Source organism: Chanos chanos, chromosome 16 (assembly GCF_902362185.1).
Source record: "Chanos chanos chromosome 16, fChaCha1.1, whole genome shotgun sequence".
Taxonomy (NCBI): domain Eukaryota; kingdom Metazoa; phylum Chordata; class Actinopteri; order Gonorynchiformes; family Chanidae; genus Chanos; species Chanos chanos.
In genome coordinates, this window is record NC_044510.1 from 16,920,132 (window position 1) to 16,992,220 (window position 72,089).

The 72,089-nt window shown below is 40.1% G+C and overlaps 3 protein-coding genes across 3 annotated transcripts; all 3 read left to right on the top strand.

The window, feature by feature from the left end:
* Positions 1 to 4,335: 4,335 nt before the first annotated feature.
* On the top strand, positions 4,336 to 10,350 carry LOC115829276 (GTPase IMAP family member 8-like). Its single transcript, XM_030793330.1, has 4 exons — positions 4,336 to 4,817; positions 5,924 to 6,571; positions 8,220 to 9,097; positions 10,345 to 10,350. The coding sequence occupies exons 1-4, from the start codon at positions 4,448 to 4,450 to the stop codon at positions 10,348 to 10,350; spliced, it is 1,902 nt and encodes a 633-aa protein (XP_030649190.1). The 5' UTR covers positions 4,336 to 4,447.
* On the top strand, positions 10,347 to 25,472 carry LOC115829277 (interferon-induced very large GTPase 1-like). The gene is made up of 7 exons (XM_030793331.1): positions 10,347 to 10,398; positions 16,925 to 17,659; positions 18,410 to 19,066; positions 19,436 to 20,086; positions 20,620 to 22,183; positions 22,244 to 23,947; positions 24,035 to 25,472. The coding sequence occupies exons 1-7, from the start codon at positions 10,347 to 10,349 to the stop codon at positions 25,470 to 25,472; spliced, it is 6,801 nt and encodes a 2,266-aa protein (XP_030649191.1).
* Positions 25,473 to 32,645: 7,173 nt separating this feature from the next.
* On the top strand, positions 32,646 to 60,030 carry LOC115829278 (nuclear GTPase SLIP-GC-like). The gene is made up of 20 exons (XM_030793332.1): positions 32,646 to 32,711; positions 33,275 to 33,389; positions 37,211 to 37,495; positions 37,738 to 37,871; positions 43,454 to 43,647; positions 49,784 to 50,006; positions 50,346 to 50,564; positions 51,336 to 51,530; positions 53,833 to 54,011; positions 54,098 to 54,140; positions 54,241 to 54,363; positions 54,447 to 54,510; positions 54,695 to 54,828; positions 55,003 to 55,098; positions 55,243 to 55,400; positions 55,487 to 55,616; positions 59,214 to 59,322; positions 59,406 to 59,539; positions 59,672 to 59,756; positions 59,966 to 60,030. Exons 1-20 carry the CDS (start codon positions 32,646 to 32,648, stop codon positions 60,028 to 60,030), a joined length of 2,751 nt encoding a protein of 916 aa, XP_030649192.1.
* Positions 60,031 to 72,089: the final 12,059 nt, after the last annotated feature.

The window sequence follows — 72,089 nt, forward strand, 5'->3', positions numbered from 1 at the left end:
GATTCCAAAATAAATGACTCGGAGGCTCCGGTGTCTCTCAGAATTTTCACCGGCACCGCCTTACTACTGCCAATTAGCGACACAAAACCTTGAGAAATGAAGGGTTCAAACATCACCTCGCGGTCTGCCACACACGCAGAGGTTACTGAAGACGTTTCAATGGGATTGACCAAATTAACAGACACAGGAGTAGCCAAAACCGCGGGCTTCACGGGAGAACTACGAAGTTTAGCGCCTGCATTCTTTGCTTTGAGAACTGGACAATCCAATTTCCAATGGCCCTTTCCCAAACAGTAATTGCAGATTAAATCATACACGGGTGACTGACCTTTACCTATGCTCCTGTCTTGACTCTGATGGAGAGTCGAATTATTGCGAAGACGCAAACTACCCCTATCGCCCCTGACTCTAGTCTCACCTAAACGGAACCTGTGCATAAGCTCCCACTCATCAGCCAGCACAGCTGCCTGAGAAGCGGTTTGAACATAACGCTCTACAATGAATGTGGCAACATTTTCAGGAAGCGTATTTTTATATTGCTCTAATAAAACCAAGTTAATCAAATCGTCTAATGTCTGAACTTTTGTGGACGTACACCAGCGATTAAATTGTAAAGTCAGGTCTCTCACAAACTCAACGTGTGTTTGACTATGCTTCTTACGCAGACCGCGAAAGCGTTGGCGGTAAGCTTCAGGTACCAACTCGTAAGCCTTCAGCACCGTCAACTTAACGCGCTCGTACACTTGGCTATCCGCAACCGACAGTGAGGATTAGGCCTGTTGTGCTTTACCAGTCAACACACATTGAAGAAGTGACGTCCGTTCAAGGTCCGTCCAAGCATGGGCATCAGCAATCCTCTCAAACAAATTGAAAAAGGTATCTACATCTGACTCGCTAAACGGTGGAACTAAACGCAGACTATTGGCGATATTTAATTTGGATGAAGACAGATCGGATCCAAACGGCATATGACTCCACCATAACGTCCACCCTGGCAACCTAAAACGAATGAAAAGAAAGGAGAGGAGGGGCAGGGAGAGGTGGAGGGGCAGAGCTTTTAAACCTGGGTACAACTGCGCGCCGGTGTACCCAATTGGGCTGATTGCCTCCTGCCACACCACCAGCATGCCTATCAGGGAGCACAAAAAGATAACCAAAACCACGGCCTGGGGGAAAAGGGGCAAAGCCCAGAGGGCCGTGACAATATTCTGAATATTTATATTTAACATTTATATATAAAACATTTATATTTATTTCACTATGATTGTTTCAGTCGGAAACAAACAACAAATCTGTTGAAGCCTCAGCAGACAAATTACACTGGGAAAATGCTGACTCTTTCATGTAGTCTAGACTCTAGAGTAATGGCAAAGAGGTTAAGTCAAAAAGCAGGAAATGTTGCTAATTCAGATGCTACCCTTCTCACATAAACTGAGTTTGTATTCTTTAGCTTTACAATTGATGAATGTGAATATTTTGAATATTTTATAATAACATGTTAATACTCCCACCCTGCATTATTTGGGTTATATTGGTGAGGGAAACAAATTAATAACAAGAACGTTCATGACTGATATGCCCCAGACAAAGCACATAAGCCCTGTTTTGAGCTCTCATACAGAAAATCATAGCTGTCAGTTGTTCAAGACAAGACCATCAGCTAAACGTATTAACAGAAATATAATGTAAATGTAAGTCTCTGTGATTGCACACACACACACACTGTGAACAGTGAGCAGTGAATTTGTCCTCTGCATTTAACCCATCCGCCAGACCGGTAGTGAGCTGCCTCATCAAAGGGAGCTCATCAGAGTGGGCAAGGAAGGCAAAGCCTCCTCTGAAAAAAGAAAAAAGGAAAGAAAAAAAAAGAAAGAGTCAAATGTGATGACAACATTTAGTTTGAGATTCTCTGTGTATTTTATTCAACAAAAATATTGCAGTTTCGTTCAGGTTATCGCCAAGTGTCATTGTTTGGCTGACATTACTGTGTGAGATCTAACCAGCCATCAAGTGAGGTCTTAAATGATGAAAAATGCTTTGCCTCCCTTGAGAAAAAAACAACAAAAAAACAGAGTTCATTTCTTGTTGTCATGGAAAATTCTGTAACTCCAACATCATGAGAAAAAGCTCAACGGAGACTAGCCTCGTCTCACTTCTCGACCAGTCACAATTCAGCTTTTACAAATCTCACCATAGTGACATAAATTGTGTAGCCGACTAAAGCTAGTTCAAAGGAATTCCAAACCATGGAAGGGGATATACTGCAATACCTACTTGCCAATAAATTTTGGAAACTGAACTTTGAACACCAGCTACAAATTAAAGTACAAGTAAATGAATGTTTTCTTCCGGGTTAATCACGTTGGCTTGCCGAAGCCTGATGCATTACTTCTCAGTCCGTCACATGTTCAGATTGTAACGCTTGGTTTAATGGTCAGTGCTTTCGTTATGATGCATTTAACTTTTGCTTGGCTTTGCGTGTCTGCTATTTTTGGCTTGAACTGACAATGGTATCCTAGGTGTGGAGGCCAGATGATGTTTGTGTTGGGTTGAGTCTGTGGATGAGACTTGTGCAAGTGTTCCTTTGAACAAGCATGCCATTTTCCTTAGGCCAGCTTATTGAGCCTTCACTCATATTGATCCCGTAGTGGGATACACAAGAACTAGACTGTATGTGTGTGTTTGTATGTGTGTGTTGGGTAGTCTGCCTCCTCAGTGAAATTAGCTAAAAGGCAGCTACTGGTCACGTTATAAACACCATATCCTATCAAAAAAGCAAAACTAAAATCCAAGGAATATGATTGTTAGGCCTATGTTACGTTAAGTGCTATACTCTCCACTGTCGCCCATCATAGGTAAAGGAAAAAGCTACCTGGCTTAATAAACCAAAAGTACGATCAAAGAAGACCAGATTTCTCTCACACATCTCGTGTCATAAACACAATCTCCTCTCAAAAAATCAAAACAGGAATTCAAGGGATATGGTTGTTAAGCTTACCATACGTTAAGTGTTTTCGCTCCATTGACGCCCATTAGGAAAAGGCTTAACGGGGCTTAATGTACCAAAACAGCGATCAGACATCAGCAAATCGCTCTCACACATCTCTTGTTATGGTATCTCTCCCATCTTAAAAATTCTAATTGAAGTGCATAAGGATTTCCTATATCTTCTTATAGAGTGCATAAACGAGAGCATAAAGTCAGATTGTTTAATCATTGCTTGCACCGACTCCCACAAATGTCTGTGTTCAGGCTGAATCAGTAAATGTGGCATTTTGGCTTGGAGTGAACACATTGCAACACATAGGCCTACTATGTGGGTTGAGGGGACATGACAAATTTGGTGATCATCGATCGCTGTTTTGGAGCAGTTAAGCTTTTTCCTTATAATGGGTGTCAATGAAGAGGAAAATGCTTAATGTGAGATAACGACCATACTCCTAGGAGTTCAGTTTTGATTTTTTGACAAAGTGTTCCTAACAAGAGATGTCCAAGAGAAATTTAGTGATCATTCATCCCAGTTTTAGAACATTAAGCCACATTATGCTTTTTCACGTTAAGTGTTTTAGAATTTCCCAATAGCCTACTGTAATCTTAGAAAGATTTTAAGTAGTTTATATTAATCTGCCATCTGCCACCACAATAAAATGACTGGACCAAGCTGACGCCCCCAGTAGAACAGTTCTGGCTACGCCCCTGCAGTCTCCTTAGGGGCCATTTGAATTCTCTTCATCTGCTCATAGTGTCTTAAGTCAGGGAGACTAACATTCCTACATCAGAATACACATTGTTACACATTAATTAAGAATTTATATGCACAATAATTTCAAATATGTTTTCATTAACACATTAGGAAGGATATAGATCATCTATTTTACTCAAAGTTAAATGATCTCGATTTATCTTTTTCTGAGTACTTTATTCCCACTGAGTTGTAATATATCATGGCATTTAATTCCAAATGAGCTACAATATGGCATGAGATTCTGCAATAGGATCCAGGTCAGTTAAATAGGCTAGTTAAATATTAAGGACGGAATGTGCAGTTGTAATATATTTATTCATTCAAATATGTCTTATTTTTTCAGTGACTGAACTGAGGATTGTACTTTTGGGGACAAACAGATCAGAGAATAACAGAGTGGGAAACTTCATCCTGAGAAGAGCTGCATTTGAGACTGAATCTCCTCCAGTTTCAGTAGATCATCACAGTGAGAGAGTCAGAGGACATGTGGAGGGCAGACCCATCGCAGTCATCAATGCTCCTGACCTGTTTAAATTGTCAGAAGATCAGCTCTCAGTAGCAGTGAAAGAGTGTGTGTATCTGTCTGATCCAGGACCTCATGTGTTTATACTGGTGCTGCAGCCTGACGGTTTCACAGAGGAGGACAGACACAGAGTGAAAGCCATTCTGAACTCTTTCAGTGATCAGGCCCTGAACTACACCATGGTAATAACAACAGGCAAAACTGTGGAGAATGACAGTAATCCTTCAAGTCAAATCATTGAAGAATGTAGGAAGAGAACACACGAATTAGAGTCACATGGCTTCAGCGGGCACCCTCCATTCTTTGAGAAGGGATCTGGTCAGCGCTCGCAACTCTTTGAGAAGATAACAGAGATAGCGAGAGAGAATGGAGGGTATCTTACCTGTGTGAGATCTGAGAAGTCATTCAGAGGCACAATCCTGTATGATGACAAAACCACAGCAGAACGACAAAGGGGAACTGTACTGGAGAAGGCAACAGATGATGCAGGAGGAGACAGAGACAAAAAGATGAACAAGAGTGGAAGAATGGATGAGGAAGAAGAAAAAGGTGAGTTATTGATACATTCTAAAAAGTCCAGTAAATAATAAAATAATGTTAAAAATAGTAAGTAAGCACCCTGTTGAATAAAGCACCTTAGTTCAGATAGGAACTTTGAACACATATGGGGCTATTAATAAGGTCGTGCTGCCATTCAAACCGTCATGTAAACTAAAGGATGTGTATGGGTGCAGTAATACAGTAAATATGCGCACAGAGAACAAGCTAGACTTTTAAAACTTTTACGCTGCAGCGCTAGTTATGTCTAAAAGTACTTAATGAAAGAGGCTCCTTTAACTTCTCCTTTGTGTTGCTTAGTCCCTTTAACCTGAAGTTACACATGTGAAGTTACAGGTTTCTACACAGGAGGTTGTGTCAAATATGTACAGAAAAGTGGCTATGGGAGCTTTGACCAGTGTGGATCAGGTCAAACAACAGTGATTTTCAACAATTGTAATATTCAAAAACTTCCTGTTTGGAACACTCATAACAAGCATACGTACTGTTGAAACAAGGAAAACAACTTTGATGTTACTAAACCTAATTTTTCTAATGGATATTAAACTTGTTAAATATATAAGTCTCATGATCAGCCCATTTCTGAGTGCTACTGTCACATACATTTTGAAACAGACATATTTCTAACAAAGTGAAATTGTGAAAGTGGACTGACACTGAAATCTGCATGCACAAAAAGGAACTGGAGCGTTTCAAGTACAAGCAGAGACCATTCTGGCCAAAGCTTACTACACAGTGAAACTGGATGAAAACTGAGTCCAGTTAAGTGTGACCTCTGTGACAGATTTTTGCATTTTTGACTTAAAAGGACCCCGTGTTGGATAAATTCCACAGTGGGAAGAATTCAAGCAATTGGTCACAGGTTAAGGACCTGTGTTATTCAGTCAGATATATGGTTACACACAAATCCTTATGTGAAGGAAGTGGTGTGTGATGTTGAAGTGCTTGGATTCACTTAGGTCATTATCATTCAGGTCTCCTTGTACCAGAAGTGTTCACCAAACACAAAAACCTAATTTCAAAACTCACAAGGATTCAGTGAATTCACGTGATATGATCACATTTAATTAGTAATTATTTTTGCTTTTTTTTTTCAGTTTCAGAATGTGTCCTTCCAAGACTGAACCTGGTGTTGTGTGGGTGTGCTGGATCAGTGAAGATCTCCATATCAGAGTTCATTCTGGGCCAGAGAGAGTCCAGTCCAGAGTCCAGCTCAGTGTGTGTGAGGAGGGAGGGAGAAGTGTGTGGACGCCTGCTCACCCTGGTGGAAATGCCAGCTCTGTACAACACTCAGCTCTCAGAGGAGGAAGTGATGCGTGAGACTCTCCGCTGTGTCTCTCTCTGTGATCCTGGAGTCCATGCTTTCCTCCTGCTCATTCCTGAAGACTTCCTCACTGATGAAGACAAAGGAGAAATGGAGAAGATTCAGACAATATTCAGCTCAAGAGTCAATGATTACACCATGGTCCTGATAAATCAGAAACCTAGACAGGAAGCGACAGAATTAGATGAGCCAACCCAGACAATCATCAGTCCCTGCAGGGGAGGACATCAGTTCTTGGGTTCCAGTTCACAGGTGTCAGAGTTACTGAAGAATGTTGACAAACTGGTGGAACAGAACAGAGGAAGTCTTTACACATCAGTCATGTACCTGGAAACACAACTGAAGAAATTTAAGATGGAAAACGAAGACATGAAGAGAAAAATGAAGACAATGGAGGAAAAGATTAAGAATCAGATAACAGGTAACACTGAGATATATGAGTTTTGTGTATGTAAAGTGGGATGTCAAACATATTCAGACTCACTCATTTACTTACACAATATAATTAGGGTTCTAGTGTAGAGTTTTTTGACTGGATGGATTCTTTGTTGGTTATTGTAATGTTCCTGTCGAGGCATTTGAAATAGTTAAGTAGGTATGCATGTCCCCATGGCACTACAAAGCAGTGTTGTAGTCAAGACCACCTAAACCAAGACCAGAGTGTATCGAGACAGAGACAAAACCAAGACTTTGAGGGGTTGAGACCAAGTCAAGACCAGGACCAGACCAGTGCTAGTCCCACACTGCATGACACACTTATGATAAAATGTGGAACATGCAAACCATAGGCTCTTCTCAAACTGATCTGAAAGATCCACATTCCCATAAAAACACCCACATACAGACAAACACTAAGAGCTGAAATCAACTTAACCATCTTTATTCAACACTCCTTCTCCATGTTTTACCATCCACCTAACACAATACAATTTTTTGCACAGGTGCTTTTTTAATATTCCACAAATTTCTAACAACTTTCACAACTGTGTTTATGTGTTTATTTCATCAAGGGTCATTGACATATAAGATGAAATGAAATGACTGCATCCTCTGGTTGGTCACTAGGACTTGAGCCTGACCTTTACAGCTGACCCCCAAAAACACTTTTTTCACATTACGTGATTTTACAATTTTTCTGAGAAGTTTCAAAACTGTATTTATGTGTTTATTTCATCAATTCCACGGTGTTATTGACATTCAAGATGAAATGACATGTCTACATCCGTCAGTCACTAGGAACAGGTCTGACCTTCTAGGCTGACCCAGACTCATTTTAGATATTTAAATCCAATTTCACTTTTTTTTTTTTTTTTGGAGAAATTTCACAATCATACTTTTGTAGTCATTTCATTGATACTAGTAAGATACTGAAATCGAAGTTGAAATAAAATGTCTAGATGCCTGTTTGGTCATTAGAACAAAGTGGAACCTTTGAACAGAAAGGTCCCAAAATGTGTTTTCAGAAGTTATTGTTATTATTCGGAGAAGCAATCATGAGTAATCCTTCACTATTGTTTAAAGAGAAGCTGAACATAAAAGATCAATATAAATTGACTATGTCTGGCCATACACTTTACTCATATTCTACTTGCAACGCACAAGTTGCCCTTCAGTATGCATGAACTTTCGAGGGCCATCTCCGTGCAAGACAAATGGTGGAATAAACAGTAGGATGCAACAGCGTGCCTTAAATTGTTATTCATTTGCATGAAATGTCATGTTCAAAAAATAATTTATAATTTCACAACTGAATACAAGGCAGGATAACATAATGTGTAAGTAGTTTTTATAACTCTTAATGAGATCGAGATCGAGCTACGTGGCGAACATCTAATTTCAAGCTAACTTCACCACGGTTATCTCAGCAGTTGTGGTCTTGACCGGTCTTGAAATAAAATCCTGAGTCCTCTGTGTCTGAGAGCGAGACAAATGTGGTCGATTCCGAGACGAGACCAAAACCTTCAAAAAGACTGATCTCGAGTACTACAGCACTGCTACAAACCATTGATTATATTAATCTGTCATAGTATGTAAACTTTACTCAACGAACTCTTTTAATGTTTTTACAGATCTCGGCTGTCTGAGAATAGTGCTGGTGGGGATGACTGGTGTTGGGAAGAGTGCCACAGGAAACACCATCCTGGGAAAAGATGTTTTTAAAGAGGACATGAGTCATGAATCAGTGACTAAAACATGTCAGAGAGAGATGGCTGAAGTCAATGGAAGGCAGATAACAGTGATTGACACACCAGGACTGTTTGATACAAGAACTGATAAAGAAGAAATTAAGACAGAGATCAGTAAATGTATCACCATGGTAACACCAGGGCCACATGTGATTATACTGGTGTTAGCAGTTGGACGTTTTACTAAAGAAGAGAAAGAGGCAGTGAAGATTATTGAAGAAACTTTTGGAGACAAAGCCGGAGTGTACACTATGGTCCTGTTCACTAAAGCAGATCAGCTAAGGAAGAAAACCATAGAACAGTATATAGGAGACCCTGGAACTGACTTAGGGAATCTGATTGACCAGTGTGGTAACAGATACCATGTGTTTAACAACACAAATCCCAATAACCAAACTCAGGTTGTGGAACTCCTGGAGAAGATAGACACCATGGTGTCAGAGAATGGAGGGACCTTCTACACTAATGAGATGTTCAGACAGGTAGAGGAACCTCTCCAAGAGGAAAAGGAGAGAATACTGAGAGAGAGAGTGGAGGAGATAGAGAGAGAGAAAGAAGAACAGAAGGCTGAATATGAGACAGAGATAGAGAGAATGAAAGAGACAATGGAGGAGGAGAGAAAGAGACAGAGTGAAGAGAGGAAAAGAAAGGAGGAGGAATTTACAGAGAAAGAACAAGGACTGAAAAGGGAGATGGAAGAAAGAGAGAAAGATTATGAAAGAAGAAAAGAGGAGGATGAGAAAAGGATGAAAGAATGGGAGGTGAAAATATATAAGGATGTGGAGAGACAGAAAGCAGAATGGGAGAAACAGAGACAAGAAGAACAGTTAAGGAGAGAACAGGAGGACCACTGGAGCACAGAGAGAGAGGAGAAAGAAAGGAGAGAATGGGATGAGAAATGTGGAAAAGAAAGAGAGGAATTAGAACATGAGATAGAGAAACTGAAAAAGAAGGAAAAAGATGAAGAGGAGAAAAGAAAACAGGATGATGAAAGAAGAAGAAAGAAAGAGGAGAGAAAGCATAGGGAATTTGAGGAGAAAATAAAGAATGCAGAGGAGAGAGTGAAGGAGATAGAACAGCAAAAACATCTGCAGCAAGAGAAGGAGTTAGGGAGAGAGATGGAAGAACTGAAGACCAAATATGAGGCTGAACTAGAAAGAAAGAAGGAGACAATGGAGGAGGAGAGAAAGAGACAGAATGAAGAGAGAAAAAGAATGGAGGAAGAATTTACAGAGAAAGAAAAGCAGTTGAAAAAAGAGGTAGAGGACAAAGAACAAGAGAAAAAAGCTTTCATTGAAAAAGAAGAGAAAAGAAGACAGGATGATGAAAGAGGAAGAAAGGAAGAGGAGAGAAGACAGAGGGAATTAGAGGAGACAATAAAGAATGCAGAGGAAAGAGTGAAGGAGATAGAACAGCAAAAACATCTGCAGCAAAAAGAGTGGGAAAGAAAAACAGAAGAGGAGAGAAGGATGAGGGAAGAACAAGAAAAGATGTGGAGAGAAAAAACAGAGATGATAGAACAGAAATGGAGAGATAAAATCGAGTCAATGCAAACCCAACAAACCCTGAGGGAAAAAGAGTATGAATTGGAAAGACAAAAAGACATGGAGGAGAGAGAATTAGAAAAGAGAAGACAAATAGAGGAAGACAGGAAAAGAACAGAGCGTGAATACAATGAAAAGATCAAACAAACAGAGACACAGATGAAAGTGATTGAGAAAGAGAAAGATGAGGCTGAGAAAGAGAAAGAAGAAATGAGAGCTAAACATGTGACAGAATTGGATCAAATGAAGAAGACTGTGGAGGAAGACAGACAGAAACAAAATGAAGAGAGAAACAGAAGAGAGGGGGAGATTAGAGAGAGAAAACAGAGAATTAAAGACATGGAGGAACAGATGGTTACACAAAAACAAACGGAGGAGAGAAAGAGAGGATCCAGAGAAAGAGAAGGAGGAAAAGGACAGAGCACTGAGAGAAACAGAACTGAAATATGAGACTGACACTGAAGAGATGAAGAAAAGTGTCACTAGACTGGAGGAGAGAATTACAAATCTCACATCAGGTAAATTGTTAAATTTTGTTAATACAACCTCGATCACACAGTTATAAATGCTATCAAACTAGATACTCAGAGAGTAATGCTGATGTAGGAGTTTTTATTAATGTCACATCTATATATCTACTCATACCAAAATTCAGAAACAAGAGTCTACAAACCATGAGCATGGTGAAAAGAATTAAATTCCATCTGAGTCCAATATTATAGATTTATTTCACCAGAGCAGAGACTGCAGAATTACTGTACAGATGTTTTCTAATATTGTTGTGCACAATGTTTTTTTTTTTTTGTCTTTTTTCCCATGACCAGGGCCTTGTTACCCAACTGTACAATAATAAGCCCCACGGCTGCTGAGATATCAGTACCACTAACCACAGAAGAGCCAGTTTAGACAGGAGTGTAGTGTGATTTAATCCACTGAAGCAGATTAACCTTGTTGTTAATGTAGAACGCTAGGCTAATAGGGACATTGATGTGCGCGACTGCTGTTAAGGCTAAATTCTGCTGGGAACTGAGGCTGTAGAATAACAATTTTTAACTGTGATGACAAGATTTTCCAAAAGACAGTCTAACAGAGCAATTCAACTCTGCATAACTAAACAAAACATTACTTTGAAGTGTCACAAAAATTCATTCTCACAGGGTAAATGATACATAAGGGATAATGTACAATGAACCAGTCATTATAGCGAAATAAACCCTGACAGGGTGATGCAGGAATCTGGAATTACCTTGAACGGGTTTATATAATGGCCGGCTTGCTGTACATTATCCCGTACTTATTGCATGGCTCCTTACTAAAGACAAAGCACTGAGAAGTTGAAAAGCTAAACATGTGAGGTGTTGAAGGATATGTTACTATCTTCAGATGGGTTCTGAGAGATTGTGTGTGTCTTGGTCCTCTTTACGGAGGCTTGACAGTATTGGCCCGTCATCTCCACCCGTGCAGTCTGTAGAGAGTAGTAATGCATATGTAAGGCATGTGTTTTCTCTGTTGCTGAGTCACCACTACAGCTGGTCAACAGCTGTTGTAAGCAGGTTTGGAGTTGCTGTTTGTTTTCAACATCATTCTATTACTTTTTCCAGGTTTCTTTTAACATTTATGCTTTTGTTTAGGCTATATTTATAGTGCTGTATGTACTAAGGTACTGCTTGTAAACTCTTTACTAACTCTGCTCCTCTTGGACTAGGTTGATTCTGATTGCTGTCGCGTTCACCTCGAGTGCTCTTGGCTGGCAAAACAAAGTCATTGCTTTATTTTGTCTCATCATATTCACTGTGTGCTGGCTATAGCCTATGCTCATGTTAGTTTATGAGGTGTATCGAGTTTGCTACCTGATCTTGCCTTAGACCCTTTTTTTTTGGTATGTTTTGGTATGCTATTTTGCTGTACATCTGCATCCTTCCTCATTCATTTATTTGAGCAACCTGTGGGATTCACTTCCCATAAATAATTGGGATGGTGTAGTCAGGGTTGATTGTGTGACCTCTCAAGAGGAGTTTGATTACCACAGTGGACTGTAATGTGAATTTAGAAAGACCTTCCTTAAAACAAGGTTTGAGGAGCACTTGCCTAAGTAGTGGAGTGGAGGCTGCTGCCCTTTCTGTTAATGGCAGCAGGTCCTTCAGTACATTGCAATGTCAGACAGACCCTTCTGTCCGTAGTGTGGACCAAGCCAAAACTGCCGGCTTTTCTCAGGATGAGAGTAAGACAAGTGCGTGGGCTCTGGGTCAGTTTAGACTGGAGGTGCAGAGGACGCCTTCATTCCTGTAGCAGGTTGTCAATCTTAATAGCTATTTTGATCAGGGAGGGTTATCATCCAGACGTGGCAGTTTAGTCTTGATATCCATCTGGAGACCAAAGCAAAAGTGCAAAGTGCTAGTCCATTCCATTTGTTACTGGCAGGTGTGGTGTGGAAGGAGAGAGTATAGTCTTCTGCTGAATTACTACCAATAATGGGCTCGCAACTTTCTGTGCTTTACAGATGATGATCAAATACTACTTGAAACAGGGAAACAAAAAGGTCCATACAGGCCTTGCCCCCAAACTGTCAAACTCCGCTCCGAAGCATTTCTCATCAGTAAAGAGATTATAGTGCCAATCCTGACTGAATGTAACCATGAACTGGAAGCCCAGTGTATAAACTACAATGAACATTGAGTAAAATCAACACAAATGAAGTGAAAAAAAAAACAGTATCAAATGAGGCAAAACACATTTAACAGTATGTAATTGTTCTGTATTTTTCAGGACATAGCTGTTGACTTAATATACAGTCAGCCTGAAGCTATTATGCAGTGAAAGATTGTGTCACAGGGTTGATGTGTGAAGACTATATTTTATGACAAAACTGTAACATGGTATGAAATCCTTCCTCTGACATTCTTACCAAAACAGAATTTATGAGGATTTTTTCCGGTTTAGATAGAAATTAGTTGAAAATGTTTACACGCACATTACTTTGAAGTGATGAGACTGGTGGATGAGACACTCACCTATAGGGAGGAAGACAGTTTTGTCCTAAACACTAACAAGACCAAGGAGCTAATCCTGGATTTAAGGAAGAAAGCTCCCCCTCTGCAACCTCTGTGCATTAAAGGCACTGAGGTGGAACGTGTCAACGGCTTCAGGTTTCTTCGCCTGCACATCACCTACAACTTGAGCTGGTCAGAAAACACCACGGCCACTGTGAAGAAGGCACAACAGCAGCTCTATTTCATCAGGTCACTGAAGAAAGCTGTCCTGAGTCATTAGCCCCTTACCTAGGGAGAGCATCCTTACCAGAGGTATCACTGTGTGGTATGGAAACAGCACACTTAGTGAGAGGAAGGCCCTCCAGAGGACTATTAAAACCACAGGGAGGATCATAGGAGCACAGCTCCTCTCCATGGACACTCTGTTGGAACACCGCTGAAGGAACAAACTGGGGGCAATTCTCAAAGACCCACAGCACCCTGGACACTCCCTGTTTAGGTGAAGAGGCTCCAGACACTGGCTGAGATACCACCGACCAGAGAGCATCAGAACAAACAGGAAGCGCTTCCACAACAGTTTCTTTCCAGTGGCTATCAGACTACTTGCAAAGAACATTCAGGCTGGAGTGAAATACCCTGCCCCCAGTCAAAACTCCTCTAACACTTTGATAATAGATTGACAGCACCCCCACATCCCCTACACACATACACACACACACTCACACACGCACCCCACCCAGCTCCACACACACACACACACACACACACGTATGCATGCACCCCACCCCCCTCACTTTATTATTTCATCATTATCATCATCATTTTCAGCTGCTTATCCAGGACCGGGTTGTGGTGGTAGAAGGCTGAGGAGGGCAACCCAGATTTTCCTTTCCCCAGCCACATCCACCAGCTCCCCCCGGGGGATCCCAAGGTGTTCCCAGGCCAACCGAGATTAATAATTTTCCCAGCGTGTCCTGGTTCTGTCCCAGGGTCTCTTGCCAGTTGGTCATCCCCAGAACCCCTCCATAGGGAGGCATCCTGAGTAGATGCCCGAACCATCTCAACTGGCTCCTTTCAATGCGCAGGAGCAGTGACTTTACTGCAAGCTCATCCCGGGTGTCTGAGCTCTTCACCCTACCCCGAAGGGTGTGCCCAGCCACCCTGCGGAGGAAACTCATTTCCACTACTTTTATCCTCGATCTCATTCTTTCAGTCACTACCCAGAGCTCATGACCATAGGTGAAGCTTGGAACAAAGATCGACTGGTAAATTGTGAATTGTGCCTTCTGGCTTAACTCTCTCTGCACCATGACGGTCCGGTACAATGACCGCAAGACAACCACCACCGCCTGTCGAACTCCCGCTCCATTTTACCCTCACTCGTAAACAACAACACTTGAACTCCTTTATTTGAGGCAATACCTCACTACAAACTTGGAGGGGGCAAGCCACCTTTTTCCAGCATAGCACCATGGCCGCTGCTGATCCTCATCCCAACTTCACACTCGGCTGCAAACCTCCCCGGAGCATGCTGGAGGTCACAGCCTAATGAGGCCAACAGAACCACATCATCTGCAAAGAGAAGAGACACAATCCTGAGGTCACCATACTGGACACCCTCTGCCCCACGACTGCGCCTTGAAATCCTGTCCATGAAAATCACAAACAGAATTGGAGACAAGGTACAGCCAGGGCAGAGTCCAACACTCACCAGGAATGAGCTTGACTTAATGGCAAAAATGTGGACACAGCTCTTACTGCGGTTGAACAGCAGTGAACATGGCATCCTGTACTCCTGTAACACCCCCCACAGGACACCCTAGGTCGTAAGCCTCCTCCAGATCCACAAAACACATGTAGACTGGATTGGCAAACTCCCATGATCCCTTTGGTGTCCATGTAAGAGTGAAGAGCTGGTCTACTGTTCCACAGCCAGGACAGAATCCACAATGTTCCTCCTGAATCCGAGGTTTGACATTTGGTTGAAGTCTCCTTACCAGCACCCTGGAGTAGGCTTTCCCAGGGAGGCTGAGCAGTGTGATACCTCCAGAATTGGAGGCACACTCTCCACTCCCCCTTTTTTAGGGGAGGAAGATGAGTGACGACCTCCCCGAATCCTCCGTCTCTGCTCCCTCTGCGGAGGGCATGTCAGCTGGGTTCAGGAGCTCCTCAAAGTGTTCCGTCCAACCACATCCTCAGTTGAGATCAGAACCTCCCTGCCCCTGCTGAGAACAGCCTGGATGAGGCCCTTCCTGCCCCTCCCAAGTCACCTGACGGTTTGAGGCCAACTGTAAGTTCTTCTCCATGGCCTCCCCGCACTCCTTCCGTACTAGAGCTTCCAACACCACTATTACAGCAGTCTTTTCAGCCTGCCAGTTGACAGCTCTGTCCAGAACATATGGCCGCAGGTTTGATGATACCACTACAGTCAGTCATCGACCATCGGCCTAAGGAGCTCTGGTATCAGGTACACTTGTGAGCTGCCTCATGCTCGAACATGGTGTTTGTTATGGACAATCTATGACTCGCACAGAAGTCCAACAAAAAAGCCCCACTTTGGTTCATATCAGCTAAGCCCTTCCTCCCAATCACTCCCCTCCAAGTTTCTCCATCATTACCAACGTGAGTGTTGAAGTCTCCCCATAGAACTACACGGTCCCCACATGGTACCCTCACTAGGAAACTTTCCAGTGTATCTAGGAAGGCTGGGTACTCCGAGCTGCTGTTTGGCGCATACGCCGTCACAACAGTCAGAAATTTCCCCCCTGCAACCCAAAGTCGTAGTGAGGTGATACTCTCATTCACCGGGACAAACTCCAACACAGCGGCACTAAGTCGGGAGGCTAACAAGTAACCCCACACCTGCCCACCACCTCTCATCCTGGGTAACTCTGGAGAGGGACAGAGTCCAGCCCCCATCCAGGAGTTTCGTTCTAGTGCCAAGGCATAGAAGTGAGCCCACCTATATCTAGTCGGTATCGCTCAACCTCCTGCACAAGCTCTGGATGTCACGTGCCAAAAGCCAGTTTCTGTACTGTAAGTCAAGTCCGCCGGGGCCCTCGCCCCATCCCACCACCCGTGTGGCATCGCACCCGGCCCCTGTTTTTCCCCTTGCAGGTGGTGGGCCTGCGAGACTTTATTATTCATTATTTATCATTATTGGTGTGTATCTTCTTACTAAGGGTACGTTTTTATTACGTCTTTTATTGTATTTTCATTTTTATAACTTGACTGAAAGATCCACACAAGAATTCCAATGCCCTTGTACACCTGTACCAGGAAAAATGGCAAATAAAGTCTTGAATCTTGAAGTGTCTGTTCATTAAATATCTGTCCTTTCAACGGACCCCCTTTGTTCTGTCAGGTGTGAAACTGTTTGGATCTCAGTGTAATTTTTTGTGATTATATACGAAGGTGTTTCATTTGAACATAATCATTCAAAAGGACTCCTGTGGTAACTGATTGGTTTACACACAAACAACGAGAAGTAGAGACATAGAGGCAAATGAGTTTAATTAATTTTCAACAATTTGCTCTGTTACAAATTTGCCAACATAAATTCAGACAAGGAAGGCAGCAAGGTGGCACATTGGGTAGCACTGTTGCTTCACAACAAGATGGGCCTGGGTTCAGTTAGTGGCCGTGCCAGGGTTCTGTGTGATAAGCGGCCTTAGAAAATGAATGAATGAAAAACAGACGAGGCCAGTGTTGTAGGGAAAACAAATCCAGATGTTAAATAAATGATTGTTCAAAACAGTAAACTATTGATAACACTAACTAATTACTAGACTACAACTAATTACTTCACCACTATATTGAACAGAACAGAAAGGCAGAGGCAAATGCATGTCTTCTATGGACTGACAGTGTTTGTTGTGTTGGCCACTTATTTTTCAAAAGGGAAAAAAAGAAAGAGAGCAAAACACAAACACAAACTTCTAACTCAAGGGTTATGGAAATGAAAAACAGTGTAGTAATTGAATGTTATGATGTAAATTCAGATATTGATACAGTTTTGATGTAGATTTCCAATAAGACATATTATGTTTTCCAGTGTCTGTCCTGAGGTTGGTGTTGCTGGGGAAAAGTGTGCTTGAGAATAGAAGAGTGGGAAACTTCATCCTGGGAAAAGCTGCATTTGATGTAAAAGCCACTACAGCACTGGTTGAACAGCACAGTGAAAAAGTCAGAGGACATGTGCAGGGACGACCCATCACAGTCATCAACACTCCTGACTTGTTTCATCCTCAACTCTCACATCATCAGCTCTCAGTGGCAGTGAAAGAGTGTGCATCCCTGTCTGCTCCAGGACCTCATGTGTTTATACTGGTGCTGCAGCCTGACAGCTTCACAGAAGAGGACAGACACCATGTGACAGCCATAATGAACAAATTCGGTACTGAAGCAATGAACTACACCATTGTGCTGACTACAGGAAAAAGTCCAATACATGCCAGAGCATGGGATGTGAATAAGAGTGGCCCTGTACAGGCAATCATCAGATCCTGCAGCATGAGACATCACGTATTCAACAACCTTTATAGATTTGACCGGCATCAGGTCCTACAGCTCATAGAGAAGATAGACCAGATGCTGGAGGAGAATGGTGGTCCTTATTTCTCCTGTGAGCAATCTAAGCAAATATCACATGTGAACAAACCCACAGTGAAAAGAAAACCTGTGGATTTGACCTGGGGGAAAGAGAAACTGCACAACACACGAAGAGATACATGGACGAGGGAACAGGAAAACAGCAACAAAGAAGAGGGAGATGAGAAGAATGAGAAAGGTGAAATTAAGAAGAAAAATTACATTTCATTCCAAAAGTGTGAGTAAATGACCTCCTGGGTTTGATTTCTGGCCGGGCAGCCAGGGTCCTTTCTATGTGGAGTTCGCATGTTCTCCCCGTGTTTGCATGGGAGCTCCAGTTTTTTCCCACTTACAAAGACATGTAAGTCAGGCAAATTGGAGATACTAAATTGCCCCAAGGTGTGAATGTGCACTTTGTCTGTGTGTCTGCCCTGTGATAGACAGGCGACCTGTCCAGGGTGTTTCCCCGCCTTTTACCCAATGAATGCTGGGATAGGCTCCAGTAACCCTCGCGACCCTAATTAGCATAAGGGCCTTAGAAAATGAATGAATGAATGAATGAATGAATGAATGAATGAAAAACAGACGAGGCCAGTGTTGAAGTGAAAACAAATCCAGATGTTAAATAAATGATTGTTTAAAAAAGTAAACTATTGATGGTATCGATTACACTAATTACTACATTACAACTAATTACTTCACCACTATACTGAACAGAACAGAAAGGCAGAGGCAAATGCATGTCTTCTATGGACTGACCGTGTTTGTTGTGTTGGCCACTTATTTTTCAAAAGGGAAAGAAAAGAAAGAGAGCAAAACACAAACACAAACTTCTAACTCAAGGGTTATGGAAGTGAAAAACAGTGTAGTAATTGAATGTTATGGTGTAAATTCAGATACTGATACAGTTTTGATGTAGATTTCCAATAAGACATATTATGTTTTCCAGTGTCTGTCCTGAGGTTGGTGTTGCTGGGGAAAAGTGTGTTGGAAAATAGAACAGTGGGAAACTTCATCCTGGGAAAAGCTGCATTTGATGTAAAAGCCACTACAGCACTGGTTGAACAGCACAACGAAAGAGTCAGAGGACATGTGCAGGGACGACCCATGAAAGTGGTCAACACTCCTGACCTGTTTCATCCTCAACTCTCACATCATCAGCTCTCAGTGGCAGTGAAAGAATGTGTGTCCCTGTCTGCTCCAGGACCTCATGTATTTATACTGGTGCTGCAGCCTGACAGCTTCACAGAAGAGGACAGACACCATGTGACAGCCATAATGAACAAATTCGGTACTGAAGCAATGAACTACACCATTGTGCTGACTACAGGAAAAAGTCCAATACATGCCAGAGCATGGGATGTGAATAAGAGTGGCCCTGTACAGGCAATCATCAGATCCTGCAGCATGAGACATCACGTATTCAACAACCTTTATAGATTTGACCGGCATCAGGTCCTACAGCTCATAGAGAAGATAGACCGGATGCTGGAGGAGAATGGTGGTCCTTATTTCTCCTGTGAGCAATCTAAGCAAATATCAGAGGGAACGGTTCAACATGTGAACAAACCTGGAAGGGAAGAGGGGGATGAGAAGAACGAGAAAGGTGACGTTAAGGGAATAAATTACATTTTGCTCCAAAAGTGTGAGTAAATGACCTACTGGTGAAAAAATCTGTTGACAATAAAGGCTCACTGCTTTATATCTAATTCAGCACAGGGTTGACCTCTGTACAATGTTTACTCAGTGGACAACAGCCTCTCAATATTTGGTATAATAAAATGAGTAGCAATGCATCTTAATGACAAGATTCTTCATTTACACTTTTGTTTAAAATATTACACTGTTAAGATGAGGAAACACTTCAACAAACCAGATATAATACGTAGGAAAATAGAAACATATATGGTCTTAGTAATATTTTTTTAGATTTTGAACGTGCATGACAATACAGTTTTGTTCAATTTCCTTTTAGACCTGCAGCGCTGTGATTTCACAGTGGCACTGATTGGGAGTGATGCTGCTGTCAAGTATGGAGGAGAAAACATTCTACTGGGGGAAGAGGAACTTTATCTGGACCAGTCTGATCTCTGTCAGATCACACCCAAAACTAAAGAGGTGTCTGGACGCCATGTCTCAGTGATCAACATGCTTGGGCTGCATGAACTTCCCCAGCAGTCGACTGACACTCACATCAGCCACTTACTGAGAGACCACGAAATCCATGTCTTCCTCTATGTCTTACCCTTAGGCCTGCTCACAGATGAGGATAAGATGGGCCTGGAATGGCTACAGAGAACATTTGGTGAAAAGTCTCTGGATGTTGTGATGATCCTCTTCACCTATGAGACTGAAGATCAAAAAGACACAGTCATAGATGATCTGAAGAAAAATGCTATTCTTGAACAGATAGTTCAGAAATGTGGAGGCAGGTATCACACCTGTGATAAAAGTATGAACAACCAATCAGAGATGAGAACACTGCTAGAGAAGATTGACAGACTGGTCTGTGAAAACAAAGGCTGTTATCGATTGAAGACGTATAATGGAGAGCAAAAAAAAATGCAAAAGCTGAAACAACACAACCAAAATCCCACAATCAACAAAGGGAACAAAAGCTCATCAGGTAAAATGTTATTATTCTTAATTAATTGGCATCATTATAGGCAATCTCAAACTCAATCTTAAGGGCCTAAACTCCCTAAAAAGTACTGAAATGAAAAAAAAATAAATAAAAAAAGTTATTTGATAACACACTTATACTGAGGAAAAGATTCATGCCGGTGTAAGTTTTCACACAGTTTTTTGTTTTGCCTTGTTTTGTTTTGTTTGTTTGTTAGGATACATAATGGAAAGTCTTGACAAAAATATTGCTACACAGATGAGTAAGGTAAGTGCTTCAAACAACATGAATTATTAACACTGAGTATATAGATTGCACATGCATTATAATCATGTACTATATTCTTATACACCACAAGGCTTGGAGCATGTATTGCATATATTTCTTTTTTCCTTTTTTTTTTTCAAAATGTTTCTGTGTACCTCGACAAGGCCTGAAAATGAGACTTTTTTTAGGCCAACTACATACCTACGCTGTTCATGTATTGAAATTAATAATCATATTACTCTTATACATAACATTGTCACAGGGTCAAGAGCCAAAAACAGAACTGCAAGAAGAGATATCAAAGGAAAGAGAAGAGAGGATAAATGAAGAGGCTAAAAGACCAGAGATACAGGATCTTATGAACAGACTCAATCTTAAGGGACATCTTCAACATAAACTGACCACCGCAGATGTTCTGGAAATAAATAGGTTGTTGTTTGAGATAAAAAAGTCACAGACAGAGACAGACCTGGTCGACATATTCCTACAGAAACTGCTGACAATGGACTACAGAGCAAGATACACTGTCATTAGAGAAAAAAACACTCAGATAGATCTAACGAAACCATGTACGGAGAATGTGAATGAGGAAATGGGAGATGGGGGTGACTTTGATGCTCTAATGAATGTAAGGAATTCTGATGATTATGAGAACAGAGAACAGTCCAATATCCACCCCATGGATGTTCAGATGGCCGTGTTTCACTGTGCTGACAAGTTCCTCCAGCAGTTTATGGTAACTAAACTGTCACAGTGTCAGTATGCCCTGCCTCTGCTTGTGCCCAATCCCTTCACCCAACAAATTGAGTTTCCTCTCTGGACATTTCGCCAGATCAAGAAAAGCTGGACAGTAACTGACATTTCTTGTAAAGCAGCCAGCAGAACTAAGCCAGTCTACAAGGCAGAAACACCAATGGTGTCCTTCGTCAGGCTTGGCCCTGTTGCTTCATCCAAGTCTCAGCTGATGAACAGTCTGATAAATGAAAAACACAACACATTCTTTCACAGGCACTGCCCTGGCAGCAGTAAGACACGCCTTCTGATGGATGGAGTTGTGGAGATTGCCTGGTATTGTCCCTCTGGAAAAGACACTGATCATTTTACTGATTGTGTTGCATTCTGTAATCTCCATGGAGATGCTGAGGTATATGAGAAACAGCGAGAAATTCTGACTGAAAAGGCCTCGGTGAATGTTGTCCTTTACCCTGATCTAGATGAAAAGGGAAAGACTTTACTACAGAGGCTCTACAGTTCCCAAACACCTCTTATTTGCCTTCTCAGTGAAAACAACTCCACTGTAACCAGGATTAAGGCAGGAAAGTACAGAATGGGACTGAAGGACAGAAATCAGTCTGAGGTGTCTGCAGAACTAGGAAGTGCCATCAGAGAGTGTCTGTCAATGACACCTCATACTTTCAAAGTGGAGGATATGGCCAGAGATACACAGATCAGAGTAGATGAAGAAGATGAGGACTGTAAGAGAGGGAAGAAAGCTGCTCTCCAGATACTGAACCTGCTGGAGGGAGAGGAGCTGTCCTCTATAAAACAGAAATATCTGCCCTGTCAGGGTAAACTGTGGCATGACTGGTGTCAAAAGAATAAAAAACTACATCGACTTCAGGAATATAACACAGAGATGAACAACAGCAAAATACAGACAGAAATGAAGGCGCTGAGAAATACACAGAGGCAATGTAATGTCAGTGAACTCATTCGACTGTTTACTCAAGGTTTATGTTCACTGACCAAAAATGGGAAAACATTCTTTCTGAAATGGCTTGGAATCCTGTTGGATGACTTGACTACAGAAAAACTCTCTGATCTCCACTATGAGTATGACAGCATGTGGTCTAAGGTCTTGGAACTGAAAAAGAACCATGACGAGAAATTGAGCACTGAGCAGGCAAAACTGGAAAAAATATCAGACAAATTATGTGTTGCAACATTTGGCCTAGAACACATTGTTAGGGAAGCAGGACAGATTTATGAAGCCTGGGCATCAGTCAAGAAAACAAAGGGATTGAGAGATGACACAGGCTTGTCTTACCTTCCTGCTTTAGCTGCAGAACTCATGATGTCTGGACACCCAATGGAGCTGATGGATGGAGATGCTGCTCATGTTCCTTTAATCTGGGTCACTGCTGTTCTAGATGAGGTCATCAAGAGACTGGGAGACCAGAGAGTTTTTGTGCTGTCAGTTTTGGGAATCCAGAGCACTGGGAAATCCACAATGCTGAATGCCATGTTTGGACTCCAGTTTGCAGTCAGTGCTGGTAGGTGCACCAGAGGAGCTTTCATGCAGCTGGTCAGAGTCACAGAGGAGATGAAGGAAGAACTGAAATTTGACTACATTCTAGTTGTTGACACTGAGGGACTTAGAGCTCTGGAACTGGCTGGGAGATCCACACAGCACCATGACAATGAACTAGCCACATTTGTTGTTGGTCTTGGAAACATGACATTGATCAATATCTTTGGAGAGAACCCTGCTGATATGCAGGACATCCTTCAGATTGTAGTTCAGGCCTTCCTGAGGATGAAGAAGGTCAGACTGTCTCCCAGCTGTGTGTTTGTCCATCAGAATGTTGGAGACATCAGAGCTGGAGAGAAAAACATGGAGGGAAAAAGACGCCTGCAGGAGAAACTGGATGAGATGACAAAGTTAGCTGCTAAAGAAGAAGACAGTAACGCAGAGTGTTTCAGTGATGTCATTGCCTTTGATGTGAAGAGAGATGTGAAATACTTTGCTCAGCTGTGGGAAGGCAGCCCACCCATGGCTCCACCAAACCCATCATACAGTGAAAACATTCAGGAGCTAAAGAGACACATTTTATCCCAAAGTTCAAAATCCTCTGGTATGACGCTCTCACAGTTCAAAACAACTATCTGTAATCTGTGGAATGCATTACTGAACGAGAATTTTGTTTTCAGCTTCAAAAACACCCAGGAGATTGCTGTGTATAGGAAATTGGAAACTCAGTATGGGAAATGGGCCTGGAGCCTCAGGAGTGCCATGCTGACTATTGAGAACAAACTACAGAACAGAATAGAAAATGAAAAACTGACCGATGTTGAGGAAAAAGAGCTGGTGTTAGGCATGAGAAAGACCAAAGAGGAAGTGGACAAATCAGTGAAGCAGTACTTTGAGGAAGATGGAGATAAAGACATTTTGATTCAGTGGAGAGGGAGATTTGAAAACAAAATATGTGAGCTTTACGATGAGCTGATGAAAGAAACAAGAAGAAAACTAAATGAGCTCATAGAACAGAAGAAAGCCTGTAAGAAGTTAAATGAGAAGAAGGTAGAGTATGAAAAGAGGCTCTTTGAAATGAGTAAGGAGCTTGCTCTGAGTCTGAAAAACAAAGAACACAATGAGAATGTTCTCAGGAAGAAATTTGATGAGGTCTGGAGCAAGTGGGTCACCGATTTGACCAAAGACACACCCTTAGTGAAGGATATTAATGTCTGGCAGGATGTGATAAGAATCCTGTGTGAACAGTATGAACGCTCTCTTGTGTGTGAAAGGGAAGAAATGAAGGATTATAAACACCTTTCTCACATTGGTAACTATTCTGACTATATTATTTACAAGAACAACCCACACTTTTCACAGAAGCCAGAAGAGGCAACTCAAAAAACAAAGAAAGGAAATTTATTTCAAAATTTCATCACAGTTCTTCCTGGATTTAAACCCTCTAAGCAGAAACCCTCAAAGAGGGCTGTTTTATCCATGGAAGATCAAAGCTCTATAAAGGCATTCATCAATGCTACCATCAAAAAAACAGAGAGAAACATAAAAACGAAACCCATTACAAGGCTGGGCTATCACCACAGTTACATCCAAGAAATAACAGACTCGGTCAGACAGAACGTGAAGGAATATGAATCAGGGTTAGAGGAGTATGTGTTCAAAAAGGAGTTCACAGTGGATCTCTCACTCTGTGTGTGTGACCTCGCAGCTCAAGAATTTACACAACTCCACAAGGAATTCAAGAATTCAAATGATGCAAGAGCTTACCTGGAGAATCAGAAACCCCAATACTACAGTGTCTTTAAGAACTCTTGCAAGGGTGCAACATCTACAGCTGTGTTTGGTGAGTTTATCTGCAGCAAACTAGAACCTTCCATCCTACAGGCAGTTTATGACAAAACTGCCATTGATTTGGCACATGAGATGAAGTCTAACGCTTCAGCATTTAATGGGAACAGATCAAACCTGGAGAAACACATTCTGAGGTCACTGGCAGCAGAAGAAAAGTTTCAGAAGTTCATGATATACATTCACAACCCAGAAAAACACTTCAAACAATTCATCACAAAAGAGGTCAACAAATACATTCTCCAAAAAAATAATCAAACTGTCCTTGGCATCATTATAGGCAATCTCAAACTCAAACAGCAGTGTATAATCAGTGCAGTACATTCAGCAACACAGGAGGTGAAAAACAACTGTGGGGATGCCAATAAGTGGCTGAGTAGTTTCTCTGACAGATTGAAGGATGAACTGAAATTCACAGAAAAGTCTGGTGCTGACCTCAAAGATGTAAAAGATTTTATTTTTCTTGAGAAAGTGATAAAAGAGGGCCTTGATAAGATCAAAAACAAATTAGAGAAGAATTTTAAAGGGTCTCCTCTCAAAATGGAGATGTTCAGGGAGAGGCCTGAAGAGATTCTGATCAAACACTTCTGTCGGTGCTGCTGGGTGCAGTGTCCCTTCTGTAAAGCCATCTGTACCAACACTATAGAGGGACATCCTGGAGATCACAGTGTCCCTTTCCATCGCTCACCTGCAGTCAATGGTGTTTCTTATAGAGATACAACCTACTTTTCCCTTGCATTTTGCACAACTCAGGTAGCCAGTGATAATTCCTTCTACCCATCCTCAGAGTCAAATGAGAAATTCCCATATAAGGAATACAGAAAAGCAGGCCCCTGGTTTGCTGACTGGAGCATCACCCCTGACCTCTCTGAGCTAGCATACTGGAAGTGGTTTGTGAGTCATTTTCAGACTAACTTAGAAAAACACTACAACTTCACATTCCAGAACCTGGGTGAGATTCCTAAAGAATGGAGGGAGTACACAAAACAGGATGCCTTCGACAGTTTGGATAAATACATCTAATAAATGGGTGGCATTACAGAGGTATTCAGTTGACAGAGAGAATTTTCAGCTGACTTTTGCACAACTTCAGTAGCAAGTGAGGGTACATCCTACCCATCACATGATTCAGAAGAGACATTCCCATTTAGAGAATACAGAAGAGCAGGGGGGAAATGCGAAACATGGAGCATCACCCCTTACCTCTCTGAGCTGCCATACTGGAAGTGGTTTGTGTGTCGATTTCAGGTCGATCTGGAAAAACACCACAATCTTGATCTTCAGGGAAAGGGTGAGATTCCTGATGAATGGAGAAAGTAAACAAAACAAGAAGCAATTCGGAGTTTGGACAAATACATCTAAAGGTTTGAAGTCAATCTCAGATCAGTCTGGGTATTCAAACAGAAACCTTAACATTTATCAGAGTTATGTCTTATCTTCTGATGGCTTATAAATGCACAGGGTTTCTATGGGTTTGGATATTTTATCACTGATTCTAGACTAATTACAAACATATCTGTGATATTAGCTGTAGGGGTTGTATTGCTGTAGATGTATTGTATGTGTGATTATAGATGTCCTCTGGTCATTGCCCAAAATTCTCTGAAATTTTACGTAGTCAATTTCAACCTTGTAGAGATTATTGCCAAATGAACACAATTTTCTCCATATACTTCTTAGTTTTTTTTTTCTTCCTCTTTTTTTTTTATTTTTAATTTTCACTCTCTTTTTTCATGAGTAGTTGTTTACTTGTACTTTCGTATAATGGCTATTTTAATCATGATCACTCCTGTAAAACAATTTTACATTGCTAATTAAAGTTTAATGATTGCATATACTACATAATATGCTGCAGTCTTTTGTTTCCCTCTCCCAACACAGTTGTAACATTTCTGTCATGTCTAGGCATGGCTTAAGACACAACTATAATCTAACCATGACAGTGATGAACTTAGATTAGAGCCATTTGTAATGAAACAACTCAGGACTATCTGTGGTCCCTGTAGGTTTTTTCCTTCTGTATTTTTCATTAATAACAGTAATTCTGAAATATGTCCTTAAGTCCACCGCTGAATGTACTGAAGAGACTTTAAGTCCAATAGACGAAACAAGACGGCCGCCGAAAGCGACCTCTATCCCACATTGGTCCAGCCCAAAAAAAAAAAAAAAAGAAAAGAAAAGTATAATCCAAAAAAAAAAAATCAACCAAAAACTGTGATCACTTTAAAAAGAAAATGGTATACCATACAAAAAATACAAAATGGCATTGATCTTACCAAAAAAGCAGCAGAGGAGAGTAAATTCAGCAATTTACTCTCTCCCAGCGGGATGTCCACCCGCGGTGGGTAGCGCTGTGGGTAGCAGGAACGGGTTGCCTTGGTCCTTCAGTTTAGTCAAGTCCACTGCTCATTTACGTTTCTTTCTCTTCCAATACTTATATAAATGAACTAAGCAATTTCTTTTACTGTAGTAGCCGCAGACATTTGAAACTTGCGCCACACAGAACACGCACTTCCTCTTCAGCCAGTGAATCCCTCCTCTTGCCAAATACACACACTGCTTAAGTAACCTTGGTTTTTGACACCCTAAAGAGCCCACACATATGTACCATTATATGGCAGTGGGAAAAAAATGCATCACATTATAAACGAAGATATATAGCCAATACCATTCATAGAGTAAAACCAGCATGTATTGTATTTGAGACCTTCATAATATGTTAAGATAGTCTGACCTCAAACTTAATGTGACAGTGTCACAGCCTCCCATGGCCTCCCTGTCATTAGAAGCCAAAAAGGCATTTGACAGAGTTGAGTGGCACTACATGTCTCTCACTTTGGAGCACTTCAAATTTGGGGTAAAATTTATTAGTTGGATCAGGCTTTTGTATAGTGTACCTGAGGCTGCGGTGGTAACCAATGGCTTGATGTCACATTACTTTCAACTAAACAGAGGCACAAGGCAGGAGTGTTCTCTCTTGCCTCTGCTCTTTGCCCTTAGCCTAGAGCTGCTTGCTGTGTCAATTTGTCTTAATGATAAATTTTTGGGAATCTTGATTGGCCATTCAAAGCACAAACTGATGTTATATGCTGATGATATCCTAGTCTTTGTATCCGATCCGGAAAACTCGATCTCAACCCTCCTCTCTTCCATAGATCTGTCAAGATTAATTGGTCTAAGTGCAGGGCTCTTCCTCTACCTTCATCCTGCGCAAAATCCCTCTTTCAAGTAGGCAACTTTCAATGACCAACTAAAGGCATTAGATATCTGGATATTCTGTTCCCACCTTTAATGTCGGACTTGAACAAAGCCAACATTGAGCCTCTTCTTGATCTCTTTAACTCCGATATCACTAGATGGTCAGCTCTGTCTCTATCCCTATGGGGTAAGGCCAATGTTTTAAAAATGAACATGTTTCCGAAGTTTATTTATATCTTGCAAGCCCTCCCAATCAGGATCCCCCTTAAGTACTTCCACCAGTTCCACAGATTATGCAGCTTATTCTTATGGAATGGTAAGCACCCAAGAATACGCCTAAATAAACAACAGAGATCAGTTGTTGCTGGTGGGCTGGGAATTCCTAATCCTCTTCTTTACCTTTACACTTTCTGCCTACGACACCTAGCCCAGTGGTCTCTGCCTCCAAGAATGTATACTACCATTTTTTTCCCCGTTTTCATTATGATTTATTTATTTATTTATTTATTGTCTACCTTTTTGCTCTGTTTTACCTCTTTTTTGTATTTTCTTTTGTGTTTCCATATATAATTTTTCATTATATTATCATTTTCCCATTATCGCTTGCTCTGCACATTATACTTATAGGAGGGATGTTACACCTAAATATTATTCTATATAATCCCATCCACTATAGTTAATGATGCCTTTATCCCATTTTCACGCGTGGGTGTCTTGTTTATATTTCTGTATGTGTATTCATCTCATTGAAAAACAATAAAATATCAGTCATAAATAAACAGTAATTCTGGCTCATGGATCAGAGGGGTAAACACAGGACTGTGTGCATGTCTCAGTTACTTCCTCTCATTCGTTTTCCCATATATATCTTTTAAAGGCATCTCAATCAAAATGAACTTTACTCAGTGATTGGTTGGTTCCTCTTGAATCCCATTTTAATGCCTTATTAAATTTTTGAATTCCATAGGGATCCCAATTGAAGCAATGGACTTAGATTTGGGGGTGGCCTATGGGAGGCAAGGCAAGGCAAGGCAGGTTTATTTATGTAGCACATTTCATACACAAAGATAATTCATTATGCTTTCCATAAATAAAAGCAATAGTAATATACTATTCAAAATAAGAGTAACATTGAGTTGTATCATTTTCTCACATGATGTACACACAGTAAAGAAAAATATTAAATGAAGAAACGCTAAGAACAGTAAAACTATTATTAATGTAATCTCAAAGTTTGTCAAATAACAGTTACAAATGATTACACAACACCTATAAAACCAAATAACCCCAGCATTTATCAAAAAACCCTAACCCCAACAGCAATAACATTATGTTTTAAGAAAAATGTTACGTTAACAGTAATGAGAGAACCGTTAAGGATACTAAAAGTTTTAATTTCTTTCAAACATTCGCTCAACCAAAGTTACAAATGATTATACAATATTTATAAAAGATTATGACATCGTTTCAAGTTTCTTTTGTTTTGTTTTGTTTTTTTTTCTATAAGGAACTACATTCTAAAATAAATGACAAATTCAGTTTTTTATTTAAGGAGGAAACATAGCAGTTTACCCCTCACAGAGTCAATTTTGCTACTGTGGAAACGCTGTAGCACAGGTTGCATAGCACCACCAATCAGCGCACCTTTTACCAGTAATGAAAACACCCAAAGTAACTTCTACACATATATACATGTACCTAAAACCAACAAAAAAATGTGCATTATTTGGTGAAGTTCACCTCCAAAATTAAAGTAAATAAAAGGACAAAGGATTTCACTGCTGCAATTGCAGCACCTTCTGAAGCACTCCCAGTGCTGATACTGACAGTCATTTATCAGTGGTGGGCTCACTGACAGTCCAGATCCATTTGGTGTCCCTTACTGTTGTTGCACTCATAAGATATCCATTCTTAAACATGGCAGTTATTTGCAGTGTGACAAACTCAGCTGGAAGCAAAGCTCTGAGCACAGCTTCTACTCAGTGAGTAGCAGGCTGACTCTGTGTTCACTGCCCTTGAGGGGAAAGCTTGATGTGAGGTGGAAATATTGGATCAAGAGGAGCAGAACAGTGGTAATAATATCCTCTCTACCTTACCAACCCCATATGAGGAATAGACAAATAATGTGCAGGTAAGGACTACTATCTTCAAGAATCATCGGGGCCCTGATGAAGGAATGGGGACCTTTTGTTCTGCATCTGCATGGGCATTTGTTCATGCAGGAGTCACTCTAACTGACATCCTGCAGAACAAGATTCATCTGGAGGAGAAAATGATCTGTTGCTTGATCGGTTTTGTAGGTGATATTGGAGAGGTGACAGTAGTTGAAGCACCACTCGCTATAATAATGGGAGACCAGTCCTCACGGACAACTCAGTTAAAAGCAGTTAAGATGAACTGGTAGTAATAGCTCCTGAAAAGTTTGGTATAGCAAAGTCCGTGTTTGACCTGACAGTGCAAAGCAAATGCAATTATCAGGAGTATTATCAACTATTTCCCATGCCAGTACAAGAGAAAAGGCGGGATAGGCCACGTTCTCCTGGCAATCGGGTCTTGCCCTTCCACAGCTAACAGAAAATGGTCAATCACTGGCCTGGAGGTTGGGCGTCTGGGTCGAAGACGTAAAGGGGTTTGGGTCCTAAGGGATCATGAAGACAAGGCAGCTGAAAACTCTCATTCTGGAGTCATGATGCACTTCGTTGGACTGTCTGAGACTGATCCAGGATCAGACACTCAGAGCCCAATCCTGAATGCAACACCTGGATGGCATAAAGGTGATGGTGGTGGCAACAACAACAGTGTAAAGCAACAGCAAAATCTCATCTTTTATCAAGGTGTAATGGGGAGTGTTCAGTAAGGATCACAGCTGATCGTAATGATAGATTATGGGTGACACACAGCTTCTTCCCCTGCGCTTTACAGTCTCTCAGTCTCTTTCAAAAAAGGTCAAAATCACAATTGTCATGAGTTTAATTTAAGGGATTTGTTGCTGATAAAAATGGCAGGTTTACATAAAAACACTGTAGGTCATGTAAAGGTAAGGTCTGTGATGTTTATGAAGTGCAAAAAATAAATAAAATGAAATGACAAACATTTACAAATGAAGGTACTTAACTATCAGCCACATTACAGCACTGTACCTGACCAGAAATTCCCATGTGAGACCTGTGTCGAATTTTCTAACCAATCAGTGTCTTCCTCATACTCACATGGGATTAACAGTGTTGGTATTAAATCTCCAAACAGTGATCATGTGATCAAGTTGGGCCAGAGGAGACAAATTTCAATCCCTTAGCAAGAACAGAGCATCATAAGCCTTTCCTAAGAGGGAAGACTTGAACATATGAACATTACAAACACACACAGACACACACACACACAGACACACACACACACACACACACACACACACACAAAAGAGCAGTTACATACTGTGAATGCTGATACACCATACACTAGTGAATAAATCAGCTCTCAGTAATGTGTTAAGTGGATACTGCATAAAATATACTCCCAAATGTCACATGAAAGCAGGAATATCTGAACACATGTAAAAATGAACAGATCAGCAGTTTCTCAAGGCAGTTTCATTTCTTAGCCACAAGAACATGTCTATCCTATGGAGGAAGAGCTCAAAGAATGAACATATGAAATCACACCAAAGATGTGTGTCAGGTGGAAGGGGTTAAATTAAGCTGAATGAAGAGAGTGCTCTTTGCTGCATTTGCACATTATCTCTCTGTGGTTTAGTATGAGAATGTCTGTAATCATATCTGTTTGGGGGCTGTTTTAGACATACAGACAGTGAGTCCTCCTGAGTTACACTTTAAACTTATTGATAGCCCCGCCAGCCTCTAGGGGACCAATCACATCTGGGAGGAGGAGCCAAGCTCTGTATGTGAGATAGCAGTAGGGAGTCCCTCTATGCTCTCTCTCACTGTCTCCATGGCAGAGTCTCCACTGGGAGGCAGTGTGAACCACAGAGGGAGCTCTCAGTCCAGAGTGGGTTGAGGAGCTGGATGTTGAACAGTGGAGTGGGGAAGCTGATAAAAAGGAACTCTCCAGATGCCTCACTGCAGTCTCCATTAAACAAGTTGCTGTTTGTTGGTGTGGTCAGGAACATCTAGAAATTTTTGAGTCTCACACCTTCAGAATTTTTGTATTCACCATTGTCCATACCATGTCAGAACAAACTTGTGAGCAAAATGGGTCCACTTGTGTGGTTTACTCATCTTAACTGAAAAATATACTTGCTGTCAGAGTCACTGAACTTACAACCATTTTGAACCATTCAACCATTCATAACAAGCATCTAACAAACTGAAGTTCACAGACACACCCATGAACAGTCAAGAGAAGTGTAAGTGCTACGTATGACAACACTCTGTCACAGGTGCTGAATTGATCCCAGATCAGAGTATTTATTGCTCATAACCATATGTCACAAGCATGTTAGTGAAAAAACGTAATTAATAGTTAATTAGTTAATTAATAAAAACAAGGATTTCACAACTTGAACTAGCACTTGACAGCTCTGCTTATATGTAAGTGCATTTGAGATTTAAGGAGCATAGCAATTGTCAGGTACCTACACATTAGTCAGCATCAACATTTCAGACCTGCCAACCTTGAACAGAGTCTTGAAGTACCACCGAATCCCCAAAAAAAAATTCAAATCATGTACATGAGTGCAGCCAAAAACAGACATAAAACATAGTATATTTTGGATAGCCAACTCATTTATTAATGTCAGAAATCTAAATTCAAACTGAGTGTGTGGCTGAAAATAAAAACTGAACAGGTTTTCTCAGTTTGAAAATATAGTAATAACATTCTGTTGCAGCCTTTATTTTTTCAAACTGAGAAAAACCTGTTTTTATTTAATTGTTTGATTTATTTGTTCATTAAACCTTTTCCAGACAGACTTTATATTAAGCTACTGTAAGTGGTTCAGTTTTTATTTTCAGGTACATAGTCAGTTTGAATTTAGATATCAGTATGGCAGAATGTGCAGAATGCACGGTGGGGAAGTCTGGAGATGCGGATGCATGGCCGTCTCTCACGGTAACTGTCTAGGAATGGCTGTGGCATGTGCGCTTGTTTTTTTTATTTTATTTCAGCCGGGGATGCTATGATCTGCTCCTCTCGTTACGATCACGGTTTTGGCTGCAATAATTAACTCCGCCAAGGAGGTTATGCTTTCGGTGCGGTTCGTTGGTTTGTCTGTCTGTCAGCAGGATTATGGAAAGGATCCCATGCGTATAGGCCACACAGAGGACTAGATGATGCCACGGTCACTTTGCTTAACTTAACAGTGAAACAGCTGGAGGGAAATGGCTCTAATGCTAGACTTCTTTTTGTTGATGATTACCTCTGATTTTAATACAGTTAAACCCAATATTTTAACCTGTAGGCTTTTACAACAATTTGGCCTGAGTAATAAACTTGTGGGCTGGATTCTTGACTTTTTAACTAATAGGACATAAAGAGCAAAGGTCAATGGAAAACTGTCTGATCAAGTTTGTTCCTCACCTGGCTTCTCACAAGGATGTGTGCTTTTGCCCTTATTATTTATCCTCTACACAAATATGTGTCAGAGTGGGTGTGAAAATAGGACCATCTTAAAGTGTGCAGATGACTCGGTTATTGTTAGTCGGCTTCAGGACAATGAGATCACCCACGGCCAGGTCATCGACGACTTTGTCAAGTGGTATGAGGAGTTCTATCTCCAGTTAAACATATGTAAGACTAAAGACATGATAACTGATTAAACATATGCAATACTAAAGACATGATAATTGATAAAACATATGTAAGACTAAAGACATGATAATTGATTAAACACATCTGAGACTAAAGACACGATGATTGATTTTAGAAGACATGCCAACACACATGAAGTCATTATCCATTAAGGGTCAGACAGTAGAGTGTGTGCAATCTTGCAAATATCTGGGAACAATGAGTGAACAATTATTGACTCAAAACTGAATTTTGAAGCAAACTGTGAAGTTGTGTGTGAAAAGGGGGCATCAGTGTTTGGTTTGTTAGAGCAAACTGTCCGTTTTCCACTCTGACAAAACCACGATGACCTTATTTTACCATGCTTTTGTTGAATTGATTTGGTCTTTTTCTTTGGTGCTATGGTTTGGAAATATGTCTTTAAAGATCAGAAACTCTCTGAATCTAATTGTTAAATGGTCCAGGCTGACTGGTGAGTCACAGCTTACCCTAGCTGTACACCAGACAGTTACAGCGGACGACTCCCACCCACTGCATTTCAGCTCCTTCTTTCTGGATGAAGGTTCATAGTCTCTGTGTCACACACTTTATTAAAAGAAAAACAAAACAAAACAAAACAAAAAAACCCCAAAGTTTTATCGTGTTTCACATGTTGCACGTGCTACACAGTTGTTACAGCTGTGCAGACAAATAAATCCATCCCTTCCCTAATCCATATATGCAGACCTCATCCAGAGAAAACCGAATAAGCTTAAATTCCTTTACACATACTGGTCTTTTCAAGTATCTTGTTTTATCTAGTTTTGTGAGGTGACACACACAGAACTGACAAAATACAAAATTACTAAGAAAAAGAATCGCTGTTCAACATGTGATTGATATAATTCAATATGAAGTCACTGACAGAGCAGATATTAATAGTGGTTTATAGGTTTTGTGAGAGTCAATGAGGAACCAGTTGATTAATAATAATTTAGGTAAAAAACAATTTCAAATTGGTAATGACAATTTCATTATGATATACAGGTTATGTCTAAAATGCCTAATTTAGTAATGTATAAATGATAAAAATATTTCTGTATTTTTGGTCCATAGAATATGTAAATACCATGTCCCGTTTAATAATAAATGGACATAATCGCAGGGGTGCTGTAGCTAGCGCTCATTGGGCGAAAGGGAGGGAAACACCCTGGACAGGTCGCCAGTCCATCACAGGGCAGACACACAGACAAACACACTCACTGTGGAGCTCTGTCTCAGGCCGCAAGCGGCGTCTTTTCCCCCCAACTAACCACTTTCCCTAGTTGTATAGTGTTCGTTCGTGTTTGTGTCCTGTTACGTGTACGTCATTCCAACATATCAATAACGCACATATTCCAATAACATATCGCGCTAGCTTCGAGGGTGCACACTCGGAGCATGCAGCAGCTTACCCGGTTTCATACACACAAACATTTCCAATTCACGTTCACAATCTTACAGTTTAAAACTCACCACAAACACCTAAATGTTTGTTAGCGTCTTTACTGTTGTTGGTTTTACTGTGACAGTCTTTATCAGTTTACACTCACACACAGTTACCCAGATAAATGTTTGTCCCGTCTTTATTATACATATCGCTTTGTTTGAATGTTCGTATTGCGTTGTAATGTTTGTTGGTTGTCGTGTCTCCCTCTGTTTTCTCTGTTCGTCCGTCTGTCTGGTTATCTGTGTTGCAGTAGCATAGGCCTACCGGTGCAGGGGAGGACCAAACAGAGCTGTAGAAACGCAAGTTCATTTATTTGGCTTTACCGGAGTGGCACATGCGTGGTGCACACGGGGAGGCGGCCACTCCATGGAAAAGGGGTTTTCACCTTAACATGTAACAATCGGCTATCACTAGCCGGAAATCTGTAAATGTTTAAACATTGCTGTGTATTGTGAAATCGTATTGGTGATTATGCATAGGTACTGGAATGGATAATTAACTGCCATATTATTTTAAGTTAACAGAAGGAAGTTGGTATGTTCCGAGGGGAGGGGCTTATAGTTCAAAAGGGTTTTTTTTTTTTTTATCATTGTACGTGGGGGAGTCAGGAGTAAGAACAGAAAGTAGCTGCGCAGTGTGTTGAATAGAATTTGAGAAATTGAGAGTAGCAATTTGTTTACTTATTTATTTGTTAATCTATCTATAAATTCTTTTGTTTGTTTGTTTGTTTGTTTGTTTGTTTTCCCTTGTATATGTATATATATATATATATATATATATATATATATATATATATATATATATATATATATATGTGTGTGTGTGTGTGTGTGTGTGTGTGTGTGTCTGTGTGTATATATTTGTTTGTTTGTTTTTTTTCCCCACACTGTACATATTTGCCACTTTTTCTTCACTTTGGTTGGGACCATTTTTTTGTGCACTGTAAATAAAACATCTGGCACTATTTGCGGCGGAGCCTTTTTTTGTTTGTTTGTTTTTGGTGTGTTTTGCGCAACCCGAACCCCTGTTCAGCTTCACCCTGCCACAGTCCCAAAGTGCAGAAGAAAGTGGTATGAAAATACCTTTGTTCCAGCAGCTATTACTCAGATGAACAAGTCATAGCAACATTGCACAGATCATGGCACAAATCTGTTTATTTGTTTGAGTTATTTTATATATTTATTTATTTTACTTATTTTATGTATTTATTTATTTTACTTTATTTTTTTTTATTTTATTGTTTTTATTTGTAGTTATAGTGGTTTAGTAAGGATTGGAGCCTGAATGCTTTAAATTGTCAGTGTTTCTATAGCATGTGTCAAGGATGACAACTCGTCTACTGCAGACCAAATCTACCTCCAGGTACAAATAAGCTAATCCACCTATCTACCTACCTAGGAAAAACTACCGGGCCCATTTCCAAGTTGGAGTCCAGGGGTGGATCCACGTATTATTTTCCAATTTAGTTAACATTGTGAGTTAGGGCAAAAATGAACTAAACTCACTATAGAAACAAATACAGCAGGTATGTAAGAAATAAGCAATGTCTTAATTATCCTTACTGTTTTTTCCAAGTAGATATGACCAAAACAAGTCTATTTATAGGTTATTGTGGGCTTGCACAACACGCGCGCTATCGCTAATCGTTTCTCACAATAAATTAGCTTTCACAATCATACATTCTGACATTTTTGTTTTAATAGTTTTGGAGATATATGCAGACATATATAATGGCCGTGGCTACAGATTTGAATTATCACAGAAGAGTGCACTATTGGCCTTGGCGGAGGTCTGTGCTCTCCGAATGTAGTTAATATTATAAATACTATTAGAAGTCACATTTAGCCATCTACGATACACGAACAATATAAGTTACTTTGCCAACTTAAATGACTGGTGATCAAGCAAGCTAGCTTGCAAATATATATGTAACATTAGGCTAACGTTAACTCAATTCATAATCTCAACTCCCCCAGGCTAGATGCTCGTTGGCAAAGACATGAGTACTGCACAACTGGTTAAACTCACAAGGTGTCACCAGCTTTTTGCATACTTTAGAGTGAAAAATCGTACCACGGTACTTTGATGTCAACATGCGTACCTGCTATGCAAAATGCATACAAGTTGGCAGGTCTGACATTTGTGTTCTTTTTCCCATTTAGAATGAGCTAGGAACAAAGAACGGAAATAACAGGTATCCCCCTTCCACATGAGAGTGGCACTGCCATAAAAAAGAAAAAAATCTTCCAGGTTAGAACTAATATTTTCATTTATATATGTTTTATTGTACATAAAGAGAAAAAAAAATCCAGTTTTGATATAGACTGTCATCGAAATGAGTCCTGTGTTTTAGTGAGGATTGTGTTGCTGGAGAAGAATGTGTTGGAGAATAACAGAGTGGCATTTGAGACTGAATCTCCTCCAGTTTCAGTAGATCATCACACTGAGAGAGCCAGAGGACAGGTGGAGGGAAGACCCATCACAACCATCAACACCCCTGACCTGTTTCATCCTCAACTCTCACATCATCAGCTCTCAGTGGCAGTGGAAGAGTGTGTGTATCTGTCTGATCCAGGACCTCATGCATTTATACTGGAGCTGCAGCCTGACAACTTCACAGAGGAGAGCAGAAAAAACAGTGAGAAATGTTATAATGCTTTTCAGTGATCAGGTTATGAACTGAACCATACTGCTTACTGCAGATGAAGGTTCCCAACGTGCTCCTGTATGTTATTCAGGGAGAAAACATAACAATTTGTGTCGAATCATAAAAGAATTTAAGAATTGCATTGGGACTAATTTTGATACACAGATCCCAGATCATGAGAACTGGCAATTGCAACTCATCCTCTCTGATTTTGAACTCTGGAACTCTGCAAGGCTGTTACCTGAGCAGTGTGTTCACCTACGACTGTGTGACAAAGCACAGAGACAACTACATCATTAAATTTACAGATGGCCTCATCAGCAACAGTGATGGGGGCACCTACCAGAGGGAGTCTTTGGAACAATGTGTAAAACTGAAATAACAGAATCTGAAGCACTTAAGTTAAACATAAACATATCAAAGGTTACAAACAATGTTCAAAAAGATTTGATTTAGTATTCAATGTAGTTCAACAACGCAATGTTAAGAAACATTTGTTAATCGTGAAGTTGTCAAGAGCACTGATTAGAATTTCTGCTCATTGTTGGTTTCTGTTAAAAAAAACAACAACAACAAAAAAAACCCAACAAAAATACAAATTGCAGTGTCTGATCTGTTGCATTAAGGAGTAATCTAACATATACAAATTGATACTTCTTTTTTTTTTTTTTTCAGAGTGGGATATTTCAAATGAGCCCGAGAAAATTCAAATTCCACTGAACAACAGTGAATATAGTAGCTTATAATCATGGTTATTATGAAGTGATTCTACTCACAGTAGCTTGTCTCCATTTTGTGTTCTTGCTGGATTTGTATGTAAAGAAGGAAAGAAAATGAAAGACTGGTTTGCTATGTTACACACAGGCAGAGCTGTGGTGACTTTGGGTGGAGATACTGTGGAATCCAAACACATGATTCACATGAGGAGATTTTTGATAGGGCCACGGCACTGGCTTGTCAGAAATTTATTGGAAAGATTCCTAACAGCGTGATTCAAAACTCTGGTTAGCCATTATGGTTACGATACAACACTTGAAAAACAACATTGATTTTAGACTCTACAAGATGTTTAAGTCAACAGACTGGACAGTGCAATTTGGGTGTGCCAATGTCATGTTTACTAGTTTATGGCAGTAAAAGATCTTATTTGATGGTGCCATTGTTCAACAGGTTGCAAAAGGGTGTAAGACAGAGACAGATATTAGTCATGTCTTACCTTGCTCTCAATCCCTGCCTATGAGTCATGTTTAAACTTTGTTTAAACCTGTCTCTCCTGGTGTTTTCCTGAACAAGACTGTACCCCATTCGACTAGTCTATCCATTCTTTTGAACCTTTCATAACAGGAAGAAAATGGCACTATCAGTTGTCAATGACAGGTAATACCGGAGGGTATGTGTGTCCCAGTAGCTCTGTTGACTTAGACATCTTATAGAGTCTAAAGTAAATTGTTTGTTGTGTACAGAAAATGTTGTTTGTTTGTTTGGCAGACATCTTCTGTTTGTTGAACAGCCTGTCTCTATCCATGAAGGGTAACTGAAAAAACTCTCCTGCAGTCGAACAGTGAAAATTTGATTTGAACAGCAGTATTTCTGGTAAGCTATCAGAATCGCTAATCCTAAACTCATCGACAGAGCCCTGCAAAGTTTGTTTCCATTCAACACTAGAAGCATCATTCTCTGCTATGACAGCAATCAAGTCAAAGTGGTCCATCACACCAACATCTCACACCGTTTTACACACATAATTTGTCTGTGTGTCATGCCTTGTGTAATCCTTGTGTAAGAGATGAGAGCTGAACACGACAGCTTGCTGTTTCACTCCATGTCTGAAAAGCTGTATTTTTTAAGCTTCAGAATAAACTGTGCCCTTTTCAGGGATTAAAGTTCTCTGTTGCTACGACGGATTTCTGTCAAGTGGATCCCAGAGAGGCCATGTATGAGATCAGTGTAGATCGAAAGGGGGAAAAAAAGCAAGGGGAGGGGGGAGTTACGAGACTTAGGCATCGAACTACCGGGTGATAGGTTAAATATAGGCTATATATGTGTGTGTGTGTGTGTATATCTATCTATCTATATATATATACACACACACACACACACACACACACACACACATATTATGAGGGGCCAAACAGGAAATATGCAAATATAACGCTGAATATATAAATGTAATTCCGAATATATAAAAGTAACTCTGAATGTATAAATGTAAGTCTGAATATATAAATATGATTCCAGATATATACATATATATAAAAGTAAGTTTATACTATATAAATAATTTCTCTTTTTTTTTTCTTCATAGGCTACTGAGTGAGCAAAACAAGTTTAACATTAGCATCGGCAACAGTTTACAGTACAAACATAGATAATCAAGCAAAAACGTTACATAATTTAAATTTGAATGAGGCAATACTTTGGACTTCATTACGGGGCTCTTATTTTCTTGGTATTAGGACCTTCCAAGTAGGGGAGCTAAATTTGACAGGGAACATGCGAAGGGATGAACCGAAGGGGTAGAGATATAGTAAATAATCTCATAATAAGCATTTGATTCATAGAAACCCTTGCTGCAAAATGCAACGAGAGCGACAGAACAGTGTGTGCTTATGGCTCAATGGCAGGTTCCAGCGGACATCCATGGAGGAAGAAGTCTGCATGCTATTTCGCGGAATCGGTTTGGAGAAGTGCTTCAGGTTGTAAACAGGAGCAGGAAAAGGTTCTCATGGTTTAAAGCCTCGGTGAAAGACTGTGCTGACCTCTTCCTCCGTTGTTTGGTGTACGCTTGAACTCGCCATTTAGCTACAAGAATACGGATGGTGAAGAGACTATTTACTATTTCTGTTTGGGCCATCTCTTCACCAAATGCCTTTGCAATTTGGGTGCATTACTTGAAAGGTCCTGTAACGTGTTCAGCTTCACCATGGTGTATAAAGTTATCTAATGTGCACAGTTTAGTTATGAGATGTACAGTTACAGGTTTATTTCGCTGTAATGACCATCTAGTGGCACATTATCCCGCTTATTACACAGCAACTGGTTGTGTTTTTTATGTGAGTGACTGGCAAGAGACTAGAGTCAAAAATCACACCAAGTTTTTTAGCTGTAGGGTTTTGAGAGATGAGGCAAAATTTAGGGTAAGACAACTAAAAAGATGGTAATGCATGGGGGGACCAATGACCAGCATTTCAGTCTTGCCTGCGTTAAGCATCAGGAGATTTGAAGACATGCAACTCTTAATAGCACAAACTCACGCCTCAAGATTAGCCAATCCAGAGCAGTCATTGTGCTGGATAGGTAAGAGAATCTGAGTATCGTCAGAACCACAATGGATGTTAATATTTTTGAAAGAAACGGGAGATTAGAGATCAGCCTATAATTATTTAAGGCTTCAAGGTCAAGGTTCATTTTTATTTAAGTAAAGGCCTGATCATGGCCGTTCTAAAAGCGGAGGGTAAAATTCCAGATTTAAGTGGCAGATTTAAGGGGTTAAGCAGGCAAGAGTCTGGTTTAGCAGAGTGCACCATTTTGGACAGCACAGCTAGAGAGATAAGGTTAAATTGAGTTAAAGGGTGTAGGCAGTCTGATTTGATCAATTAATTAGAATATTACGAAGAATTAAGTCTATATCTATCTATCTATATACAGTATGTACCCCCCCCCCCCCCCCCAGTATATATATATATATATATATATATATATAAAACCTGTATTTCTTGATAGGCGATAATATTTCTAGAATGCTGATAATGTAGGCTTGGCATCCCACGTCCCTTTCAGATAGGCTATGGCTGTAGGCTATAATGTTTTAATTTTCTTTTAATAATGTTATTTTATTTACTTCAGCTTACCTATGAATTTTGCCATACAGTTGTTGTCTACTATCAGTACCATATGTTGTAATGGAGAAGAATTGGGTAATTGGAGCCCTAGAGGCTAGCGTACTGGCACAGCTGGAAGACTGGTCATTCTCTCAGGCTACTAATTAAAGCCACAAACTGAAAATCATACACTTCCTTTCTTGACAATATAACAATAATATGTATAATACCAAAACAATCTAAGATGATAATATAATATATATAATATAGTATACTGAAGTAGGCTAATTAATTAATTAATCACGTCTTGGCGGATACGCACACATTCAACTTTAGTATACACACAAGCCGATGGTAGATATACATTTATAAACGTGACAGAATACCCCAAAACCTGCGAAGTGCGAGAGTGTTAATGCCCTGCAATTGAAATAGTTCTAATACGAATAAAGTTAATCAAGACTGCAATCAAAATCAAAGTTTGTGACAAAAGAATGAGCGAGACGCTGTGGTTCAAAAAAGCAATCTCACCACTCCGACGGAAAGGAGGAAAGCAATCCTTTTGCAACCATCAACATCCTCCACCTCTCACGCTCTCTCTCTCTCTCTCTCCCTGTCTAGAGAGAGAGAGAGAGAGTGAGAGAGAGAGAGAGAGAGAGAGAGAGAGAGAGGCTAGGGGCTTTAAATGTGTGTGTGTGTGTGTATGTGTGTGTGTGAGTGTGTGTATGGGCCATTCCACTGAATCGGTGCCATTTGCATGCTGTAACTTCATTCTTTATCTTTTTTGAGCATTGTGTCTAATAACAAACGTTTAACTATTCACAATTTTTTTACAAGGTTTTCAAGTTCAACATTTTTCTCAGTCCTGTTACCAAAACTCTTACAGCTGTTTAAATATAAGTTAAAAGTCATGCCAAATAATTTCTTTGTTTTTCCCTCAATAAGAGTACTTTAAAGAAATAATTGGTTACATGTTCAGAAAATATATATGTCTGTGCTTAAAAAGTCACAACATATGCAGATGATTTTTTTTTTTAAAAATCACAAAGCTATTTTTCATTTTCAAGGGAGACCCCAACCTCAATTTTATAAAAAAAATCTATCATGTGATTTATCATACAATTGTTTAAATGATGGACCAAACATATTTGAAAAATAAGTAGTTTATCTTTATTTTTTTAATGAAAAACAATTAAGTAACAGGAACGAACACTGGGTCACAGGAATGAGTATTGAGTGATAGGAATGAGTGCTTGGGTGTGTGAGAACAACTGAATATCACAGAACTTTCTTCATTTAAACAAAGATAAAGCAAAGGTCACTATATTTGGCAAATAAATCTTAGTCTAAATAACAACATAAAAGTAGTAATAACTGTGTTTGCATGCTTTTGTATGAGTGTGCTTGTGTGTGTGTGAGCGCACGGGGTGCACTGGGCAGTAAAGAGAGAGAGAAAGGGAGAGAGAGAGAGACAGACAGAGAGAGAAAAACAGAGAGAGAGAGAGAGAGAGAGAGCGAGAGAGAACATGTGAGTATCGCTCGTCCCCCTGCAGCATGTGTGTCTGGCTCCTGCCTCTGCACAGTATGGGTTCTCCATATTCCTCTACAAAAGGCAAGGAAGACAACAAATACAAAAAGCTGACCATAATTAAGTAGGTCCTCAGATCTCTACATTGACAACCAGTACCTAAGCTACCATGGGTGTAGATCTTGATGGTAGTAACAAATATTCAAATGGGAGCTTTGAAGGTCGAGTGCAGGGTGCCCTGGAATGGATTTGACTTGAGATAGGGACCTATGCCCTGGAAAACGTCACGTTTTTTGTGGCATCCGCTCAGCTGTCATCGGCCCTTGAAAAGCCAGGGGAGAGGGTGTAATTCTCGTGCCGGAACATACCCGTATCCGCATCAGGTCCCCAAGGTGAACAGCCTCTGGCATGTTGTGATAAAGTGAGTAAGGGAAGTCGGCAAGTCAGATCCGTAACTTCAGAATAAGGACCAGCTCTAAGGGCTGAGCCGGTCGAGCTGTGGGGCAGAGCGGATGTGGGCGCTCGCCACGGCTGGTCGAGCCGCTGGTACCTGTCATCCCTGTCCATAGTTCCTCCCTGCTGCTTGCCGCCCTATCCCAGGTCGTGTCTCTAGCTCTTTCGACAGAGACTGGGGTGCTGCTCATGGTTCAGGGCAGGATGGTGGCCAGTGGTCAGGGCAAGGGGGGGCCCTGGGACGGCGACAGTCGGGGCGCTTCCAGAAGTGGGTTGTTGCTGCCAGGGGCTCTCCTCCCTCCGGGCTGGGAGGAGCAACCCCAGTGGTGGTTGCGTCGGCCGTATAGCAATCAGTCGACTTAGAACTGGTGCGGACAAAGGGAGTCTGACTGTTTAATTAAAACGAAGCATCATGAAGGCTGGCAAACAGTGTTGACGCGATGTGATTTCTACGCAGTGCTCTGAATGTCAAAGTGAAGAAATTCAAGCACGTGCGGGTAAACAGCGGGAGTAACTATGACTCTCTTAAGGTAGCCAAATGCCTCGTCATCTAATTAGTGACGCGCATGAATGGATGAACGAGATTCCCACTGTCCCTACTCACTATCCAGCAAAACCACAGGGAAGGGAATGGACTTGGCAGAATTAGGGCGGAAAGAAGACCCTGTTGAGCTTGAGTCTAGTCTGCCACAGTGAAGAGACAGGTGTAGAATAAGTGGGAGGCCCCTCGGTTTCAGTAATTCCAGCTGTACTTAATCAAGTGAATAGTATTATAATTAATCAATGTATATACCAGATACACATTTAAAATGGCGATTTCATTCAAACTTCTTAGTCCTGTTACTCTTATTCAGTCCTGTTACCCTTCACATGAGTTACAGGATTGAAAGCAACAAGATTAGCAGATACATGAAATGTAGCCACATGGCATCAATACTAATACCATGAGAACACTTAGCACCTTCAAATGGTTTACCAAAACTATGTTTAAAAAAACAAAAAAACAAAACATAATAACATCTAAGAAATAATTTAGGTAACAGGACTGAATGTTGAGATTGACATTCTCAGACATACTCACAATATGATCAAAAATACAGAAAATAGAGTGAGAGAACTTACTTTTGGTCTTCCCATGGCCTTCAGGAGACTCAAATGATGCTAATTCCTGTTGATCATGTGACTTGTGGAATATCCCAAATTGTTAGAGGGGAGAATGTGTCTGGGTAACAGGACTGAGTAAAAACCTGGGGACACGACTAAAATGTGCATTTTAACGAACATATTACAAATTTCCAATGATAAAATGTATTTTATGCCTAAATTGGAAATAGAGTCACACAATAATACATATTTAAAAAAAAGAACATTAATTTCTGAAGGATTCTAATCACTATATTTCTTGGTGAAGTGTAGTGTTAGAGAGTGGGAATGGGCTAAAATCCTATTTTTTCAGTGTTCTAGGTAGTTTTTGTTAAGGTTTTACATGATGTATCTTCAAATTGCAATAAGGACAAAGTGCAGGACACTTTGCTTGATAATATAATGTATTACACAAATACTTTTCATGCATATTCACACACACACATGTATACACACGCATGTGTGTGTGTATGTGTATATATATATATACACACACACACACACACACACACACACACATATGTTTTTGGGTTTTTTGTTTTTTGCTTTAATCTTGCCTTTTCTGAAAGATGACAGGCCAGAGCCTGCAGCACATTTTTCACCTAAGGAAATGTTCAAATCTTCCAGCTTCATCAGAATGAGATTTGACAAGTCACCACCTATAGTTTCATATTCCTTGAAAAGAGAGCTTCAGAATATGAGTAAATTCTTATAGTAGATAGACTGTCATACCATATCTTATCTTTACATTCTGACTGAAAACAATAAGGAGTGAGATACAGTCTCAAAACCAACCAAGATTCAGAAAACAGCTTGTTTGATTGGGATTTAACAGAAATGAGTTTATCAACATTATAAAATACGAAAATGGTAAGATAAGAGATAAAATTTTTAGTCCCTTGGCATCCCATCATGGCCCTCATACCTACTCAGTTAAGGAGGCCAGAGAGCAATCTGATTATTTCACATCACATGATCCCATAGAATTTAGGGCCCTGACCATGTCCTATAAGTCTTCAACGTGTGTACTTGACCCCATACCCACAGTTAATAAAGTAGCAAACCATTGTTACGTATGGTTAATCCCTGAGCCTCGGACATGCACTCGGATCGGTTAAAGAGGCCCTTAGTAAACAACTTATTCAGAAAACAGATCTTCTTCCAAATGATCTGTCCAGCTAAAGGCCAAATTCTAATCTTCCTTTTGTCTCTCAAACCAAGAGCAGGCCTTGGACAATCACTGTATTTGTTCTTGGAGCAGAACAATATATACAAAGTGTACGTACCATGCTTCAGACCACACCATAGAAGGAAACTGCTCTGTTAAGCACGTGAATAGAAGTATGTGGAGTAGAGGTACATGTTAAAGTGGTGCTAGAAGTAAAATGATAAATGACTGTACACTTAAATTTGTTAGGTTCCCTGCTGTGCCTGCTACATTTGTTAAAGACGTGAGTGTTTCCATTGATGCTGATCTGTCATTTGAGGAGAGGGAATGTGACAGCTAGATGCCCAGAAATGTAACGCTATCGACAGTTTCCACAGGTAAGCTTTTCATGGTAACTGTAGTGTGGTTCCCTCCATGTCTTCTGAGGTAAACAGCGAAGCCCTTGGTCATAGCAATGTTCAGGGCAAGGTTAATATTGAGACTTCATTCAACCGTGTCATTGCACTCCCTCTGGTAGTTGCCCCTATCACTGTTGCTGATGAGGCTGTCTGTAAATTTATTGATGTAGTTGTCAGAAAGAAATCCATTATCATGTCTCTAGTCTTACATATGTTTAATCAATTATCATGCCTTTAGTCTTACATATGTTTAATCAATTATCATGCCTTTAGTCTTACATATGTTTAATCCATTATCATGTCTTTAATCTTACATATGTTTAATCAATTAATCAATTATCGTGTCTTTAGTCTTACATATGTTTAATCAATTATCATGTCTTTAGTCTCACACTGAGAGAGCCAGAGGACAGGTGGAGGGAAGACCCATCACAATCATCAACACTCCTGACCTGTTTCAACCTCAACTCACACTGCATGAGCTCTCAGTGGCAGTGAAAGAGTGTGTGTATCTGTCTGCTCCAGGACCTCATGTGTTTATACTGGTGCTGCAGCCTGACAGTTTCACAGAGGAGGACAGACACAGAGTGAAAGCCATTCTGAACTCTTTCAGTGATCAGGCCATGAACCACACCATGGTGATAACCACAGATGAAAGACCTCTGTGTTCTCACACTTCTATATATTCTGAAGATGAAAACAATGATCCTTTAAGTCAAATCCTCACAGAATTTAAGATGAGACATCACAGATTTGAGAACATTCAGAGTTTTGATCAGAGTCAGGTCCTTCATTTCTTAGAGGAGATAGAGCAGATGATGGAGAGAGGGAACACGCCCAGACAGAAAAGACGGAGAGAAAGAAGTTCTTCTGAAGAGACAGAAGATTCTGAAGGGATGAAGAAGTGGAAGAAAGACAGAGGTAGGCTGCGTTATAGAATAATAACGTAAGTAGAGAGTAAGAAACAAACTGTTCATGATTACTCACTGACTTTGGAAAAATCATACATTTATTGAACTTTAAATATAGTTCCGCTAAAACACAAATAGAAAAAAAATAAATGTTAAAAAAAGAGAAAGATACATAAATAAACCAAATTATATACTGTGTGTCCATGTATGTGTGTGTGTGTGTGTGTGTATATACACACACACACACACACACATACACATATATATATATATATATATATATATATATATATATATATATATATATATATATACACACACACACACATACTGTAGTGTATCTGTATTGATTAAATAGCCAAGATGCTGTACAAATACAGTACTGTATTTCAGCTAATGTATCTGGCAAGGTAATGTATGGGTCAAGTAAATTAATATCATGGTAATATTTTTGGGTATTTTTGAAAGAAAATTAAACAAGGAGATAACACAACACTCAAGAGACGTGCTATACGCAAGATTGGATGCTGCTGCCTATGAGTTAAAGCATACAGTGTTATACAGTAAAGTTTATATTGGTAAGTAGGGAAAGTTCACATTAAAATAACGATAGAAAGCACAGTACATACATAAGCCGGTAACATTGGGTTTATTATGGCTATCAAGACATACATATTAGAGGTTCTGTACTGTACCATTACATGCTTGACAGTGCAATCACTTTGTATAGAAGAGACATGAGATACACGTGTTGTATGCGGGAAGCTGTTGTGTTTGCTATGTCCAGCTATGTCCGCTATGCCCTGTTCTCCAATTGGCATTTCTGAACTCAATTATAACCTTATGGGACAAATATACAGTCGGACATTGCTTGAACGGACGTTATGCACCGCATGACTGTACATTTAAATACAAAATGTGCCACAATAATCTTTTTCTCTCAACTATCTTGTTTTCATAATTATTGGAAGCCAAAATCATAATTGAAAATAAAATTTGATTAATCACCAAGCCCTAACTTCGGGTGGGGTTCTGTAGGTATTGGCCTAAATAGCTACACTTTATCAAATGATATAAGATGGAGATTACATTTTGAAAACATGGAATTAAAGCAGACAATATTTCAATGTGGGAATTAGCTCAGCAAAGACACACACTTTCCTGAGGGACCCTGCAAAGGTTCTGAATAGAAGAGGAGCAATGGTGGGGTTTGAGAAACACATCTCCTGTTTATGTAGGCGTATATTTGCCATACAAAGGACTGTCATCCTGTCAGTTGTACATTTGGTGATTTCCTGTCATTTTTCATTCTGGATTATGGTCAATTGGCACAGACTGTAGAGGTTTTGGATATGTGTGATTCCTGCTTGGCATATGGGTATAGACAACCTCCTTTCCAAGCCTTGAACAGGCAGTAGTGCTAAAGAGCCAAACAAAAATAATCTCCCATATATATACAAGAAAGAAGAAGTCAGATTACAGACTAACTAGACAAGACATGTATCAGTCTAACATTTTATTTAAACCCAGTAATGAGAGCAAAGAGCAAGGGTGAATTGTTACACACCTAATAGAAAAGAAAAAAGGTTTAAACAATATCTGTGTGGATATTCCAGTGAACACTGCTGGGTCAATGATTAAGAAATGGAAAGTGCATCAAACCATCCCATCCATACCTGGACTTGGCCATCCCTCTAAACTTATCATCCAAACAAAGAGGTTTGTGAGGGGAAAAAACTATCCCTACTGTGAAGTATGGTGGTGGCAACATCACAGTGTGGGGATGCTTCTTGTCAGCAGTGACAGGCAGTCTTGTCAAAACTGAAGTTGGTGAATGGAGGTCTGTCAGACTAGATGAATGCTGAGGTCTTGCTGAAAGCTCATGAGAACAGTTCTGATCATATTAAACACGTGGTCACATGGAATGAGTTAGAGCTCAAGAGAGAGAAGGCAACTGACCAGGTAGAACTGTTCCAGCTAGAACAGCATTGGAAAGAAGTTCTTACTGGTCTGGTCACAATCATGCAGTCCTTAGCTGGATAATGGCTGTCAACAGAGTTGAGAGTGGAGTCAGTTCACATGCTGTGCACCTGGACAAAAATATACAAAATAAAGTGACTACCTGTTTTGGTCACAAAGTAGTCAAGAGACTGATTCCCCACACTAAGCTGTCTAAATATTATCATGTCATCTTGGATTTTACCGCACACATCAGCCCCCTGGAACATATATCAATTGTAGTCCAATTAGTCAAACTGGAACAAACACCTGAGATCAAGAGTGGTTTTAGGCCTCCTGGCAGCTCTTGAAACAGGTCTTAGTTTGTCAAATCTCATTTTGAACAGACATGAACATCCCTTTAGGTGATTTCAGAGGGCAGTTTTGTAATAAAGAGGGCAAGTATGAAAGGCAAGAACAATAGGGCTACAGGCAAGACTTGGAGAGACACCATATGCCCTAGATGTCCCCAAAGGGCTCATCATTGCAAATGCCACCATTGTATAAAATGTATATATACCATACATACACACACATTGTATAATATTCAAAAATCTACATGTATTTGTCATCGTGTGTGATTTATTTGCATTTTTAACATGCTTTTTCATCTCACTTTAGCAGAGACCAAAATCATGGAAAGAGCAAAGCAAATCATGGGGAAAGTTAGACACAAAGTTGAATGCAAAGTTGAACCGAATTTGAAAGGCCATATTAAGACCGACAAAAAACTTTTAAATTACATGAGGTTAGTGCAGGTTTTTTTTCCCTAGAAGAAAAGGTTACAGTGAAGTTTGGGTACATTTGGTACATTTCTGTGAATCAAGTGTTCAGTATTGTCATGCTTTTCTGTACTCAGAGACAATATTTTAGGTTTGGATGAACAAACTGTCAGGAAAACCACTGTGGGCGTCTTTGGAATGACAGGAGATGGTAAAAGCTCCCTGATAAATGCAATCTTGGGTAAAAAGTTTTTGCTTCCATCTGGGACGGGTGGCGCTTGCACTTCAGTCTGCGTACAAGTGGAGACAAACATGACAGATGTCAGATACACGGCCGAGATAGAATTCATCTCAAAAAAGGTAACATGGTTTATCCACATTCTACCACCACATGCCAGTCTGGTTATGAAAAAAAAATGCTGGAGTGTTGAGTTGTGTGCTTAAAAAAAAAAAAAGCCAGATAAGTTATACTATGTTTGTAGCATTTATGTTACATTCTTGGCCACTGGCTCAAGGACATCACTTCCAGTCTCATAATTTAATACTTCTCTGAGGAAAATACTTCTCAGAGCGGGGGGGGGGGGGCGGGGGGGGGGGGGCTGTAGAAGTCTGCACAGATAACAATAAACTCTTAACAACTGGTATACATGTATGCTTCACCTCCCGCAAAAAGAAAACCTGTTTTATATGCCAACATAGGAGTGGGAAGCGGATCTAAAGGATCTTCTGGCTGTTTTACGTGAAGAGGAAGAGGAACCTGAGGAAAGTGACATAGTCCAGACAGCAAAGGAAAAAATCTCAGCGGTTTTTGGAGAGGAGGCTGTTCAGAGAAGCTTTGAGGAACTCAAACATGATGACCAGTATTCACGCATTGTTGAGTTACTCACATCCCCCTCAAAAAGGGTTTCATGTCGTTCAGTAAGTGACTGTCTTTGCTGGGATAGTTTCTCTGAAAATACATTCTGGTGAGGATTATTCCCTGGCATTTTTAGCGTAATATGAAAATTTCAAATGTAATCTTAATGTAAATGTTAATAAGATTAAGAATAAGATCACAAATCCAGTGAAAGTGTCTCATTCCTTTTAATTATTATGTTGGAAAATGTTGGACTATGTTGGAACAAAATTCTTCAGGAAGGTCTTATTTAGAATTTCATTTAAATGAAGCTTAAACGCAATTTATGTGGTGTCTCAATGTAAATCATTTACAAAATGAAGAAATTAAGTCTCTTAAGTAGCAGTGGGTGGGACAGCACCAGTCAAATCCCTGTTTTTGATTTTCATTGTTTATTTGTATGTGTAACTTTGATCCTGCTGTTGCATATTGAGTGACAGTTCATATACTGTCTAAATGGTGCTTACAGATGCACATTGTTTATTTTTTTTTTTTTCCTCTGATGCATATGAATGTTAACCCATACATAATCAAGAGTTCTTCTTGAAGTCATTGTTGTCTTTTTCCCATAACAGATTACAGTAAATATTTTTCCTTGCCAATTTTTTTTTGAATATGCATTTCTGTTACACATACTGTGTTGTTCTCTAACCCTAGTTTACCTATGTATTTGTTTGTTTGAAATTAATCTGAAATGAGGAAAATGTACATAAATGAGTCTCTATTTTGAAACGACTTCTTTCAGACTGTGAGACATAGTCTGATGTGATTATGATTATGATTACTATGAACAGGCTTCAAAGCTCTCTGATGAAATCAGATGCTTCATTAAAAATGATGACTCAAATCTGGGAGGATGTTACTGGCCACTGGTGAAGAGAGTGACGGTCAAAGTGCCAGACTGTGGAGATATTCTAGAGAACATTACATTAGTTGATATTCCAGGAAATGGAGACTACAGCAAGACTAGAGACCAGATGTGGACAAAGGTAATTAGTTATTACTTCACTTTATTTTTTACTTTACTAAACTTTAATTTACTAAAATATGTTTTTAGTTTATACCAGGGAATTCATTTATGCTTTCACAGAAACATTTCAATGGCCAACAGAGCTCTGCCATTAGTGCCAAAAACAATTTGTTATGCACGATTTCTTATGACGGTCTCTGAAGTGTATTTGGATTCAGTAGGAGGTGTCATAGAAGGCTGTTCAGTGAAATATGACAATAGTTAATGCATAGCCTGATAGATTACAAATGCGCCCTCTCCACAGCCAAATCAGTTTACCACTTGAAAATCATTAATCTTAACAAAAATAAGCTCCTAGGTTCCTTTTTGATACAGTATCTCAACTTACCCAGAATCACTCCCCCCAATCTAGCCCTTTTACTGCAAGTGATTTTTCTAGGCTTAATTTGTGGGGCTATTCAAATGAATTTATCAAATCAGACTGCCTGCACACTCTCCATCACTGCACCTGAGATTAATCAGAATACGCGCCCTTTAATTCAATTTAACCTTATCTCTCCAGCCGTGCTGTCCAAATTGGTGCACTATACTAAACCAGCCTCTTGCCTGTTTAACCCCCTACCTGCTAAACTTTACCTCGAGCTATTCTCAGTCCTCAGCCAACAATCCTAAACATTCTAAATATGTCACTTAAATCTGGCATTTTACCCTCCGCTTTTAAAATGGCCATGATCAGGCCTTTACTTAAAAAAACAAACCTTGACCCTGAGGCCTTAGATAACTATAGGCCGATTTCTAATCTCCCATTTCTTTCAAAAATACTTGAAAAAATTGCAGCTGCTCAGCTTATAGCCCATATGTCCTCTAACAGTCTGTTTGAAATATTTCAGTCAGGCTTCAGGTGTTGTCATTCTACAGAAACCGCACTTACTAGAGTAACTAATGATCTTTTATTAGCCATGGATGCTGGTGCTACTTCTATTCTTATTCTGCTTGATCTGAGTGCAGCATTTGATATGGTCAATCACACAATATCGTGAAAGTGCCTGGAAAATCAAATTGGCATTCATGGTCTGGTGCTCTCTTGGTTTAAATCTTATCTGTCTGAGAGAAGGCAGTGCATGCACTATAATAATGTGACCTCTGAGTACCGTGAGCTTAACTATGGTGTTCCTCAGGGGTCAGTCCTCGGCCCTCCCCTCTTCTCTATTTACATACTCCCTTTGGGTGACATTATTCGTAATTACAACATTAACTTCCATTGTTATGCTGATAATACTCATATTTTCTTATGTATCAAGCACAATGAGCATCAGAATTTGGGAACCTTGAGCTGTGTCTTTGTGCTATTGAGGGTTCAATGTCTTCAAATTTCTTTATCAATGCAGGCAAGACTGAAATGCTGGTCAGTGGTCCCCCTATGCATGAGCATCTTTTTAGTGATCTTATCCTACATTTTGACAGCTGCATTATCTCTCAAAACTCTACAGCTAAAAACCTTGGTGTGATTTTTGACTCTTATCTCTCACTTGTCACTCATGTCAACAACATAACCAAAACTGCCTTTTATCACCTCCATAATATCGCTATAATTAGGCCCTTTCTAAGTATAGCTGATGCAGAAACCATTGTTCATGCATTTGTCACGTCTCACCTCGATTACTGCAATGTTCTGTACTCTGGTCTGCCTGTCTCTATTACCAAAAGTCTTCAGCTGGTCCAGAATGCTGTCACCAGAATCTTTACCAGAACAAGGAAGTTTGACCACATTATATCTGTCCTGGCTTCCCTTCATTGACTCCCCACTCTAACAAGGGCAGATTTTAAGGTCCTCTTATCAACATATAAAATTTTACATGGGCCTGCAGCGACATACCTATCTTACTTAATTACAACCTATAACCCCCCTCACACCCTGTGCTCTCGAAATTCTGGACTATTAGTCATTCCAAGAATTAAAGAAGTCCTCTGGCAACTAAGCCTTTTCCTACTGCGCTCCTGTTCTCTGGAGTGGTTTAGATACAGAAGTTAGGGAGGCAAACTCTCTCCATTCCTTTAAAACCAGACTAAAGACTTATCTATTTTCTCTCATTTATGTATAAAACAATTTGGATTTGACTTGTTGTGGACATGTACAGCCAAATAAATAAACTTATAATAATAATAATAATAATAATAATAATAATAATAATAATAATAATAATAATAATTACTATTACTATTATTATTATTATTATTATTATTATTATTATTACACCTAAAAAGTGTCTTATTTAAGTTTAGTGTTTGTGTAACATGCCTTTTCCATTCTTTTTTGTCAGATATTGAGAAACTGCTCCATTGTATGGATTGTATGTGATATTGATAGAGCCACATCTAAAAAGGAGGCCTGGGAGATCCTGAATAGGAGTCTAACAGATATGGCACAGGGAGGAGAATGCACCACCATCAACTTCATCTGCACAAAAACCGACAACATTGACACCAACTTATACATGAGGTTAGAGAGTATTTGTATCACTTATTTTTCCATTATTTTGTTTTCAATAAATTCTACAAATCTAAAAAATAATCTTTGAATTTTAGAAACTCAAAATTAGAAGATGGAGATCTAAAAATCACTAACAAGGTAAAAAAAAAAAAAAAAGCAATTGTGATCTTTGTTTATTTATATTGTTAGAGCTGATCATGAAAAACCATGGTTAATTGCATGATTAACTATTTTCCAGGACCAGAGGAAACGAGCATGCACATTACACAGAAACAGAGTTTCCAAGGATAAAGTGAAAAAGACTTTTGAAAAACAGGGCAAATTCATGGTATATTGCCCTATTCAAGATGAACAGATCTTTGTTTCTCTTTCACATATTCTATTAATACTGTCTCTGATAAATCCATCTTTGCGTTGCAGAAATATTTTGGCAAAAACTTTGAGGTGTTCACAGTAAGTTCTCAGGAATACTTTGAAGAGGATTCAATTCTGAAGCAAGAGGACACAGGTCAAGTACTTTTGAAATTTCACCACTGTGGTGAAAGTTCTTATTTCCACATAAAGATTTTCTGCTTCTAGAGCTTAAATCAAGTTCATTTGCAAAATTCATTCGTTAAAGCATTGATAAGGCAGTTGGATATAATCGTGATCGTTGACTGCCTATGTAACTTTCATAATAAAATCATTTGCAGAGATTCTAGAGCTCCAAGATCTTCTGAGGACTCTGAACAGGAGTCACTCCAGAAGAGTGGCCACACAGTATTTGTCAAGGGCCAGTGGTCTCCTCTCTCTGATTCATGCATCCAATTGTAACCACACAGAGAGGGTAAGACTCACTGCAACTGAAGAACATGTTATCTTCTCAGTCACTCTGTCTCATCTACAAGGCATAATCCACATGTTCTGCTGTTTCTCTCACATTAAGGACAAATGTAAATTACATGACATCTTAATGAAAACATTGAAGAACCAGTTACATCTCTTCCGTGATCACCTTAAGAAACTTTGTTGTGAACTGGAATCAAGACTCACTGAAGGGGCTGAGAAAGCAGAAAATCAGAGTGTCAAAATGGTTCAGAAGAATGTGAATCCACCAGTAAGTTACTCATTTCACTGATGCATTTTCTATTTTTTTTTTTTAAATTTGAAGTTATTTCCATAGTAGTGTACATGCAGCTTTCAAAGTTTTCAACTGTAATCATGATATTTTGCTTTAATTCAATAATATGTCCTTCTTTAGAGAGGCACAGATGGCAGGAGATACCACAAGACTTTAACCGCCCTGTGCAAAAACAAAGGATGCTTCAGGTCAAGGAATGGAGAGACAAGAGACCTGAACAAGTCTTTGGCTGCAGCGATGTATGACTGCATTAACGAGAAGTTTCATCTCTTTTTCCCGTGAGTGTTGCAATCAAAATATGTAACACTGTTGTTTTACCCATGACCGCCCTGTGTAACATTTATGTCAAATGTAATGTGTGCAGAAATGAAGAGAAAACTGGGCAGTCAGTGCGTGAAAAAATTGATGAATTCAGCATCATTTCCAGTCCAGTTATTATGGAGTACAAACACTCTCCAGTGATGGGTCACATCCTGAACTTTCTAAGAACAGAGGTAAGTGAGAACTAGATCTGTATATCTGCACTACCCTTTCATTGTGAAATTCACTGCAAAATATTTTGTGAAGAAAGGATAAAATGGAGGAAAGTAATTCTTTCACACAAATAAGAAAACTATTTAGGAACCAGAGCAAACCCTTAAATGAGATGTGACACGATTGAGCTATTGGTGAATTTGTTTCACTGTAACAGATGTTTTGCGCAGTAATTTGAAGACTTTGGTTTGGTCATGAATTAAAATTAGAGATAAAGCATGTACATCAAATGTGGGCCATATGTTCTGACACTGAAACTATCTTCCTAAAGGCAAATCTGGGGTACAACATAATGCGTGTTGATGGATAGTACCTTAGACTGGCACACTGATGTGACTTTCATAAGAGGCTGTCGGAGTTTTTATTCTTTGTTTCTGTAAGCCTGGGCAGAGAAACCAGTTTGGCTCTCTCTTTACTCTGAGCCTACACCCTTTGTATGACAACAAAGCAATGACAGGTTAAAGTAAATACAGGCAGGGTTTTTGTCTCCTGGATCTTTTCCTGATTTGGGTAGAAAGGAAGTTATATCTTCACTGGATGTTCCTTTAGACACAAATATATACGAGGGCCCACCACATACCACTTCATGTCTACTGTATTTGGTCTAAGAGAGAATGTCACTAAGAATGCTATGTCCAGGGTGAATAATCCTTAAACGTATTTAGATTGGCTCTCCCTTAGAACTGCACCCAAGAGACACTTGTATTGTGCAAGAGCCTGAGCTGCACAATACAGAGACAGTCTCCCTCTTAGGCGCTTTCGCACCGAACAGTTCTAGGGTCTAATTCGATAGGAACTACCCCCTGTGGAGTTTCCCCTAGAACTACATTCGTTCTAGGGCCTTTTTTCTGTTTGCTTTCGCACCGCCAGTAGGAACACTGAAGTGACGTAAGCCGGCCGACAGTATAACATCTAAGAGCTGTTGTTTATGACTAACCAGGATAGCTTCACATTTTGAAGTACAAATTTAATGACTTTTAAGACCTTTTAAATACCTCCAAAAGGAAAAAAAGAACCATTACTGCGGCAAAAGAAATCGACAAACTAGACTACAGTATACGCAGAGTTTTATTGAATTTGAATGACAGAAATATCGATTGCACATTAGATAACCTATAACTGCCTTCTCATTAACGAAAATAAAACTGTATGGCGATAGACCCAGTCCAATGGAGAAAATAATTTCCCAATGCATTTATGCATTTACCACCGCAGTAGCAGTGAATGACTTGATGGGCATAGTACTTTTCGGGTGCTAGCATAGCGCTTGTGCCTGACCCTTGCTCGCGGCATCGTGTTTTTTTTTTTCCCTTTTTCCCCGCCACAGCCCTAAAATCGTAAGCTGGATAAACACATTCTTATTTTAGGTTAAAATGCGGATCACAGCCAAAAAGCGGACATACAAGCACCTACCGAAGCGGAGTGTACGCTACCTCTTCAATGTACAAATATACATTGGACGTTGCAAAATGGTCATTGTTGGGGGATATAAAATACCGGTAAAATAAAACATAAAAACCATGTGCCCCCTCCTACAATTCCAGACATTTTGAGACATGAATATCAAAAGCTAAATGAAATACGTTCTAAGACTTTATATTTTGCACGGATCTTTAAAAATGGCGGTTGCAATCATCGTATACCTGCGTCTGGACCAATGGCTGTACACCTACGTCACAAGGTTCCTATTGAGCTGCAAAAGTACCTACCCTGGAGTAGGGGCTAAAAAAGCCCCTCAAAACGGCGTTCTTAGAACTAAAATCATTCTAAGTTCCTGCGGTGCGAACACGCCAAAAAGGGGGTACTTTCTCCAACAGTTCTAAGAACTATGAAAAGTTCCTCCGGTGCGAAAGCGCCTCTTGTCACATTGTCCTGTCCAGACACAACCTGGTCAATAAATGAATGGTGAAGAATTAATTTTCCAGGGATCAATTTCCCTGCAGTTTATCTTGCCCACACACTCCAACAGAACAATGGAGAGTCCCTACAATTTATCAAACTGATCTATTAGAAGAACAAGATGTTTCAGCCAGAGGCCACTGTAGATGGTAAATGTCGGCACAGGATCCAACACATGTCAGGCAGGACCCAGCACCACTCCTGAGGAGGTTGTGACATGGCATAGATAGAAGTTCCAAGTGAAATTCCAGACTCTGTCCTCAGGATGGTTCTCAAGGGGGTTCCTGCGGCAGCAGTCAACCTGGGTTTTCTGTCGGTGGAGGGCTCTTTGATGGTGGACACAGACTATTTCCCCACACTGCCTCCACCCACCGAAACCAACTGTCCACCACTGGGGCCTTGAACTGGCTTAGACCAAGTGACACAGGAGAGTCGTTCTGATGGGTCTAGGAATAGCTGCACAGGAATCTCTCTATGTCCTGGATTGTCCTCTCTACTTGGCCATTCCACTCCAGCTGGTAATCTGATGTGAGGCTTACCATGACCCCCAAACTTTCCACGAATGCCTTCCAGACACAGGGGGACGAACTGGAGGGTACAGTAATGCAAGATATCCTTTCAAAGGCCAAAGCAATGGTTGATGTGATGGAATAGGGCATCCACAGCCTCGATTCTAGAAGGGAGATAGGTATCTATGACTACCAAGGTACAATGTCAGTGTTTCCTCAGAAGACGGGTGGTTTGTGAAAAAGTTGATTGCCACATTAGACCAAAGCTTTTGTGGGACAGGCCAGGCCAGTTTACCAGATGGAACCTCCAGAGGGGATTTGGTGGCACCACAGAAAGAGCAGGATTATACATACTACCTGACATCAGATGCCAAGGTGGGCCACCAGTATATTACAAATAGTAGTTGCATGGAACGATCTACCAGGGTGTTGAGAAGGAAGCTGGGGGGGCAAGCTCCCCAGTTGTCACTTAATACTGAAGGGATATAGGTTTTGACAAGCTGACAGCATGAGGCTGCTGGTTCTCTCTTGAATTCCTGTGCGATTTTGTTGTAACTGCCATTGGACAAGATGTGTTATTGTCCATTTCCCCAACTAGTCAGATTTATCAAATTTACCCAATGATTTTGGTTTGTAGGAGTTACTCACATACAGCACAGTGCTGCACCCACATGTTGGTGACAGTTATGCAAAAAGAAAAGAAAATACAAACTTATATTTAAAAAAAAAAAAAAAAAAAAGACGACCAATCTTGATTGAGACGATAGAAAAAAGGTCTCAATTCCAAAACCAAACTCGAGGTACTGCAGCCCTAATTTCCACAAATGTCGGTCTTTGTGGATGGAAAAATAAGCCAGCATTTAATTTCAGACTAATGCTTTTCTACTCACAATATCCACCCTGGAGCTATAACAAATTGTTTGCAGGCCAGCACAGTAATGATTTTGGGCAATATTGTAATTCTTTTGTGAACAAATAAGTTGAAATGACCAATTTCAACTTCATTTACATATATGTTACTTGTGTGTTTGATATCCACTGAAAACTAATACGTAATCATGATTAACTGAATCAGCAGCTGATAGTATGTTTGAAACATCATTTTTTTCAAGTGCAGGATTTGTGGTCTTTTTACCAACATATAAACAGGAAAACAAGCTGAAAGAGGACCTTCAAAGAGACCTTCTTGAAGAAAAGAAAAAACTCTACGCATCACTCACAGATGTCATCAAAGAAAAAATGATTGTCTGTTATAAAGGTAAATTCAGTGGAACAGAGTCACACTCCTTCAGGGTTTCAGGTCATGACATTTCAAACAATGTGTTGCTTATATTGTTTCAGAGGCTGCAGAACACACAGGAACCGGGTCAATGAAGAGGAAGCAGGACGTGTTGCAAAATCACGTTGAGTCAGAAAAACACAGCATGTTCAAAGACGCGAAAAAGATAATGCTGGATTCATTGAACAAACTGACGGTTCGATAATTTTCTTTTGTGTTTAAGAACAATAATTCTGAATTAGCGGCAGAAACATCAGAATGAATTAGATACATCAATCAGTAAAATGACACGTGTAACTCAAATAACTTTCTTTGTTTCGTTGGCAAGGAGCACATTGAGAGAGAGCTGGCGGAGAAACTACAGGAGTCTATGGCTCATTCACTTACTGAATGGAACACCATATCCAACATTGGTAAATGAAGCATCTCATTTAGAACAGGACTTTTAAATGTTTCAATTACCAGTCAGACCAGTACATGAACAGAATAGCAGATTCCAAAACTTTTGGATTTGTTGTCTGTTTGAAATGCTTTTTAAGAGACCTGTGGTATTGGAATCACTCACTTTTCCAGAGAGGATCAGGGATCTAAAGCCACTTGTGTCTGTGCTGTTGTGTTGTAGATGTCACTGAAGAAATTGAGGAGATGAAGGAGTTATCTCGTATGTTGGATGAAGACCAGACTTAAGACATCAGTCAATGCTGGTTAAGCATACTGAGTTGACTGAAGCTATACTGACTGCTTATCAGTGGATAAGGCAGAACAATGTGAAAATGTCTTTTCATTCTATGCTCATGTGTTAAATGGGAATTTAGAATAATACAGTATGTTTAAAATGATTATAAAAGACCAGGATACTCATCCTTCCTCCTGAAAGTGTGTGGTTCTACTCTCTCTCTCTAAACCTACATAAACATGTCATTCAGTTCAGTAGGGTTCTACTCTCTGTAAACCTTCATTAACATGTCATTCAGTTCAGGCTTAGCTGTGTGTTAGACTAGAGCTGGAACAAAAGCCAAAATAAATGACACACTGAGTCATATATATGTACTAAAGTAATATGAGTACCAAATACAAATGAGATTAGCCAGATTATTTTTATGATATGATATGAGGCTTGGCACTAGACTGTTTTGGTCATTTAAAAATGTCAGATGATACTAATACATACATACATGCATACATACATATACACACACACACACACACACACACACACATATATATATATATATATATATATATATATATGCATGCGCTTGTGAGTGTATACATGGTGAATAATTTTTTACTATATTTTTCTCTATTCAACAAAAGGTTGTATTTCATTCAATTTTCAGTTTTCATTGTATGCTTTAGTTTAGTTATTTCTGTGCTTGGAGCGATTCTGATTTCTGTTTGAGGCCGTTTGGTCACTTTTAACAATGCAGTTGCTTTTCCTGTCCTCTTTGGACAGATAGGCTGTAACTGATGCCGTCATATAATCCCTTATGTTTCAGTAGATGTGATACATTAATGTATATTCATGTGGACAGGTCTCTGTGATTAACCAAAATTCAGTTCTACAGGAACACAATCCTTAGTGTTTGTTTGCTCAGTGGAACCTACTAGGAGCGACAAATTGCAAATCCTGTTCTTTGAAATCTACATGTTAGCTCTTAATGTTCTCTGTTTTATATAATAAACTCTGAATATATCCTCTGTGAGTAAGGGCTTTTGTTTTAACCGATACAGGAAGATTACTGTGTGTTCATGGATCAAAGTAAAAACTCAAGCCATGACCTAAAAACATGTGGAAATGTCCACTACAGTAAGACTGGTATAAGTCATTAACTAAATATTCCCGAGTTGTAAAAATTCTGAATCAAATGGTAGCAGCACCTCACATTTCTAGATCAGATAAAAACACAGCCATCCTGCTATCCTCCTGTCAGCCAGCAAGTAGAGTTCAGTCTGCCATCATATAATCAGTCTGTCTGTTGAGTTCTCATCTCTTTCCACCAACTTGTCCCTGCGAACAGTCAGTTCAGTCTCTCCACTTCGCCATGCTAAAAGAATCTTCTGGTACCAACACAAAGTCTCATGTGTTTAACAAAGATTGCTCGCTAGTAACATTTCGCTTAAACATTTGAACATTTCATTTGAGGAGTATTTTGTTGGCTTCATTAATGCTACTATGTACTATATGTTAAGGCTAATGAATAGTTATCTTTGAATAATTTTCAGGTTTAGTGTTCAGTGTGAGAACTAGTAGAATTTCCTATCCTATCTGTCTCTTTCTCATACTCACATGGGATTGACAGAGTTGGTATAAAATCTCAAAACAGTGACCATATGATCAGGTTATACACAGAAGAACAATAACATACTTTGAATGCAGATATATAAGTAAATAAGACAGCTCTCAGTATAATAGTATGTGGATACCACAGAGAATATACTGAAACTTCCAAATGTCGTATCAAGTTTCAAGTTTATTTAGAGCCCAATATCACTGTGTACCGTCTCAAAGGGCTTTACAGGCCACAACAGTCAAAATCGAAACAGGACGGCATCCCCTAACTTAATCCTCATGGCAGGCAAGAAAAAACTCCCAAAACACCCAAAAGGGAAATGGGAAAATGGGAGAAATCTTGAGGAGGACCACAGAGAGAGGAGACCCCTCCTTGGCCAGACAGGTGTGCAATAGGTGCCGACCCAACGGGCAGTTACAGTTGCAAGTAAATTGGAGCATGAACAAAAGGGATGGCGATGCTGACAGGGGGCTGAAAGATGAGAACACCAGGATGGATAGGTCCAGAGGGCAGGAGGAGTCAGGATCACTGGTATCTCAGGAGTAGCAGGTGTGGCTCGACAGAGAGAGAGACACATTGTTAGATGTTCATTTCCACATAATGGTTAAGGGAAAATGTACATCGTATGCCGAGTGCAGGCAGGGACTCCAGCAAGACTAGCTATTACAGCATAGCTAAAAGGGAGAGCTAGAAGGTAATACAAACATGAGGGCACTCTGGGACACAAGGTGGCCACACACGTCACCATCAACAAACCTGAGTGAACATGTTAGAGTGGGGGGGGTGACAGCATCCAAACATCCCAGTTCACCAAACATTCTATGCCCGAGAACCCCCCAGATCGGCTTCTTTACATAATGAAGCTAGCAAAAGGCTTGGCTAAACAGATAAGTTTTCAACCTTGACTTAAATATAGAGACTGTGTCTGAGTGTCGAACACTAATTGGGAGGCTATTCCATAACTGTGGGGCTCTGTAAGAGAAGGCTCTGCCCCCTGCTGTAGCCGTCACAACTCGAGGTACCAACAAATGGTCTCCACCTGGTGGATCAAAGAAGACCAGGAGTTCACTCAGGTACTGTGGCACAAGACCATTTAGTGCTTTACAGGTTAATAGTGAGATTTTATAATCAATACGAGATTTGACTGGGAGCCAGTGCAGTGTGGATAAGAATCAAAGCAGGAATATCTGAACACATGTAAAAATCAACAGATCTGCAGTTTCTCAAGGCAGTTCTATTTCTTAGCCACAAGAGGACATCTTTTATAAGGAGGAAGAGCTCAAAGAATGAACATTATGAACACACACAAAACAACACCTTACACATTGTGTATATGAATAGTAAACACACCATACAAAATAACTGCGGTATAGTATAATGTTTTAAGTTTAAATACACACATAAATAAATAAAACACTAGGATGTATAATACTCTCAGTGTTTAAAACCAAAGGAGATGTTCTCCAGTTTCCCAAATAACTGTAGTTTAACACATACCAAAGATGAACTATGGGAAATGAGACAAAATAGTGTGTCAGGTGGAAGGGGTTAATTTAAGCTGAATGAAGAGAGTGTTCTTTGCTGCATTTGCACATTATCTCTCTGTGGCTTAAGTGAGAGCGTCCGTCTAAATCAGCCCCCAAAAAGATATGATTACATACATACAGTGAGTCCTCTATGTTGGTTAGAGAGGCAGGGAAGTTTATTTGTATTTCTTTGAGTAGGGAAGCTCTCTGTGCTCTCACTGTCTCCATGGCAGAGTCTCCACTGGGAGGGAGGGTGAACCACAGAGGGAGCTCTCAGTCCAGAGTGGGTTTAGGTGCTGGATGTTGAACAGTGGAGTGGGGAGACTGATAAAAAGGGTCATTCCAGATGCCTCACTGTAGTCTTCATTAGGACCAGCAGGCAGCTAAGATCAACAAAGATTAAAAGAGAAGAAAGTTCCTCCTTTGACCAGAAGAGGGTGCACTATGCCTAACTGGAGGAGGAGGTGAATTATGAGATTCATTTATAATATGACACATTATAATCAATGAAGTATTTTTTTTTATGGTGCGAGCTGGCCGGTGCATTTAAATAGCAGATTGTTGATTTAAGGTCCCTATGCTCACAACGCATCTGCAGATTTATAAAAACAAGCTAATGCTGGCAGCATGGTCCTTCGTACACTGCTCTCACAAAGCACGGCTATGTGGCTTGGAACTAATGCAACAGCATCTTACTGTGGCAGAAATGCAAGAAATTAGAGGTTTCCAGATGTGCCACCGAGCCACCGATATCTGGGAACAGGTTCTTTCTCCTCTCTCACCAATACATTTCTAGTGAAGTGGATTAGCCAACTATAACGACAAAAACTGACATGGTACCAAAACACCCAAGAATTCAGTGTTCTTCTGGTTACCTCCTTCCGATCCTGCAGGCACTCAAGTACAGCCCAGTTGTTATTCCAGGAATGTTTAGGGCAAAGCCTGGTCAAGTCATCCCAACAGGCCTGTTCCTCTACCAGCTTCCACTCAGTGGAGCAACAGGCCTCTCTGGCCTCTGGGGATTGCAGCTGTCTGTATGGCATTTTTTTAGCATTGTCCGTATTTCCTGCTGGCTTTCAATTACTATTGGGTCTCTTCACCAATAGCTTCCTAAGTTTTGTCTTAAATTTGTTCTTGAGAAAGATCCTAAGAAGACTATGTCAGATTCATGACGTATTCTTAAACTGCAGAAATGTTCACATCTTTGTTCTTATAATGATGAATCCCACTGTCCTCGTAAATTGAAAGCACGTGCCAGTTGTTCCCAATTAACACAGGTAAACGCCCAACAATCCTCATAAAAGGGCATGAGACTGCAGGGCTGTGTGCACACACAGAAATCTATGGAAGCCAGTTTTGACCACATACAAAAAAAAAATTTGCTTAATTGCTCAAGTTTATTTCTCTGAATCCCAGCTTTATTTCATGGAATTCTGACTTTTCCATGGTATTCCCATTTTATTTCTCACAATTCTGACTTTTTTCCCCCCTCACAATTCCAACTCTTTTTTTTCTCACAGTTCTGACTTTATTTCCCAATTCTGTTCTTTTCTAAGAACCGACAAGTAGCTGAAGCCATCACTTCTGCTCCCACTTTAATGGTTCAATGCAACGCGCGTACAGTAACAGACAGGAGTGAAGGCTACAATGGCTGCGTCTGCTCTGTCCAGGTATTTTAATATTTATCCATATGTAAATGTAACACTGACTGATTCTCACACACCTGCTTTACAACCTGTCTGGTTTCAGATGGGATAACCCATAAGTAATCATGTAAAACTACTATTCTCATATTGCTCCTTTTGTTCATTGTGCAAAAGTATGAATAAATATGCACTACACTCTGGAGTGTTACCAGGTTCAGACTCTCCCCACAAGTGCTCAGGACATTTTACACGGGCACCATCGACAGCCTCCTGGCTGGTAACATCACGACATGGTTTGGCAATGCCACGGAGCAGTACCGAAAAGCGCTGTCCAGGGTGTTGCGCTCAGTGATCTTGTTTTTCGTTTACCACCCCAAACTCCGGATGGACAAACACAGGTCTATACTACCTCTACTATTTATACCACATGTTCATATCACATGTTTATGTTACACGTATATCATATTTATTTTATATTATGTTTCTATTCATATTACTTTCATTCATACCTACGTTGGCTTGTTTTACACTACATTTATTATTACATTACTCATTCAGTTATATTTATATCATTTATACTCTGCCTCACTACCTCTGGTACACTATCTTAACTTTACACTATGTGTGTTTTGCACTTTGTACGTATATTCTTGCATGAACGGGGGAAAGCACAGCGGGACATCATTTCACTGCCATTGTCTCGACATTGTGTATGTGACAAATAAAGAGACTTGAATTTGAACTTTGGTGTCTCACCAGTAAACACACACAAAACATGTCTGAGCTGTTCAATTCACTTCATTGTGGTTAAAAAAAAGGAAAGAAAGAAAGAAAGAAAGAAAGAAAGAAAGAAAGAAAGAAAGAAAGAAAACATGGGGCATATGAATCATCCTTCTCCTTGTTAACTCAGACAAGAAACAGTCAGACATGGGCTCAAATACATCGAAAAGTATCTTGTTACAAATTACAAATAGTTGCTGATCAAAATAAAATACAAAATACTGGTGTGAGAAATGTATTTAATTAAATACAAGTAATTTATAATCTGAAAATCCAAAAATACATACAGAATTATCTCTAACACCCTTTTAGGCATTTAGCAGATGCCTTTTTCAGGAGCAATTTACAATAAGAGCAACAGTAGAGTAAGCTAATTTTCTAGGTCTCTAACGTTACGGACAGTCATTTGAAGAAGTGCAACACATTTAGTGTAAGAGATTAACCACTATACGTGAAAACAACTAAATTTAGCTAGTATAAATTAAGTTTGTCCTCAGGAACAAAAGTAGCTGGCCTGATTTACCACAAGATGGCACTGTCCCAGGCTGTCTAAGCATGCCTGTGGCGTTAGCTAGAATGTCACTAGCAAGCTAGCAAGTAAAGTCACAAGTTTTAGAGCACAGCTATTTGCTGATTGCTCTGTTCTTCTGTCCTATAATGACATTCAGTAAGCAACATCTGATATACTACATTTCCATCCAGCAAAATACAAATCACAAAATACTCAAAAGTAATTAAATACGTATTTGAAATACATTTAATTGAAATACTGCCCATCATAATTTAATTCGATCAAGTAACACAGGTTCTGAGCACAGTGGTAAATAAACATTAGGATACAGTCAATACCTTTAACCCGTAAGCAGAATATGTGAGAAACATATCAGCTAGTACATACAGAGACAGACAGAAAGACAGACAGAGTGAAAGACAGACAGAGAGACAGGCATAGAGACAGTAGACTTATTCACCAAAGTGGAGTTAGAAGCTTCATCCCCTGCACACACAAGCATGGATCGATCTTTGGCTGGGCTCTTAAACCCAGCGTTCTTAGTGAGACGCTTACATGACGAACCCACAGTGAATGTCTGGACTGTCTGCAGGTTGAATAATACTGCCCCAATCACAGAACAACTTTGATTATATTTTCTCTCACTGTAAAGTCGTAGCCTTCTTTTCATGCAAGGCCAACACAACAGAATCATAACACAAACATTTCAGCATTTTCATTTCCACAGTATTTCCATTCAATCATTTGACATAAGCTCTTATCAAAAATAATAATATCTTTGACAGCTGGCTAACTCGAAAAAATGTTGATCTCCACAGACTCATGGCCGACTTTATACCGTTTTGCCGGTCAATCACATTTATAACCATCAGGACTGGTCAACACATGTCATGACATGCCCAGACAACACACCAAACTTTCAAACTTCACCTGCTGCCTACAATCATGCCTTTTTGTCACAGAGTATCAACACAATGGTTTCTGACACACACCAAAACTCATAAATCCTAAGTCATGAATCTAAACCATGACACACCAATCAGTACGACAAGAACACATCGTAAATAATCTAGATGACAAACAACTGTCCATCAACTGACCTGTCAGTCAAACTAACCTGTTAATGAAGCTAACACAATGGGGGGGGGGGGGGGGGGGGCATAAGTCATAGGGACCATAAATCATTTTGACAGAAAGTGTAGGTAGTGCCTATACCACTCATGCGTTAGATAACAAAGCTGTTTATGAGTCACTTATTTTGATGCTTCCAGAGAAAAGAATTGAAAAGAAAGACCAAGTGACTACCTTTCCACAGTTAATGGACAGAGCTGGCCTGGGAAACACTCTGGAAAAAAGAGGTTGGTCACCCTGGGATGGGTATAAGATGAGGATAAGGAGAGACTGGGATCTGCGTGTGTGTGTGTGTGTGTGTGTGTGTGTGTGTGTGTGTGTGTGTGTGTGTGTAGTCTGACGTGCTCTAGGACAAGGGCACATGTGTCCTAAGCATTTATATTTATTATACACTTATAGAAGGAATTATCAGACAAGATGGTTTGGATCCTATGACACAAACTGGTCTGCAAACCATACAAATCAATGAGAGATTAGAAACTGATATTAGAATTTCTGGAAATGTATGAATTCTGTGATAAGAGGCATGACACAGTATTTTAAATATGTCATGGAAAGGAATGTGCATCGGAACAGTGTAGAGCCTGGGGCCAGGGCAAGGAAAACAACGGTCTCCTCTTATCTTCTCCATCTGCACACATGAGGAAATGGCTTAAAATAATGGATGCTCTCGCTGTTGTTCTACTCAAGATACAAGGGGAAGTTTGCGAAAATTACTTTGGAAAACAGGAAGATATATCTGCAAGTTCTGAAATGTCAACTTGCCCACTTAAAGTAAAGAAACATGCCTGCTCAAGGGGTAGAAATACATCAGGTATATAAAGGAAAGATATGTCTTCTAGATGGCAGCCATATCTGCCCATCATGTGCATGCTTTCCTACCACGTGTATATTTTTGGTGCTTGTCTGTATATTTACTTTTTGTGTTCTTAGTCGTTTATTGTTTTTGACTGTCATGATGCACTCTCAGGTTTAACAGGGAATGTTTTTGCTGCTACAGGAGCTGTGGTAGCGACCTTAAGGAAGTGCAGGTTCTAACACATGAACATGGTTCTGTTTGAGTTACTGCTTTAGTTTGACTGTGACTTTTGTGTCTTTTGGGAATATTTCTATAACTTTGGTAGAATTATATAGGCAAAAGAAAATATATCCTCTAGACAATTTTATCCCCAGTTTTAATGGGAGGAATCTAGAAAATTTGTCATTTTAATTTTGTTCTGTTACCTTCAGGATCCAGTGTCGGCCAGTGTAATGTTCTTCTCTAAACTTGTGTATTTCCACAAAGTTTTATGTTTAAATGGACATGTTACCTATGGTCCTAATCAAATTGAAGTGGTTCCAAGAAGCAAAAATTAAACTCATACAGAGGTTCACTAAATGCAAACAGTAAGACAAGCATGCCAAACCCAACCCTGTTGTTCTGACTGTAGCCGCACACTGCACAACAGTCTTCCTTATTAATGGAATGTTTTTCAAACCCCTTTGTTGCCTAATTTCCACACAAAAAAAATGCACCTGATTTGTTACGTGATCATTTCTTCATTTCATCATTTCCTCAGCTCCTCTCATAACTATAAATACCCACAGATTTGCTGTAGCAGTGCCTGGCTGGAGAGACAGCAAGAGGAGCAACTGATAACAAACAAAGTTCCAGATTTTTCTCCCACTTTAAGCAGATTCTGACGGTTCAGAGGACTGTTTTACAATAACTGCAGAGGTAAGAGAGACAATGATTCAATATTGTGAAAGAATATTGTTTGTATTGTTCAAAGTATGCACATGATTCCTAAAACAACTTCTGTCTTCAAAAAGTCAAAGTGGTAAATTCACCAATAATGGTGTACAACAAAACAGTAGCTTTCTTTAGATCTGACATTTTTGAAAGTTTGGCAGTTGACATAATTTAAAGAAAAACAAGTTTACAGGTTCATGGTATTCTTTTTTCCCCAAACCTGACAGCATGCTTATCACTATTTAAGATACATACACTATATATCTCTGTATGATTTTCACCATATGGATTATATTTTGATATATTGTATGATATTGCAGGGAATCTAACTGACATACAAATAAGTATTATGGGCTGAAATAGCCAAATATCACATCTATCACACAACACACTGAGAAGCAGATATGAAGCTGTTTTTCATAAGAAGATGGAAATGTTATATGTTACATGCTTTACATGTAGATGTGGCAAAAGATAATCAGTCCTGTGCATTGCGCTTTGATTGGAGAAGATGTGATGAATCTACTGCCACATTTGGAAATTCATAAGCATAATATGTTGGCAGTAAAACAAGATTATTAACTTGTTTACTGGACACACCAGAATAAACCTGAAAATCTCAGATATTTGTCTTGACTAATATTTAGTGGGGAGTGTAGTCTTATTACCAAAGAGAAAAGCACTGAGAAGCTAACATAGGTAAAAATCTGTTCACACTAATAAGATAGAGGTTGATTGTAAACATGAACATAACAGTTACATACATGATTAAGCCACTAACAACACTTAGTTCTAACAGTGAATGTTCGTGGTCATGTGATTTCAAGGAAACTTCACCCATGTCCTGTTACGACCCTGTCTAGGGTGGGGTGAATATGAACTGTGGGGAACTCCCTCCTTAACTTGCCGCCAGCGATAACATATCACCAACACCAAAGCTGAGCACTGTTAGTCAGCTTTATTATTATTACTAATGAAATGCAAAAGACTTCAGGGGTGGGTAAGGCCAAAATAACAAACAAAACACCACTAACCAAGAGGAGAGGGAACCACCTTACCTACCAAAATAAAATGACAAAGAAATACAAATAAACTTCCCTGCCTCCCTAACCAACATAAACAGGAGAAAAAATGAGCAAAATAAAACAGCACCCACCCCCTACCAGTGCTGACTAACAACAAACAAAAAATGTATTTTTAACAACACAACACAACACAACACGACTATTTACAACTACGTACATGACACGCTTGATGTGGACAAATGAGTCCACATCTACTATGCAATAGTTTAAACAAGTGTTTTGCGTGGCGACAGAGGTTTTTCAGGAGGAAGAGCCCAAATGTGCCTTGCACAGCAGTTGTCTTTTCAAGGTTCCCTCGCCCGTCGTCCAGCCAACACCAAAGGCCAGCATTCTGCAAAAGAAATGGGGGGGGGGGGGGGGGGGGGGGGGGGGGACCAAAACCAAAACAACAAATATGTCTCAGGATGTAACACCCAAACCCTTAAATTACAAACCACTGTTTGTAAAACACCCGCTCACACACGCATCATTCTCCCGCACTATAAACATGGGACAGGGCATCCGCGATAACGTTGTCCACCCCCCTCTTGTGCTGAATGTCCAGGTGGAACTCCTGAATGATCAATAACCAACGCTCTTCTCTGTTCTCAGCCCAACAATCTTAAACACTATAAATATGTCACTTAAATCTGGTGTTGTACCCTCCGCTTTTAAAACAGCCGTGATCAGGCCTTTACTTAAAAAAAACGAACCTTGACCCTGAGGCCTTAAATAATTATAGGCCGATCTCTAATCTCCCGTTTCTTTCAAAAATACTTGAAAAAAATGTAGCTGCTCAGCTGATAGCCCATATGTCCTCTAACAGTCTGTTTGAAATATTTCAGTCAGGCCTCAGGTGTTTTCACTCTACTGAAACCGCGCTTACTAGAGTAACTGTTAGGGTTTGGACCCTTAGAACTGTTTTTTTGGATAACTGACCGCTACAGGGCTCTGGTCAGAGAGCACATAGTCATCTGTTTCATTAAAACCCTTTGCTTGATGCAATGCTGGGTGTCAGGTAGACTCGACTTTCTGAGGCCATTGACTGTGGGTCGATGGAGTGACGTTGGGCTACATCATGGAGGACTTGGAGGTGAATGCTACCGCAGTCGCCGCAGGGTTTCTTGAGGTTGCATGACTCAGGCTCATGTGCACGTGCACACTTCCAGCAGCGCCTTCCTTCTGCTATCCACTTCTCCAGGTCTGCCACTGACTGCTCCTTAATATTGCTGCAGCAGCTGATGTAGTGCTCTTTGCTGTTGCAGAAGAGACAATGTATTTTGAATGGTTTCTTATTCTTGGATGGTGGGGGATTACTGGACGTGCTCGGTGGTGTGGCCTCTGCACCATGATATACAGCTACACTCTGACCTTTGCCTTTAGACAGGGTCTTCTCTTTCCCATTACTGGGAGGTTTCTCTAATTGGTAGCGCTGTACCAATCTGTTGGACAGGCGCTGCTGCTGGGCTTTAACTTGAAGCCATCCATTAAAATCCTGTAGATTGTAAGGGTTAAGGCTTGTGCTGTTCAGTTTGCCCTGCAACTGCAGATATTCGATAAACCCATCTCGGTGATACTTGGGTAGCCTACTGAGTAGACGGTCAACATGGGAGCAGCAGTTGAGTTCCATGCCTCGGGTTCCCTCTAAGGAGAGTAGCATACTCACTAAGAGGTGGACTCGTAGGGCGAAGCTCTGGAATGTACGGGCATCACCTGGCTTCACGTCGGGTGCAGTTAGGATGGCTGCGATTTCACTTTGCGCCAGCTGGTGTGGCTGGCCATACTGGAACTGCAGAGCTTGCATGGCTGCTGAGTATGGGTATGGGTGGTGGTGGCGGGACTGGCCAATCATCTGAGCTTCAGGCAGCTTGAGGTGTTCGAGTAACACATGATATTTGTATTTCTCGGTCAGCTCCAGGTGAGGCTCAAGCAGATTGTCTAAAGCCAGCTTCAAGTTAGCAAACTCCCTTTCACTATCGATGGAGAAGTCTGGGATTTTGGGTTTCGGCACACCGTATACCGAGCGATGTGGCAGGCCAAAGCTGAATGGGACCACCTTCTG

Excerpts from the sequence above, each read along its gene's own strand:
- LOC115829278 (XM_030793332.1), top strand. The coding sequence starts at position 32,646 with ATGGCAGAATGTGCAGAATGCACGGTGGGGAAGTCTGGAGATGCGGAT. Across the intron at positions 54,511-54,694 it reads TCTGAAGCAAGAGGACACAG|AGATTCTAGAGCTCCAAGAT; the intron begins GTCAAGTACTTT and ends AATCATTTGCAG. Across the intron at positions 59,323-59,405 it reads AATGATTGTCTGTTATAAAG|AGGCTGCAGAACACACAGGA; the intron begins GTAAATTCAGTG and ends ATATTGTTTCAG.
- LOC115829277 (XM_030793331.1), top strand. The coding sequence starts at position 10,347 with ATGAAGAAAAGTGTCACTAGACTGGAGGAGAGAATTACAAATCTCACA. Across the intron at positions 17,660-18,409 it reads AGATGAGAAGAATGAGAAAG|TGTCTGTCCTGAGGTTGGTG; the intron begins GTGAAATTAAGA and ends TATGTTTTCCAG. Across the intron at positions 22,184-22,243 it reads CTCTCTGATCTCCACTATGA|CACTGAGCAGGCAAAACTGG; the intron begins GTATGACAGCAT and ends CGAGAAATTGAG.
- LOC115829276 (XM_030793330.1), top strand. The coding sequence starts at position 4,448 with ATGGTAATAACAACAGGCAAAACTGTGGAGAATGACAGTAATCCTTCA. Across the intron at positions 4,818-5,923 it reads GGATGAGGAAGAAGAAAAAG|TTTCAGAATGTGTCCTTCCA; the intron begins GTGAGTTATTGA and ends TTTTTTTTTCAG. Across the intron at positions 6,572-8,219 it reads GATTAAGAATCAGATAACAG|ATCTCGGCTGTCTGAGAATA; the intron begins GTAACACTGAGA and ends ATGTTTTTACAG.